Source organism: Carya illinoinensis, chromosome 3 (assembly GCF_018687715.1).
Source record: "Carya illinoinensis cultivar Pawnee chromosome 3, C.illinoinensisPawnee_v1, whole genome shotgun sequence".
NCBI lineage: Eukaryota > Viridiplantae > Streptophyta > Magnoliopsida > Fagales > Juglandaceae > Carya > Carya illinoinensis.
Window position 1 is genome coordinate 21,380,339 of NC_056754.1, and position 72,089 is coordinate 21,452,427.

Sequence of the window (72,089 nt, forward strand, 5' to 3'; positions counted from 1 at the left end):
ACATCATGTGACAATCCTCGATTTGTTTTCTAAGTGGAGATTGACAGTACATGTACTTAATTGCTAGTTTTTAAAGTTAATTTATTAATTTTGCAAAACTCAAAGGCCCAAATCTCAATTTGCAAAAACCTAAAACTCAATGTGTTAATTTAATAAGTAACCATAAATTCTTTGTAAAAACCAGGCTAATCCAAGAGGGGGGATGACCTCTTGATTCTTTTGCCCACATGATTTTCCTATTTGCCTTTCTAAAATAAATATTAATCTTTATTACCTAGCTAGTTGGATTCAACCATATATTCCTTCCATTTTTGACTTGAAAAGATCAAATAGGATTGTTGACTATCCCAAAACCTTTTGTTCATTTGCTATGTATTTTATGGTAAACTACTTTTTTTTTTTTTTTTATACTCCACATAGCACGGCAGGACGAGGTCTCCATTGTCAACTCAACGGGGTCGTGAGCTTTAAGCTTTTGCAAAGGGTATAACTTTAATTATTCAACTTTTGAGATGCATGAATTAATGATGTAGAACGACGTTCATTTTTCTACTCATGAAAATTCTTACTATATATATATATATATTTTATGTAAGAGGTGGGATGTCTACAACCTCCTCTCCTATGCTCAGCGAACAAGAAATACATGCATTAATATAGGAAGCATTATAATAAATAAATCCCGTTGTTGTTGCAATTTGTTGGATGTCATACAATTGATGTTTTATTTTTTTTCACATTAAATTTGGAACAAGTTTGATATTTGAATGATGAGTAGGTCAATTTAAGGTATTACATGAGTACTGTTTAAAAAAAAAAAGGTATTACATGAGTACTGGTTCAATACAAGTCAGCTTGACTCATGAATATAAAATAGACTACTAGGTACTAGGTACTAGGTCCTATATAAATTTTTATAAAGGGTGGCGGGTTTTGAAGTTAAATTTTTCATTTAAAGAATCAAATCATATATCATCAAATCATTAAACTCTTAATAAATCTTATAAATATGATTAGACATTAAATAGGATGACGAATTTTGACTAATAATCCCGTAGTAAGTGCTATATTTTTTCCCCAGTCGATCAACTAGCTTGGCTGCCATTTTGTGGTGCCATCAACGTACAGTTGCAACCACTTTACCTGTTGGTATCACAGTGAATTTACAAGCTGAATCAATTTAGGGTACTTTTGAGAATATTAATGTTGCTAGATATTTTAATATTATTTTATTAGTATTAACAGTAGTTTACTAATATTTATAAATTACTCATTATTATTTTACTATTATTTATAAATTATTTCACTCCTATTTATAGATAATTTAAGATATTTTTAATATTTAAACAGAATATTAACCGCAGGTTGTATGATTCCTTTGCAACACCAATATGGGCATGCATAACTTAGGCACCATGCTCTTTTTTCTAGGAGATGCTTAGATAGTGAGTTGAGATAAGATTAGATGAGATGAAAGTTTGATAAAATATTATTATAATATTATTTTTATTTTGAGATTGTAAAAAATTTTATTGTTTATTATATTTTATTTAAAATTTTTTTTAAAAATATAATAATTATATAAGATTAGATAAGTGAAAATACTTTTTGAATGCAAACAAGATGTCTCTTCCATATAATTATAAATGAATTGCAATCTATGGCTAAGCAAAATCTTTGTTGTGGCGTTGAGGCCCACCATATTTCTTAAGAAGGTTTAAAAAAAAAAAGGAGAAAACTAAAACAAAATTATCTCCTCAGAGTGATCAAAATATATCCTTGGCAATTATTAGATATTTTGGAAATATGAATGATGTCATACTTTTTAGTATCATATTAGAACATGTCATGTCATTAAAAAAAATTCTTATACATATAATTATCTGGTAATTATTCTGCTCATCATTTTTAAACTACGTACTTATTTTTATTTTTTATTTTATTTATTAACATATGTGTGATAGTGTAAGATAAGGATGATGAATATAAAAAATTATTTTGTTTTTAAGTTAATACGTAGTGTATATTATTTACATCATTTAAATAATAAAAATATAAAATAAAATTTTAATATTTATATTTTAAATCAAATTATAATAAGTAAAGAAGATGTTAATTACTCACCTCACACGGCCAAAGTTGCCATGCCAAAACAACCAAAGATGACCGAATCCACGTTCCCCGGGCCACGAGGCATTAGCGCGAGGGACCCACACCCACATCCAATGTTTTTTTATGGGTCCCATCCTAGTTGCCCCTCACGTCACATGTGAATATTTCAAAGCCGGAGGGATAGACGAGGTGTTTTAAAATCTCAGGGTTTGCCCCTTTCCGACAATTTCATTCAAACGTTTGAACCTCCATTTCCAAAATCTCCTCTGTTTCTATTTCCGCTTCCCTTTTCGTTTTCAACGTCACAGTGCGAAACAGGCCGAGCCAGAGGTGCGCGGAGCTTTTCGAGGTACAGAGAGAGAGTCTAGAGATAAGGGGGGAGAAGAGGGATTGGCTGTAATTGTAACAAGCATTTTCTATTTTTAGTTTTGATTTTTGTGTTGTGCTCTCTCTCAATCTTTCACTCCCTGTGAAATCAATTGGACCCCAAAGACCGAAAGATTTTCAATTAGGGTTTATGGGTTGGCAAAATATCACTTTTCTGCTTATATTGTCTTGAGTTGTCTCGCATTTTCTTTCTCTGTCTCGCGCTCTCTCGGATCTCTTCAGTTGTCTCATCAATGTGAGTGATTCCCTCTTCTCTATTCCTCAATACCTTTGCAGACCACTCTTTGTTCTTAAATCCTAAATGTTCTGGCTGTGAATCTGCTTTGTAAATTTGAACTCCGAAGTGCTCATTTAGATATTAGTTTTTTATTTTTTATTTTGGGAGGGGTTGTCATTTTTTCGTTGTCATATATTTTATATTCGAGAACTATCAGAATGCCTAATACTTTGAGCTAATTCAAGGTGGAACATTTGGTTATTTAAAAAGAAACTTGGGTTAGGATTAGCTTTTTAGTGTTTGTAGATATGATCAAACAAATACTGGGTAAACTACCTCGAAAACCCTCAAAATCATCCCATAATGATTCCAACAATGTCAACGATGGAGTGCTCAATACTCATTCGTCCTTGAACTTGTTCAGTGTACCGAATTCTGTTAACAGCTCGAAACCCACTTCAGGTTCTTCAAAACCTTCGAGTAATGGGACTCTTGCTCCTCACTCGTTGAGTATGAATAAATCGAATCAAGGGAAAAAATCAACTCCAGTTGAGGCTCAAGTAGGCCCCGTGCTTGCTTTGGGGGTGTATGAGGCTTTGCCAAGTTTTCGGGATGTTTCGGGTTCAGAAAAGCAGAGTCTCTTTATTAGGAAACTCAATATGTGTTGTGTTGTGTTCGATTTCATTGATGTAGCAAAAAATCTTAAAGAGAAGGACGTTAAGCGGCAAACTTTGCTTGAGCTTGTTGATTATGTGACATCAGTAACTTCGAAGTTCAATGAGGTGGCAATGCAGGCGATTACAAAGATGGTTACAGCCAATTTGTTTCGAACACTTCCATCTCCTAATCATGATAATAAGGCTTCAGAAATGTATGATGCAGAAGAGGAGGAACCGACCATGGAACCTGCTTGGCCTCATCTACAGATTGTATACGAATTTCTATTGAGATTTGTGGCTTCACCGGAGACAGATGCCAAGCTTGCTAAAAGATATATTGACCATTCATTTGTGTTGAGATTGCTTGAATTGTTTGATTCTGAGGATCAAAGAGAAAGGGATTACCTAAAAACAATTCTGCACCGCATTTATGGGAAGTTCATGGTGCATCGGCCATTCATTCGGAAAGCTATCAATTACATCTTCTATCGGTTCATCTTTGAGACAGAGAAGCACAATGGGATTGCAGAATTCCTTGAAATATTGGGCACTATAATTAATGGGTTTGCTTTGCCTTTGAAGGACGAGCACAAGCTGTTCCTCGTCCGAGCTTTGATTCCCCTTCATAAGCCAAAATGCGTATCTATGTACCATCAGCAACTTTCATATTGCATTACTCAGTTTGTGGAGAAGGATGCCAAGCTGGCTGACACTGTGATTCGAGGTCTATTAAAGTACTGGCCCATAACTAATAGTTCCAAAGAGGTTATGTTCCTTGGTGAATTGGAGGAAGTTCTTGAAGCCACACAGGGACCAGAGTTCCAGCGCTGCATGGTCCCTCTTTTTCGTCAAATTGGTCGCTGCCTCAACAGTTCACATTTTCAGGTACTGGTTTTAGACTGTTCTTTTATTTCCCTCCAAATAGTTGTTATCATCGTTTCTGTCCTTTATTATCATCCACAATCTACACAACTTTAGTTAAGCTTTATTCGTTCTTCATTGGAAATTTTATTGTTGTAAGAATATGATTGGGATTCTGAGTTGGGGTTTGCGTTAAAGCTAGAGGCTTTGATATTGATATATAATCTAAGCCATTAAGTTTGGAAGATGGATTGTGAAGAGAATTTTTTGGCATGGAATGTATGTTTCTAAATAGTTAATAAGTCTTCATATATTTACGTATGCAATAATTAAATGGGACTTTAATCATATACAGTAAGAATTAATGTTCTTTTAGTCTAGTATAACCTCATCTCTGTTAATGTCAGAATTCTGTCACGGATGCCCAGTACACAACCATGTCTGCATTGCTTTTGAGATTCAGTAATGGAGTCCACCTTTACCTCCAACCCTTCAATGTTGTGAGAATAATTGTTTTAAGACTCAGGTTGTTGATATGTTTAGCCACTTATTACCAAGGTTGGGTGTGCTTATTGAAATTTTGAAATACTAGGCTTGTCACCCTAGTTCTTGAAAATATCCTCTCTCCATAAACATTTTTTTGGGAAATAATTTAGTACTACATCTTATTTCCAATAGTGCGATAGTGATATTTTTACTTTTCAAAGCGTGGCAGTGGATTTGTTGGGGGAAATGACGTTGCTGCTATATCTTGAACAAAATTTTTTTTTTAGGTATCTCCCTCCAATATAGATCATACTTGATGCTTTGGTTGAACCATTCTCCCTGCCCCCAGGTGTTTCCTTACACTAGGATAGACCCTAAAATATTATACGATTGAAACTCTCGAGCCTAGACCATCTTCCACGCTGTCCCAAAAGTTGTTCAAAGCAATTATAGGCTTATAGCTGTCTTGGGTTTTGTTGATCTTTCAACATTGTGTGCTGTAGAACTGAGTAACTATCCCATCAGAATTTAGTCGAAGACATCAGTTTATCCAGCTATATTGGGAATTTTTCATGTTTAGAAGAGAATGGAAAGGTGGCCTTCATTAATCAGGACTTGTATGAATATAGAAGATGCAAATGATGCTTTTTACCACAAATGGTACTTTCCACCTAAACTCTTTCTTGTTGCTGCAATATTTTGTCTGCATCATGCCTGTGAGCTCTAGCTCAAATGATGCTTCTCCCTTAATAAAATGGGCAAGGTCATAAATTAAAGACCCATTGGGTGAAGTGTAACTTATCAACAAGAATATAATGTCTACACTTATTGAAAAAAAAGAATATAATGTCTATACTATGGTTTTTTTTAATAAATCATATCCTGTGTACTCTTTACTTATTAAAAAAAAAAAAAAACTATGGTTTTTTTATAAGTTAACTAATGTGACGTTATTTACAAGTCTTCATCTTTGACGCAAGCTATAGCCTATAAGTAATAATATTCAAGGAGTCATAGAATGAACATGTCTTGTTATCTTATACTAAAGCTGAGCAGAGCATTGTCTCATATATTGAAAGGAGTGGCTGAGATTGTCTATGCCAGAAATGTATTTCGTTCATTTTCTGCTGTGTGAATTTGCAGAACTTTAATAAGTAAATTTAGACTAAATATTTGTAGCAAGAAAAGCTGTATGATTTGCAGAAATAGCATGCAGCATACATGTTGGCTGCCTTCTGCCCAACGGAGATCAGTCACAAACAGAAAATTGTACTCTCCATTTTTAATTCTCTCATTACTTCTGGAGCTTCCCTGCGTAGTTTCCAATTACTAGGCTTGTGGCCATGCATTTGTTTGAGTGTGTGAAATTCAAACATTAATAAGAGATTACTGGATGGATGTTTAACTGGCAGGTAGCTGAACGTGCATTGTTTTTGTGGAACAATGATCACATAAGAAATTTAATCACACAGAACCGCAATGTGATTCTGCCTATAATTTACCCAGCTTTGGAGAGAAATACACGTGGTCACTGGAACCAAGCTGTTCAGAGTTTGACACTGAATGTGAGCAAAATATTTTCAGATGCAGATCCAACACTCTTCAATGAGTGCTCAGTGAAATATGAAGAAGATGAAGTCAAGGAGAGGGAGACACAGGAGAAGCGAGAATCAAACTGGAAGCGCTTGGAAGATGTGGCAGCCTCTAAGGCTGTAAGCAATGAGGCTGTCCTTGTCTCAAGATTTGTCTCTTCCATTGCCATTGCTACCGCCACAAAGCCTCGGGCTACTGCAGCTAATTGAGCCACCGGACATCATGTTGCAAGAGTTCGCCTTTCCTTTTGTTGGGTTTCTCCTAGTATATCTGCTGAAAAGGAAAAATGAAGTTGGGGTTTTGGGGATATTGCGGTTGGTCCTTGTTCTTGAGATCTTGGCTCATTCCTTTGTTCTTCAGCCATCGAGAGTCTGTATCATAAGGGTTTTAGTTAAAGAAGTTCGGATACCTGTCTGATTATTACTTTATTGTGTAATGATGTAAAGGATGTTTCCTTTTGTGCCATAGCCTTGTTTATTTCGTAGCCTGAGTTGTGTTTATGTCAGAGGCATATGCAATTTTTCTACCAAAAATTTTAATCTACCGTGTGTTATGGTTGGAGGAACAAATTGCTGGCTGAACAAGTTGCCATGACTTGTTGATTTTACTATTGAGGGCATGACCCAGTAATGTCTGCTTTTTTAGTTATCTCCGGGACTAAGGGTTTGTTTGGACAGTTGGTGTTGATGTATTTTTAAGGACAGACAGGAAAGGAAGAATGAGCCATCCTTGGCAATTGATTGGCCCACGACAGTAGCTTGATTGTCGGTGTGATGTCCTTGCATTCATCCCTCAGAGTACATGATAAATAAAATATAAATGATAGAGATACATATTTATGTAGTTCGGCTTAAAATTTATTTCCACTAGGTGTTTGAGGGCAAATCCATCATATTTGGTGATTTATACATTTCTCATAATCTCACATATCTCTTGATACAATAGGAATAACAAAATGGAGGTTGATGACCCTCTTGCCTAGAGAAGGAAAATTATGTCTCTTAAGCCCCTAAAATGAGGGTAGAAGAAGCTATCCTTTGTCTGGTAAGGAAAACTCCTTTCATCGAGACCTTTTGGGAGTGATTGGTCTCTTTGTCAGCTTTATATCTTTTCTACATTTCTCTTATAGAAAAATATAATTGCAAGCACAATTGTGTTTAATCTGTACACCAATTTGATATAATTGATCAAAAAATAAATTTTATTGAAAACAGTATTAATTTAAATTTTAAATATGAATGAATCAGTATTGATACGCAGATTAGTACACGATTTTACTTATATATAGCAAAACTATTATCTTATACGACTTTACTTACCTTCCTTTTCACTTTCTTCCACTTTTGTCTTTTCTTTTTATCCTTTTGCTTTTTTTAATTCTTTCCAAGCGGGTTGGGCCCGCTCAATTTTGTATCAACACTTAAAGTATTTTAGAATTCTATAAATAGTAGTAAAATAGTCTGTGGATAGAAGTTAAATAGTTTGAGTTAAGATGCTTTATTAAATTTTGAAAATGAAAAAAAAAATTGAGAAATGATTTAATATTTTCTTTTTTGGGAAATGAGAGAAATGGTTTAATATTATTTTTGTTTAGGAGTTGCTATTTTGCCCCTACTTTGCCCGAGTGTAAAAATGTTTTATATTTGAATGATATTTAAGAATGAAAGTGTAAAAATATTTTATATTTAAATGATGTTTAAGAAAAAAAATGTGAGAGATTTTGAAAATATCTTATCTCATCCAATTTATTAAATGTACCCTTGTGATATATCCTCGTGAACCAAAAGGTTTTATTAGCATCCAAGGGACTGAGATGTATACCTTATATTTTGAAAAGTAAAATGGTAGGTATACAATGAGATTTTAGAAAATGAAGTTTACAATCTAACGTGCTTTAATGTAATATGACATACGTACTTTATAATAAAAAGGAGAATTATAATCTAACGTGTTATGTTATATCATATGAGTTTGTAAATTTATTTGTGTGCTATTTCTTTGTAGATCAAATATTTTCTTTTTAAAAATCATGTTGTCTCCTTGAAATATTATTGGCATCAGCCACTATTTGGCAGCAGCCGAAGCACACGTTACGTGGCAAGAAATTTGTTTTCCCTCCTTGTCCCTATCGCCCGTTCCGCTCTCAATTTGAAATTATTCTTTTGAGTTTGAGCTTGAGCCCCGTATCATCTCTCCTACCCCCCGCGTCGCCCACCTCTCCCCCAACCCACCCCCACCCCCCACGTCGCCTATCCTCTCCCCCACCCCACGCATTTCCCTTACCCTCCCCCATGTGATGTGGATATCTAGTTCAGCGATCAACTTGAGTTCCTTATAGATCGACTTTCGACTGCCCCTTCCCATCTCTACTCCTATGAGAAACCCTCTGAGTCGCCCAAGTTCCTCTCAGCAACCCTCTCTAAGTCGCCAAAGCTCGATCTCTAAGATCCAGACTCCCTCGTGCCCGATCTCCCCGTGCCTTCATCTCATCGTCCTCCTCTCTTCTTCAATATTTTTCTTTGATTGTATAATATCTATGAACGCTATGTATTTGTTCTATTTGTGCTCAAGATAACTTTATAACACATGAAACTTTCTACTGAGAAAGAAAAGAAAATCTTAGGAACGTAACATGGGAAAAAAGCTGAACAATCGTAAGGTATGGTAGTCAAATTATGCTAGTCTTTTTATATTTACTTTGTGATGTTAAATCTCCATCATATTAAGACTGCAACCTTAAGTTATTTCCTCTTGGGATGTTTCAGAGAAAATCAAAATTAATTCTGAAGCTGAAAAATATGCCACTTCTGAGATTGATAATTTATTTACCCTAACACTAATCTTTATTCTCCCTGGTGTTTTTAACTTTGCCTGCTTTGCTATTCTGCATTGCCACTACTTGTGTCTTTATTAAATCAAGAGCTGCATATATTTTGGTACTAGTTAATATGCATGTATTTTTCTTACCCGCACAGTGCAATGTTCTTTCAATTCCATCTCATGAACTTTCAATATCAGTTTCCACATGAAGATATTGCTTACGGTCCCATGCAGTAAATACTTTTGCTAACTGATTGTGTGTGTGTGTGTGTGTTTTTTTTTTTTTAATCTTGGTTTTGTGTTAATTTCTGAGTGATTCTAGTGTTTATTTTTGTGCCCATATTGTGTTTGACGGAATGATTACTTCACCAAATGGACTTCCTTGGCCTTTTTTTTTTCATGAATAGCTTCCTAGGCATTCAATGAAACTAAATGACACAGTTTCTGGTTTGCATGTATGACAATTCATATTGTTTTAGAAATGGCTCAACGCATATCTTATTGGTCAATATCTCATTCTTAAATTATTAATCTTTTTCTTCCTTCTTGTTCAGTACTATGATGGGTGGCAAACTCAATTTTCAGCAAGTATCAGGGTATGCCTACTTTTATGTTTTAACTATATAAAAACTTATAAATGCTTGAGATGGTGAGATTTTTGCTAATACTCTGAAAATAATTCATTACTTTCCATTTTATTTATAACACTATTAAAATTTTAATTGACTAATGAGATCAATCATTTGAAGTGCTAGTTGATTTATTAAAATTGGTTGACTCAATTGTTGGTGGTATGTATAATTGGATATCAGAGCAAGCTATTTGGTTGCCCATAAGCTACACCAAAGTGTCCCACAATTAGACAAATAAGTCTAGTCATTTCTGAATGTGAGCTGACATTAGAGGCACATGCCACTCTGATGAGTCTACTTAGTTTTTGATAAAATTCAGTTTAAGAGTGAAGTATTCAAGTCCTTAATTGTTATGTGTCGTGGACCTGTTATGATCTGAATTGCAATTTATCAACTTATGGCCAAATAGAGAAAAAGGAATTAAGTAGTAACTTGCACTGATGTGTCATTCATGCTTAGTTGTCGCTCTTGTATATGTCCCGTGTACTTGGGCTATGCTTATTTATATCAATAAAATCATTATTTTGCTGATAAAAAAATTGGATTGATGAGTACATAGTGGGAGAACTCGATTTTAGATTGTCTGACACTTCCCTTTACTATCTCTTGTTTGTTTGTACTATTGCTTGTCCAACACTTCCGTAAGAATTGATACTGATTTTTTCATCCTTGTTGATTAATATGCCCCTGTTTGTCCCATTTGTTTGTATCTACCTGTTAATGATTCACATACTTTGATGCTTCACAGTATGCTTGTTATAATTCATCTGCAGTTTGGAAGAGGGAGGAGGACGTATTGCGAAGAAGGGAAGATAAACTAAGAGAGAGAGACAAATGCCCATAAGGTTGAGGTTGAACAAAATTTGTGGAGGGTCGAGAATAGAAATGCACGAATATTATTGTATTTATACTGGGTTGTATCAATTGTAATAGTTTCTGCTTGGTTTAGATAAACTATAGGGCACATGTAAATAGGTGGATATTTTCTTTATTTTTCTTGTATGGATCATATGTAATGGTAATCCCCCTTGAATTAGGTAAAGCTTGATTAAGCACTTGATCAGGCATTTTGTTGTATATGAGGAGAGGTACCGTGGAGGCTATGAAAAATCTAGTGTTTTTTGTCACTGTTCTGAATTTGCTGGGCTATATAGATTTTTTCCCAATCTATTTTGGTCACTTTTGAGCTTGATTGATTTCATATACAAGTTTTGTATGATAAGCTTAACAACATGTACTTCCAATTCCGAAGGAATCACAAGCTATACATCTCCACAACATTGATGTACCACAACCCGCCTATAACACTGCCATCAAATAATCAATCCTTGGATTAAGTCATCTAGTAAAATATTGAGTCATAATATTCATTCTAATTAGATACAACATTACAAAGTAGCTTATTACAATCTAAGTAGTCTCATAATATTCATTACAATCTCTTGTATACCTCCTTGTGTACTTGGGCTATGCCTATTCTTATTAATACTATCGTTTACTTATCAAAAAAAAAATATTCATTACAAAATCCAATATTCCAAAATCCAAGATTCTAATCTAAGTAGTCTCATTTTCTTGTTTCCTCCAGTGTGCATAGTTTTAGCACCAATCTGGCTTTTCCTTCTCTGTACAACACATCAAAACCACCTGAAAATATCACAAGACAATGTAAATAAACCTTAAAATTCAAGAAAATATTACATTTAGCGCAAGGATTATAAACCTAGCATAAAGCAAGAAATATTACAGAAACTTAAACACTCGAAAGGATTCAACTTGAAGGTTCTCAAGAGCTATTGTGCAACATTTCCCTTTTGAGGCATCTCCTGTTAAATTATTCACTAGACTTCAGTTTGACAGAAAAACTAGAATTCTCACTCTCCCATGATAAACTCCATGGGCATATCGAGCCTTCCCATTTTGATTATTCAAGTAAAGTTTATTGACTTGTTTTTTAGATTGGAGAGACATATCTGATAACCTAAAGCAAGTACTTTTACGAGTGCCTGGTGTTGTCACAAGTCACTCTTTAATTTAAAAGTCAGACCAAAATTTGATGGTGGAGTTGCCTTGACCTTTTCACTGATTTTTGCATATCTCCTAGGCATCTCACCAATACCCCAATCAAACTCTAATATTGCAGGATTACCAGTGTGTGATTTTAGGAACTGCTCCAGTTGTTTTTTGTTATTGATCTCCTCTCCAGTAGGAGCAATGAACACAATCTCATTCTTCCTTGATGTACCTCCTTTCTTGAGGCAGAACTGAAGGAAAAATGAAACAGGGGTGTAAGTCAAAGTGGCACACAATAAGAATTCTGAACTAAGCACCAAACCAACTGAAATCATGCCTCAATGCTCCCCATCATAAATACAGCACAGTATGATTAAATTCAAAAGCATCTTGAAAGAAAGCCCATCAGTACTAACTACTTAAATTGAACATCTTAATCAAATAAATTAGAATGGTTCAAACATACCAACCAGTTCCTTCATGAATTGGTTGGATCAGACAACAATACATATTGATAAAGACAAAGTTGTCGGTGATAGTGTACGAGAAATGGACAAGCTAATTCTTTTGAGTTTCCACTCAAATGAATTATGAACCAATTACTCATTTTGCCAAACCTCAACTAAATATTTCAACAAACATCCTAGAGATATCACATAAACTTTTTTTTTAAATAAGTAGAGACATCACATAAACTAATGAAGGGACACTGAAACTGAATACTAGGCGAAAAAATAATTGGAACAAGGAATTGAATATGTAATTCCGATAGTCAAATGACATAATTAGTAAGACTTATAACTATAATGCATGGCTAGATTGATTAAATCATTCACTGAAACAAAAAAAGGTAAAAAGTTAATGAAGCAAATACCAGAGCAATTATAAACCCCACCCCCCCCCCCCCCCCAAAAAAAAAAAAAGAAAGAAAGAAAGAAAAAGAAATCCAAACCTTCTAAAGGGAATGACTAATCAATGATAAATTAGCATATGTATCTCAATATGCATGTGGCACTCAATACAGTGAAATTGGTAGAGCGTCCATGAAACTCTCATTCTTCATATTTTAAGTTATTTAAAGAGAACAAATTTGATGTTTGTACACCAATAACTGCATTATAAGAAGTATACCACAGGCTCACAGCCAATCGTTCCAAACAACAACTACTAACCAAATTCAAGTTTTACTTTTCCTTCCAAAGGTGGTAAAAAAAATCTCCTCAAGGCTTAATTACTACATAGAAACACAAGTGTCATAAAAAACAAAAGCAGTAGAGTTCCCAAAGGCTTTAAGCAAAAATCATACAAGGATTAGGCAAACAAAAACATAGCTTGATCAAAAGGGTGCAACTCTCGGAAAACAAAGCCAGGCACATCATAGCTATTGCAATTTCTAGAGGACAGAGGTAGAAATTCTAAAAACCAAGAAACCTCTTTGTCAAGAGAACAAAACTTTCGCACGAATTTTCTACTATCTTCTTCTCATCTCAAACCAAATTTTTAGAGTGCAAAATAGTTTATTGTAAAATTAGTAACTGAATAAATTATTAGTAAGCTGGTGAAAGGAGCAAACATTTTTGCATTCTACGAAAAGAAAATGAGAAGAAAACCCTAAACACAAAATCACTCCCCCAAAACAAAATTCAAGCACAATCCCTAGCCGTAGGAGACAAAAAGAAAAGAAAACTATGTTATCAACCATAACCCACCACATATTACAGAACACTGACACAAATCAAGCAAAATCCAGGTACCAAATTTTACCTACGAGCATAATAGAACAAAAAATTCAAGAAAACTGAAATCTACGATAACAAAGTACAAGAATTTATTCTCGAGATAGAGAAACAAACTCATTTCATCCAATGAGGTGCTGGAAGAGAAAGCTTAAATACATCAGCAGATGTTCCATCTCCTGGCCGGATGAGTAGGATGGCGAAACCCATCAACATCAAACCCACATTTTGCTGCCTCTAATATTTGAAGATGATGCGAATGCAGAATCCAAGCCATCCAACCTGGGAAAAAAATCATCCTACACAAAATAAAATGCTTCTTATACCATAGCAGGAAAAAACCAACCTCAAACACAACTTTACAATCAAATTAAACTCCAGAGTACAACCTTGTGAGTTGTGACCCAGCTGGTGTGGGTGGGGGGCGACGCCGACGAAAAGACGGCATGTGTTGTGACCCAGCTCGTAGGGGTGGGGGAGAGGATGGGCGACGCAGCTGGTGGGGGTGGGGGGCGACGCAGGGGGTGGGGAGAGGAAGAAAAGGAGATGAGCTGGCGACTGGGAGGGAGTAGAGCTGGGCGACGAGTGGAGTGGTAGCGCTGTGCAGACCGCCTCGGTGTCGCTGGAAAGAGAGACGGCGTTGCCGGTGGCAGTGGGCAGAGCACAATCGATGCAGGCGACGTAGGAGTTTCAACGCGGGCAAAAATTCAGAGGTAAGAACGCGGGGGGCAAATTTGAATCGGTAAAGAAATACAAACCGACCAACAAAAAGCACGTTTTGGGTTTTAAAAATAAAAAATAGATGCCACATAAGGTGTGCAAAGAGTGCGCTGTACAGGGGCTGATGCATAGCAATCCTCTGTCTCCTTATTACACTTGTTAAAGTTTTCACTTTATCAGTGTTTGTGCCTGACTGAATGATAAGAAACTGTACAACATGGAAAGATAGAGTTTTTCATCTTGATGCTAAGATAAATCATTATTGATTTAATTCCTTACCATCACTTACAGCACCTCCTGCGTTGCCTTTATTCCTTGTAGAAATGTATGCTCTAAGCGCAAGTAACCTTTTTTTTTTTTTTTCTTTTGCATGGAAAACAAAAGGTATGTTCACAAATATAGTGTATAAGCTGGAATAAAAATTATACTCGTTTCACATTTTCTGTCGTTAGCATCTGAATGATTTCTATTCACGCGGGCAATTGGTCACCATAACTAGTTATTATTATTATTTTGAACTCGTATGGTAAATTGGTTTAAAACCAACGATCTGATTCTAATATAAATAAGTTCAAGCAAGTACTGGAAATAAACAACAACAAAACTACTAAAGAAAGGACTCTAATTACTACATGTATCTTAACATAACGGATTCTCAGTCATCACCATATGCTCTGAAACAGTAACGCTCTTGGTATGGAGCATTGAACCAGAGGTCAGCCTCAAACCACTTCGGGTAGCGAACAAGGTCTCCAGCAACAAATTGCATGAACTTCTTGCTGCCTTCAGGCACCACTCTCACTTCCCCTTCCTCAATGTAAACCAATTGGTCGACCTGCCAGTCCCAGGGCAACTTGCATTTGCCAGTCTTCCACACCGACCATCTCGAAACCCCAAGCTCTGCCAATCGCTCCGGTTTCACTTTCCGTTCCACCCTCACATTGTACAGTTCCTCAAGGGGTTTCTCTATGCGCATTGCCCTTATCCCATGACACCGCCCAATATCAGTGCTTAAATTTACACGATCTCTGCTGCTGCTGTTGACAGAGAAGGATCTGAAGGTTGAGGGCATGATCACACTTGCCATGCCTACATACATTTTGTATTGGTATATTGCTCAACCTGTTCATTATGTTGAATTCAAATATAAGAGGAATCTCAAAGTAGTTAATACCATTGTGCCTCATTAAACTTCCCAAAGACCAACATTGGTAGCATGTTTATTCCCTTAGGTGCCAACTGCCGAGACAGTAAGAATGGAGCATATGCGATCACTTGAACATGAAGGTGCAAGTGCAACATGGAATCATTTCAGGTTAGGACTAACTTCACCCTTTTCTATATGATATAACAAAAATTCTATTTGCAAGCGTACGTTTGAAACATCAAACACACCACCAATGTGTAAGCAATACATATCAACTAGCATAAAAAGTAATTGCGTTCTGAACTCTTTTATGACTGACGTGCGGTGTGTTTTTACACAGGCTTATAAGTAACAAGATTCTGTTGGTAATTCCATTGATAATTCACTTCTCGTTTCTAGTCCATCTGCATGTTTCCATATTTTGGTTTAATGTTTCTTTTTTTAAAACCCGTATTTTGGTTTAATATAGATGAAGATTGTCGTGTGGTCATATAAGAAAAAGATCTTTGAAATGAAGACTTGATCAAGGTATCACGATCACTTTCCTATGAGTTTGTACTCATCAAGAGGATTCGGATTTACACGGTATGTTAGTAGTAGAGGGAGCTCTTGCTAAATCCTCATGGACAAGAATTGGAAAAAAGTTATCCTTTACGATATTGTTTTGCTCTCCTGAACCTGAATCATGGGAACCAGTCGTGTTTAATTCAGGTCATTTGCCAGTACCATGCATTCCAACTACGGAATCTATGCTGTTCATTGTATCTTCTCAAATGTTACTGGTACCATTTCGGAATTGTCTATATAGATAAATAAATTATATATATATAAACTATATTCTAAAATAACAACAATATAAGGAGAAACTCATTAATACTTCTCAATACAAGTTACCAATAATTTTAATAGAATCAATTCAATCAACTACCAAGTTACAACTATCAATCCAGCGTGTTTTTAATGACCCATATAGATTCTGAAATGTGAATGTAATTTGAAATTAAGTAGGAGATTTTTTGCTTTAATAAAATGAGAATCATAAGCAAAATATATATGCACACAAACATACACGGGTGTTGTCTGCACAACAGCCTGGGGTTCTTATCTACCCAATTGAATGGCCAAAATCATCTTTCATTCTCCACCAAGATTCTGTGTGGAAAGTTTTGAGGCATTACCAGAGAAAAAAGGTCAATTTTCAGGGAATAAAGTCAGTTAGTGAGTGTGAGATGGCTTGTAAAAAAAAGGTAGGCGCTGTGTTGAACGAACCAGAGGGAGTGTCGATAAGAATGTGGTCATGTCTCTATCTTTAACACGAATTAACCAAAAGCTGTGGATTGAATTTTTAGAGGTTGCTACATCATTCAAAAAGTTTCTAAAATGAAAAGACGAAAAAGTATATCATCTCTTTCATGTGCCTAATGGAAATGGTAGAGAGAGAGAGAGAGAGATCACCGTTGTTCTGGAGTCCGGACCTTTGGGTTCACTGAAGACAGTCGGGTGCTGCCGCAGAAGGAGAAGCAAATTAAAATGAAGAAAGGAGTGGGGTGGCGGTGGCGCTAGGGTGAGGTCAATGAAAAAATGGAGACTTGAGGAAGAACGAAGAAGACGTCTGAGCGGCTGAGGTTATAAAAAATTAAAAATCCAAAAAGTCCCTAATTTTGAGTTCAACTTTATGGAAAAGCCATTGTCAGAAAGTTTATTTACAAATGGCCATGCCACTGGATTTTACATACCGGCCGAAATTCACGTACCGGGCTCGTGACCATTTGACTCCAAAAATTAGTATTGCCGTCTTAGGAAACTTCAGATGAAAAAACAGAATATCCAGGCACTGTTTGCCTCACAAGTATGCTCAAGCAGTGTTGATTTAAAATTAGCAAAGCATTCTAAATGGCCTACTAGACGGTTCGTGGTTGAAGAAGGCAACTTACAGTAAAATTACTATTTACTTCCAGTTTCAAATTCAAGAATTCCAACCCCATTTTCGTTGCTAAGAAAATGAAGGAAACTGGACTACCTTGAAACTATGATATCTAGGCTTCTCATCATGTGAGGCCCAAGAAAACAACTGCCATCCAGTCCAAGTGAGCCTAAAAGAAACCATTTGGCGGGTTCAGATTATTCAATTATTGAACCCAAATCAAAGTGTTATGAAAGATTGAATATTCAAATTTTGATTTCACGTCCTTTCGCCCCCCCGCGCCCCCCTCCCACCCCCTTTTCCCAGCAAACAACTAGAAAGTCAAAAGAGAACAGAAATAAAAAAAACTTAAGAAGGCACATCATTCGATTTGATTCTGGTAACCAAGATGACCATAAGAAAGAACAAAGAACAAGAAAATCGTGGGTATGTTTTACCTTGTTGAATATAGTCTGCAGGTCCCAAGACCAAAGGCGAGGCACCGAGTAACAGTGGCTTCTAAACCCCTGAATCCAAGGTTTATCCGAAAAAAAAAAAAAAAGGAGGGTGGGTTGTGTGTGGGTTTGTTTAAACTCACCTGCCAGTGATCTCCACGTTTTACGGGCTTATAACTTTCGACCGGGAACCGGTCCTCTCAGTGTTATTTCACCTTTTATGGAATTGGAATTATGGAAGACACGGATGGTTTTGATAAGTGACGGCCAGTAATTTACTTGAGCGTCAAATAAAACTATAACAATATATATAAAATAATTATTTTATTTTATTTTTATACAATTTTTTTATGATATATAATAATTTGATAGGAAGATTTATAATAAAAATAAAATACGTTTAATACAACTTATATATTAAAAAAGTATTTGATATGTCAATAATAATATAAAGACATTCATACAAATATATTAAACAAAAGAAATACAGAGTGTTTAAAATTATAACTTACATTCTTTTAAACAAACAAAATCACCAGGTATTGAATCTAAATCAAAATTCTTAACTATTTCTCTTTCAATATAGACAATTAAATTATTTGCTAAGAATTCATCTTCAAAATTCTTACCTTGTTGCTCCGGAGATTACGGAGACGGTTATTATTCTTCTTTCTCTCTTGTCTGAGACAAAAGGCTTGTCCTTCCTGTACCATGAAGGTTTGCATTTTTCTGTTTACGTTTGTTCCGTTTAGTTGGTTTGTTCCATTGTGATATCTTGGTTCTCACCTCTAACCATTGATGGCGGAGGACATTGCGGTTTTATGTGATCATTTGTCCTTAACTGAGGAGGAGGCTGCGGATGTTGTGGTAAGGACGGATGATATACATGCAACGTTGGAGAGGGGGCGATTCTGTCTTATTGGGAAAGTCCTCACCGATAGGAGAATTAATTGAGTAGCTTTCAAGACCACGATGCTGAAGCTTTGGAGGTTGGACACCACTGTTACTATCATCGAAGTAGGTTTTAATATGTTCTTGTTCGAATTTGCCACAGAGGGTGCCTTAGAGAAGGTCTGGGATGGGCAGCCATGGTCTTTTGATCAGAGTCTTCTTTGTTTCAAATACTTTGATGGTCTCACTCCACCGTCTATTATGGTGTTCACTCAGACGTATATATGGGTGCAAGTGCATAACTTGCCCTTTGGTTGCATGAATACTAACATTGGTGTGCAACTGGGCAGTGCCATTGGACCTATTTATCATGTTGAGGCTGATGATAGGGGTACCAGTTGGGGACGGTTTTTACGAGTGCTTGTTGCATTGAACCTTACCAAACCATTAATTCGTGGGAAGATGCTTAATGTCGATGGAAAGAGACTATTTATCCCATTCAAATATGAAAGGATCCCCCGGTTCTACTTTTATTGTGCTATGCTTTCACACAGTACAAATGGATGTTCTAGTAAGCCTGGTGTTGGTTCGGACATGGCTACCTCATAACTGCTGTATGGGAGTTCGCTCCGAGCCCCTCCTTCTGCTCCATTCATTGGCTTAAGCCACTTTGTCCCTGCCATTTCCAAGGGAACAAGTTCTTCTTCGCAGGTTGGAGGGACGACGGTTTCTAACAGTCCTTCGGATAAGGATACTGCTCTGGGCAGTTGCATGGGTCTTTTGAAGATGCTCTTGGGTTGGCTGAGCATCCCGTACCAACCACGTGTCCTAATTCCATAGGGCTGACATCCCCAACGGCTCTAACTGCCACTTCTACTGACAAAAGTTTCTCGACCCCTTTGATGGCAACCTCCAAGAATGTAGTTGCTGCTGCTATGACTGCAGACAGTGCAGTGCTGCAATTTTCTGCTGCCCCCCTCATTCCAAAGGATACTTGGAGGAGTGGCCCAACAGATTTGACTGCCATCTGTGGTACCTCCTTCCTGAAGTGGAAGAGGCAGATCAGGCAAGATGACATGTTGCATGCTCCTCATTCTTCACTTCTCAAAGATGGTCGTAAGAGGAAGTCCACTTCCAATGGTCCTGACTTGCCTCTACTTTTCCTCCCAAAACTATTAGGAATACTAGAGCACAAAGTTAGCGTGCCACTCTAGCGGCGGAGGCTGTGTTACAGTCCTGTCGAGAGAAATGAAACTCCTAAGTTGGAACTGTCGAGGGATTGGCAACCCTTGAACAGTTCGTGATCTTGATCATTTGATCAAGACTTATAAGCCTACAATTGTATTTCTTATAGAAACTAAGGTGCTGAAAGTTAAGTTGGATAGGTTGAAGTTTAAATTTGGTTTTCAAAACTTATTTACTGTGGATGGAATTGGGCAGAGTGGTGGCTTGGCACTTTATTGGAGGGAGGATTTGTCTCTTACTATTCAATCATTTTCTCATTGGCACATTAATGCTGGGGTTATGAGTGATATGCATACTCAATGGATGCTAACTTGTTTTTATGGCCACCTTGTGACTGAGTTGCGCGAGATTGGTTACAATCTGTTAGGATCTTTGAAAGAGTTGAATCCTGAGAAGTGGATTTGCATTGGGGATTTTAATGAACTTTTATACCCCACTGAGAAAAAGGGTGGTGCTGTGAGGCCATTGAACCAGATGCAATTATACCACAAAGTCTTGCAGGATTGTTATTTGTGTGATTTGGAGTTTCGGTCTGGGTTTTTCACTTGGTCCAACAACCGTGAGGACACTGGTTTACAACAGAAAAATTGGACAGGGCTGTGGTTTCAAAGAACTGGTGTGCTTATTTTGGCGATGGGAATATTCAAGTCTTACCAACAATTTCTTCAGACCACTGTCCCATTCTAATTACCATCCTGCCATGGCTGCAACAAAAAATGGCTCATACTCGACTTGCAAGGTATGAAGCAACATGGTCCTCTTATGAAGATTGTGGTGATGTGGTCCATAGGTTTTGGTACGGTTCCTCTGACTCTCAAGTATCCTTTTCTTCACTCATGCAAAAGTTAAAACGAGGCATGTCTACTTTGCAAAGGTGGAGTAAAGGCAAGGCACCTCTCTCGGATTCCTATTTACAAGCCAAGTTGCAATGGTTGTATTTTCTACAGCAGTCTATGCCTGCTGCTTCAATTGGGGAAATACACCAATTGCAGAGAGAGATCAATGGTTTATTAGAAAGTATTAATGTGAAATGGCAACAACGAGCCAAAGAACATTGGCTACAGAAGGGGGATAGGAATTCAAGATATTTTCACTCTTGTGCTACACAAAGGAAGAAGAGAAACTGTATTGTGAAGATTACTGATGAAAGGGGGATTGTGTACACCAAGTCAGAGGAGATTGGTCAAGCTTTCACTAGCTATTCTCAGACTCTTTTCACTTAATCTAACCCTTCTAACATTGCTCTTTGTTTGGCTCATTTAACAGCGAAGGTTTCTGAGGACATGAATGCTAAGTTAACTCAACAGTTTACTGCAGTAGAGGTTGAAAAAGCACTTTTTCAGATGGGCCCTTATAAGGCTCTGGGTCTCGATGGTTATGGAGCATGCTTTTTCCAACATCATTGGTCAACTATGAAGGGGGCTGTTTGTCAAGCTTTGTTATCATTTCTGAATGGTCAGCAAGACATTGCTGAGATTAACTTTACTTACCTTGTCATGATCCCTAAGAAGCACAATCCCTAGCATCTAACTGACTTTCGCTCTATTAGCCTCTGTAATGTACTTTATAAGTTGATTGCCAAGGTTTTAGCTAATCGATTGAAAGGTCTTTTACCAAACTTAATATCCCCCACTCAGTGTGCTTTTGTGTCTGGACGTCTAATTTCAGACAACACATTGGCAGCTTACGAAACACTCCACACCATGAATTTTAAGATGTATGGCAAGAAGGGTTACATGGCACTGAAACTTGACATGAGCAAGACTTATGATCATGTGGAATGGGGATTTTTACATGCTGTCATACAACAACTTGGCTTTGCTTCGAGGTGGACTCAATTGATCATGAATTGTGTTTCAACTTCCAGTTTTTCAATCTTAGTGAATGGCTCCCCTCAACAGCTTTTCAGTCCATCAAGGGGTTTGAGGCAAGGCTGCCCACTATCACCATACCTTTTTATTTTGTGTGCTGAGACTTTGAGTTCCCAACTCTTAGCTGTTGAAAGGCAGGGTTTAATTTCTGGTGTGCCTATTATAAGGGGTGAACTGACTATGAATCACCTGTTCTTCGCGGATGATAGTTTGATGTTTTTCCAAGCCAATATGGTGGAATGGGGTAGGCTAAATAACATCCTCAGCATCTATGAACAGGCCTCAGGACAACAGCTGAATAGGGAAAAGACCTCTCTTTTTTTAGTCGAAACACCAAACCTTCTACCAGGGCCTATATCAAAGAGATTGCTGGTTTACATGCCTCCTCAAACATGGAAAAATACTTAGGTCTTCCAAAGTTTGGTGGGTAAATCTCGTGTCCAAGCCTTTCAATCTATTGTCAGCAAAGTGCAAGGCAAGCTTGGCAACTGGAAAAATAGATTTCTTTCTCAAGCTGGTAGGAAAATCCTAATAAAGGCAGTGCTCCAATCTGTCCCAACATACTGTATGAGTGTGTTTCTATTGCCAAAAACACTCTGCCAAAAGCTTAACTCCTTGATCTCTGATTATTGGTGGAGTGGGATGGATGATAAGAAGAAAATGCATTGGAAGGCTTGGCATGTTCTGTGCACTAACAAGCAGCAAGGTAGGTCTGGTTTTCAGGATCTCACTGGTTTCAATATGGCTTTACTAGCAAAACAAGCATGGAGGTTATTGACAACCCTTACCTCCTTACTTGGAAAATTTTTTAAAGCCAAATATTTTCCTTCATCCAATGTGTTACAAGCCATTTTGGGGTCTAGACCATCCTATGTTTGGCGCAGCATGTGGCAGTCCATAAAACTTCTCAAAGATGGTCTTATTTGGCGTTTGGGTGATGGCAAGCAGATACATGTTTGGCATGACAGATGGCTACCAAGAGATGGGTCAGGTCAGATTCAATCTCCAATGCAGGTGTTGAGGCCTAATGCTTTGGTTGAGGAACTCATTGACACACACACGGCATGGTGGAATGTACAATTGGTTCGAACCATCTTTACTGAGGCTAATTCTGCTACAATTTTGCAGATCCCTATTAGCTTGCTGGGGAATCCTGAAAAATTAGTTTGGAAAGGCACTTCTACTGGTCACTTTTATGTTAAAAGTGCCTATCACATGTACATGGAGACAATGAGGAGCTGCACTGGCGAGACATCCACTGAAGCTTTGTATAGGCCATATTGGAAACATTTATGGGGACTATCAGTTGCTAACTCTGTGAAAACTTTCATATGGAGGGCTTGTTCTGATTCTCTCCCAACAAAACAAAATCTCTACAAGAGGAAGGTGATTGATGATGATTTATGTCCTATTTGTATGCTGGAACCCAAATCATCTGGGCACGTTTTGTGGTCATGCCCTGTTGCCACAGATGTTTGGATGCTGAGTGATAAGAAATTGCAAAAGATGGCTATTATTCATACTGACTTTGGTTAGATTTTTAAACAGATGGCTTCCAAATTAAATACCAAGGAATTGGCTTGTTTTGCTTATATTGCTCGATCTCTATGGCATAGAAGGAATGCCTTCCTATTTGAAAAGCACTTTGTACATCCTACCAAGCTATTTGAAAAGGTTGTCACTGACTGTCATTTATATCAGTAGGCTATATAGGCCTTGGTTCACAAACCGAGTCTAGTTGCCCCTCATGTAGTCCACTGGGAATTACCACCTGCTGGTTTCATTAAGTTCAATTGGGACATTGCAGTCCAGCAAACAACAAATAGGATTGCTATTGGCATTGTACTTAGGGATTGTGGAGGGGAGGTGTTGTTGAGTCTGATGAAGCCTCTGGCTTTCTGTTACAATGCTGCTTATGCTGAAGCTAGGGGCTTATTTGAAGCTGTGAAGTTATGTTCTGAGCTTGGCTTTACAAATTGCGTGTTTGAAGATGACTCTCTACATGTTGTGCAAGCTATTAACACTCAAGGATCCGAGGTGTATATCCCCAATCCTATTATTGCCGACATTAAATAGCTTATGCACAAAACCAATTGGAGTCCGCAACATGTCAAAAGGGCAGCCAACCAGGTGGCCCATAAGCTTGCTAAAGAAGCACTATTGTTAAATGAAGAAAGACTAGATGTTGATTGTGTTAATCATGTTATTTCAAACCTTGTAATGGCTGATTGCCACCATTATCATTAATAAAGTCATAGTCTTCCTATAAAAAAAAAAAAAAAAAAAAAGAAGAGTCAAAATTAGACAAATTACTCTATCAATAAGATAGTATGTATTTGATTTCTCTGTCTCTACCAATCTTCGACATAAATCTTCAATGGGTCTTAAATCTTGAAACATCGGATTGGTAAATACATCAACTTCAAAATACTTCAATTGAAACCTTAAATTAGTTTTCTCACTCCTAGAAAAATGAAGAGGATAATACTCTTCTACAATATAACATATATCATTAATATTAAGGATTTATACCCATCCTTTGGATCCCAAGCTGAGCTAAGGGTTAAAATCTTTGTCATTCTTTCACCAAACCAATTGTCAAACTCTTGCATTTAAAAATCTATAGTAACATTAAATATTTCAAAATGATAATGATGCTCTATCGTAATGTGATCTCATTGATGACGACTGAGACCTTTTACATAACGAGAGCTCAATTATGGAATGTCAATATCAATTTTTTTGGAAAAAGAAACAACATTCTCAAGCAAATTTTCTCAACCTTCATTTCTCAACTTTTGAATGAGTCCTTTTGTAGTATAAACCATATTCATGGCATTCAAAATATCTTAAGATTTTTGCTGCAAAACTTGACAAAGAACATTAGTAATACTCATGATTTCTTTCATTAAATGTAAAATCAATATGAATTGGAATGAGGTAATCATTTTATAAGCAGCATTCGCATCCTTGCCTTGAAAGTAAGTGGATCTTTCTTTTATTATGGTTTCAAGCACCGAGCAAGTGGCTTCAAACATTCACAGTAGACTGCAAATAGAATAAAAATGAGAACCCCAATGAGAATCATCGGCTTGTTTGATAGTGTCAATTTGGTTAGCTCATTTTCCACTTTCAGTTCATCAATGATTATTATATGTGCAATATGTGTTGCCTGAGTAGTTTGCAATTCAAAATGACGTTTACATAAAGCACTCACCACATTTATAATAAAGTTTAAATTTGAGAAAAACTCATGAACATAAATCACCTCTCTAGATGTAACAACTAATGCTAACTGTAATCAGTGAGCAAAACAATGAACATAGTATGCATATGGACAATCTTTAAGAAATAATGCTTACAATCCATTCCATTCACTACGCATATTACTAGAACCATCATATCATTGCCCACGAATATTTTGAATATTAAGACAATAATGATAAAGAATTGCAGATATTTCATTCTTTAGAGTCAATGCTGATGTATATTTAACATGTACAAGATCAAAAAATCGTTTTTGTATAAAACCATTAACATCAACAAATCTCAAGATTATAGCCATTTGCTCCCTCTTAGACTCATCTTGTGCCTCATCAACTATAATGCAAAATCGAGAATCTCCAACATCTTCACGAATTTTATTTCTTACTTTCTTTGCAAGAACTTCTAAAATTTCTTTTTGAATTTGGGGTGAAGTATACTTTGAGGATATAGAAGCATTTTTCAAAACAAGTTTTTCAACTTTGTCATTATACGAAGCCAAGAAATTAAGCATCTCCATAAAATTACCTCATTTTTTGAATCAAGGGTCTCATCATGACCTCTTTAGGCACATCCTTGAAATGCAAGCCATCGAACAACATCAGTAGATATTTTTACTCAGAGTCAATTATTGAGAATTTATTTAGAGCTTTGTGAATTCATTACTTTATCAATATGCTATGATTGTTTTAATAAATCATCACAAGATTTCACAGCATTATTATGATAAGAATATGGATCCTCCCCAAAATCTTTATATGTAAAAAGTGGCTATGTAACAGATTTTTATTGTTTTAATAGAAATTTGTTGTTTTACTGTTAATTTGACTGCTTCCGTTAAAAGTTAACTCCGTTTATTGAATTCATTTATTATCTTCTTATTAGCAACATGTCCATCGGTTGGTCGAAGAGCGAAAAAGGAGGATGTGTATATAAGCTTTTCAACGGTTTCGTCTCTCGCACTGCCTGTAAGACATTCTTCAATACCTGTGTGGATGGATGGCTTGGATGCAATACTTCAATACCTTTTCAGTAGAGTAATGATGCACGTGTATATTTTTAAGCAATATTTTTATGTTGAAGATATTTTTGTAAAATGATATTAATTTATAAATTATTTTATAAAAATAATTTTTATTTAAAGCAAGTTAAATTGTATACTATTATCCCATTTATCTGGTATAAGTTGATCAAATGTTTTTCATTAATTATCAGATTATTTTTTATTGTTTAAAACAATAAATTTATGAATAAAAAGTAGAATATAAAGAAACAAGTACCTTATGTTTCTTTATATTAAATGAATACTTGCTTAAAAAAATAAAAATAAAAAGAATACAATGTGAGCCATGTGGGCTAACGTCGTTTTACAAGAAAAAGAACCTATAAATATCCTTAAGCATCTTTAGGCTATAATAAAAATATTTTATCTCATAATTACAACTTTATCAAATTTTCACATAAAATATAATAAATAATTTAATTTTTTCAAATTCTAAAACAATAATAATATTAAAAAATAATATTTTAACAATATTTTATTTAACTTTTAATTTTCATTTCAACTCATTTAATCTTAACTCACTATTCGAATAGCACCTAAAGGATGTTTGGAAACATATCTTATCTAATCTCATTTTCTTTCCAGACATCATTCAAACACATACTTTCAAACTAATAATTAAAAATTTGGAAATGAATTTAGACAGATTTAGTAAACGGAGTTAACTTTAACGGGAACACTGAAACTAACGGTAAAACAACAAACTTCGGTTAAAACGACAAAAATCTATTTCATAGCCACTTTTTATATATAAACATTAGGGAAACAATTTTTTCTCATATGAGATAGGTTCAGTCTGTTTACAAATTACTTAGTTTATCTTGGATTACTATTTCAGAGGAAAATGTTTTCATTCAACGAAGAGTTTAGGATTGATTTCATAAATATTGGTTGGTTTCGTTGATGTATTATTATAGGTATGACAGAAAGAAAATCATAATGTCGCGTTTGGTTCTCTAGAAGCTAAACTTAAAAAATTTGAAATCCTCATGTTTATGATTTGTCGGGTTTTTCTTTTAATCAGTAGTTAAATTATAGTTTATTTATATTTTGTTATCTTCTTACTTTATACGTTAAATATATGAAAGATTAATCTGCTATTCAATATTTATTTTGTAGGAATATTGACCATATGTTAAAAGCATTGCGTTAAAATTATAAAAAAAAATTGAAAGATTCAAGTTTATGTAGATCTAGAGAAACTGAAAGAGAAAAAATATAGGTATTTTAATGTCCTCTCTATTGAAGCAGTGCAAGATGAGGAAAATGTTGGATTGTCATCTAAAATTAAAATTATCTCAAACAACTTTCATAAAACTATGGGCAATGTTTATTTATAGGACCATACTATAGATTCTATTAATGTTTTTCTTTTATAATATATCACAACGTGTAATTATTTATTAATTACATAAACATTATATCATTAGTTATTTAATTAACTAAAAATATTACATCTTTATTAATAAAAAATTAATTCTTAACAAAAAAATTAAATATAAATTAAGCAAACGTGCATTGCACGTTGTTTTTACCTAGTAATTAAAAAAGGCACAATGTTTTCCATCATTAATTTTCTTCCAATTTCTAAATCCCATGACAGTAAATACATCACATTCAGAACGTTGAGATGCTTTTATTGTAAAAAGATAACAAGGTAAATACTATGCAGCATCCTTTCATGTAGAATACTCTAACCAAGATCTAAATTGTATGAACCATGAAGTTTGAAATCGACGGGGATGCTTTATAGATCTTGGTTAGATTTTTATACTATTAATGAAGTTTGAAATCGACGGGGAATACTCTAACCAAGATCTAAATTGTATTTTATTTTATACAAGATGCGTTTTATTTATTTCCTTTTTATATCATATTAAATTTAATGGAAGAGTCGAAATAATTTTTAGAGGGGGGTCAATACATGATAAATTAATATTATTTTATTAAATTAAAAAAATTAACATGTATAATTTTCTGGAGGGCGCCCATGCCCCAATGTGACCCCGCCATTGGTTTTGACCATTATTGGTTCGAGTTGTGGTAGCACTATGCAAGCATGTTGTACTTAAAATGATCAACTATGAGAAAGCGAGGCAATGTAGAGGAAAAGTGAGGAATTTTATGTGTAAAATTCTTGGAACTCATGATTTTTTTTTTGAAAGATAACATTCATCTCATTAATCAAATAATCGAAACTGTTCTATCATGGACAACATATTGCAGAGTTTCAAATTGACCTTCTTCAATCCATACAATTTCCTCATCGCTTTGTAAGGCCAACTTGGCTAGATTATGAGCAACCTGGTTTCTCTGTCAATGAACAAACTGGATCTTCCTTCTTGTAGGTTGTCCAAAAAAATGCTTCAAGTGTTCCACAATTTGACCATACCATGAACAATATTCAGCTTTACATAGAATATCATTAACCAAAGTCAACGAATCACCTTTAAACACCATTGTTTGAAACCCCAGCTCAACACATAATTCGGTAGCCCTCTCAAAAGCAACTGCTTCAACCTGCAAAGGAGAACCAATAAAACATCAGGACCAAGCTGCTGCGGCTAGTAAATCCCCTTTATGATCTCTAAAGACACAACCTCCACCCATCCTCTTACTACTTTCAATAAAAGCTACATCCCAATTTGCTTTTATCCAATCCCCTTCTGGTCTGCACCACTTTGCCAATCTTCTACTTACATTCTGACCCTCACTAGGAATAAGAACCGAAACTTGAGCTACTTGAAATTTTTCCAGTTCTATGCGTGCTCCCTGCCACAATTTCTTTGGACTATCAAAGAGATCATCAAACACCCACCTATTTCTTTACAGCCACAACTTCCTAAAAACACAAGCTGAAAGTTCCAGTTTACAAACTTTTAGACATGCAGTAAGCTACTCCCAAGTGAATATAAAATCAGTCTCAAAAGTCTTAGCTTTCTAGAGAAAACTTTTTGAACCAGACCATACATCCTTAGTAGCCCCACATGACCACAAGACTTGGTTACTAGTCTCAGCTTGTTGTTTACAGATAGGACAAGCTTAATCTCAGTAAGCTTCCTTTTGTACAGGTTACTTCTAGTTGGGATAGCCTCACTTACAGCCCTTCACATAAAAACTTTAACAGCATTTGGTACCTTTAAAGTCCATATCTGTTTTCATAACTTAGTAAACTATTGCTGGTTGGAACACCCACTCATTGACTTTTGTTTTCGTTGGCACTGCAGGTGGTAAGCTGATTTTATAGAAAACAACCCATTGCTAGTAGGACCCCAATACAATTTATCCTCAGAACCTCTCCTACTCACAGTCAAGCTTTTAATCACAACTGCCTCCTCCATAGAAAAGACCTCATCAATGAGAGGTTCATTCCAAGAACCTCCAGGCTGAAGTAGTTTATCCACTGTATCCTCCCTCTGCAAACAATGAATGGGAGACTGCATCATATGAGTATTAGGGATTGGTAATCACTTGTCCGACCAAATCCTTATTTTTTGACCATTACCCACCCTCCATCACATGCCATCCTTCACTAACCTAGCAGCACCATTAATACTCCTCCAAATTAGAGAAGAAGCACCTCCAGTTTTTGCACTTAGAATATCCCAAGATTTATAATATTTATCTTTCATTATTCTAGCAATTAGAAAAGAAGGCTTGGTCAAAAGTCTCCAATATTATTTCACAAATAAGGCCTGGTTAAAGCTAACCATATCTTGAAACCCCATACCCCAATGATTCTTAGGTGAACTGACCTTGCTCCACTGTTTCCATTGAATTTTGTTCTAATTTGTCAAGTGACCCCTCCAAAATCTGCCAACAGTTGAGAAATCTCAGTACACAGCTTAAGAGGCAACTTAAAAACACTCATTGCATATGTAGTAGAGCTTGCAAAACAGATTTGATTAGGACTGCCTTACCTGTCTGAGAAAGAAAATTATTGTGCCAATTGCTGATTCATTTCTTCACTCTCTCTTTGATGCTACTAAAAGCTTGATATCTAGACCTACGCACCAACGAGGGTGACCCTAGATATTTTTCAGCATCACCACAAATTCGTGCCCCAATAAACAGAGCTAGTCCCTCCTTCACCTCCCTTTTTGTGTTTGAACTAAAGAATAAGGAAGTTTTTTTTTTTTCCAGATTCAACTTCTGAACAGAAGCCATTTCATAGCTATGCAAAAGACCTTCCAAAGCTCTCCATTGATCCATCTCAGCCTTACAAAAGTTCAAACAATCATCTGTAAAGAGCAGGTGATTTATACTAATACTCTCCTTGCTAACCTCCACCCCTTTTAGGACCCCTCTTGCCTTAGCTCTATCTAACAAGGAGGATAGACCTTCTGAACACAACAAGAAAAGGTAAGAGGAGAGTGGATCCCTTTGCCTCAAACCTCTAGAGAGGTATATCAAGTTACTGCTTTGACCATTCACTAAAATTGAATACTAAACAGTAGAGACACAAGCCACAATTCTGTCAAACCATATATTGCTGAAACCCAATCTCAACATAACAGCTTTTAAATAAGGCCATTCCACCCTATCATATACCTTTGACCTATCCAGTTTTATAGCACCACTCCCCCTTTTCCCCTTTAATTTGGTTTTCATTGTATGAATTGCCTCATAAGCAATCATAATGTTATATGAAATTAAACAACCCAGAATGATGGAAATTTGATTGTAAGAAATAATCTTAGGTAAAATCTTTTTCAACCTGTTAGCTAGTGTCTTAACCATTAGTTTATAAATCACATTATATTAACTAATTGGTCTAAAACACTAAGTTTTAGGCCTGTCCAACTTAAGAATCAAAACCAAGTTGGTTTTCTTCATCTCCTTATAAAAAATATCTGAGTTCAAGAAATCTAGAATAGCTTCCACCACTTTATCTCCCATAATACTCCAATAACCTTAGTGAAAACAAGGGGCATAACCATCAGGGCCTGGGGACTTAAAGGGAGCCATATGAGCATTTCACTAGTTATTTTACAACTTAGATCAGCCAATCCTTCCTCTACTATCTCAGCGGACTAGTAGAATAGAAAACACTAGAAAAATGATTATCAAAGGCTTTTGAAATACTAACCTGGCCAGTTTACTTTAGTCCTTTGGTTCCATCTCAAGTCTTCCTTCTCTAATAACAAATCCACTTCTTTTTGTAAAGATATGATATTATCCACATTTCCTACCCCTCCCTTGTCTTGCAATCTCTTCAGAGACTCTTCTCAGCTATCAATTTTTCAACATTTGAACTTTTGGTTATGTTTCAGTTACTCAACTCTACACTGCACTGCTTGAAAGAAACTTGTAATCTATCCAAATTGGAACCTCTCTCACTACACCCCCTCCAAGCTTCTACTAGAACTTGACCACATTCCTCCTCTTTTGACCAATAGGCCTCATACATAAAAGACTTGTTTTTCCTATCCACACCCACCTCTTGATAGCAAAGAAACTAATAGGGGAGTATGATCATAGCATCTAGCCACCTTTGTGTCTACCACTATTCTAATACATTGAGCTTGCCACATTTTGTTTATACACACCCTATCGAACCTTTCATAGTAAATGACCAATCTAGATGCCTATTACTCCATGTAAAGGGATTGCCTCGACACCCCACATCTATCAGATTATTTTGATCCACTGCCTCTGAAAACCTTCTCATGAATTTCAGGTCTATCTCTACACCCCACTTTCTCAGATGGTAAAAAAATCTCATTGAAATCCCTAAATAAGCACTATGGATAAGGACCTGGATTCAATCTGTTAAACAAATCCCAAGATTGAATCCTTTTACTAGTCTTAGGATCCCCATAAAACCTAGTGAGCATAACCTTCTCCATTTGACCCAAACCAGTAACCCATCCACTGATATGTCTTAATGAGAAATTATCAATTGCAGACCTAGAACTCATGATGTTGATTCAGCTTCTTTCTCAAAATTGTCAGATATGAATTTTTACCCCTCTCTCCAATCTCTCTACGAAAAAACAAGAAAACACTCGTCGGAGTCTTCTGTCTCCTCTAGTCTGTCCTTTCTTATGCTATTGTATCAAAAATCTAGTTTCTTATTTATATCATTTCTCCCTTTTTCCTTGTCAAGTCTAATGCTCTCCGGCTATCAAAGTGATGTACCTACCTGACTGGTAGAGTTAAAGGCCGTTGAGCGCGATCTACAACCTTTGGAGTTCAAGATGAAGCAACGAGTGAGTCACATTCGTTGGCCAAAGCAGTGTGTGCACACCACCACTGCACATTTGCGCATGTAAACTACGCACACGTCATACTACTTGACTCCCTGATTTCCAATCTTCCAGAAATAGCCTTCACCATCCCTCCACGCCCCACACGCCAGTCGAGTGCCATGCAACATGGTGAATTGCCAACAACCGTGTCGTTTCAACTATAAACATCTGACCATGTTCATACTTTTTTGATCGAGAATATAGAAGTAGTGGATATTGGAATCTCCAACAAACAAGTCAAAATGGTTGCTTGCAGCACCTTGGTCTTAGCTTTTGACAACAACCTTTCAATTCACTTATTGAATGACATCAAACAACTTAACGCGGTTCTCTCGAACAATGCATGAACCATTAGTCCATTACCTTTTTTTTCTTTTTTATTTTTCTTTTTCTTTTAACTATTGCAAGCAAGCTAATAGGACATTTGTTTGGGGCACCCCACCCTTTACTCTTGTACCTCTCAACTTTTAATTCAATGCAATTTGCTTATTAAAAATAAAAAAAAATCAAATATCCTTGTTGCCACATAAACTTTTTGTTTTGTTTGTTTTTTTACCCCTATTTTTGCCGTTGGTATAGTCCAAAGTAATTGTGTTCCGATATAACGTGCGATTTTTTTGTTTTAGTTTTTGTAAAGAAAATTGGAGAGCATTTCAGTGAGGGGGGAAAGTTACAAAAGTGTGGTATTATCTATTAACTGAAATCTGGATATTGAGTAACCAAAAGTGTTAGCAGACTAGTCTTCTGTCGCTTAAGTGCGGTATTGCCATTTTACTTATATACAGTGTAAAACAACATGCCCCCAGGCGGCTAATCCATTCGCACAACATAGAAGTATCTGCATTATTTTCCCCTTTGCTCGCCTCTACAAGCCTTGCAACCAGAGCAAAGAGTACAACCACTTGCACCAAAACAAAGAAAAAATCAATTCGATGTCTTTGCACCTAAAATCTTGGAAAGCTCTTTTATGATAGGCTTTTCTTTAATATTTTTATCCCTTTCCAAATGCCATTTCTTTGACATATCATCAGCCTGAAATCAAAAGCTATTGACTTAGTTTGCTGGTAAGTTAGACTGAAAAAAGTCAAAAAGAAAAATAAAAAAGAGACCATTCACAGAGCTTTTGTAAGTTTGTTTGACATACCCAGGCTTTTATGGGAACCAGTTTCTCCTTAATCATCTCAGATTTCGGCTCCACTAGGTCTCTTCCTCTATTTCGAATGTCATCACTCTGTTAAATTAAACAATAATTTCATGTTAATTTGCAACGTAGTTTTAAAGAAAAATAATAATTTAATGCAAGATCATGGCCTGCGAGTGGAAGGTAACATCACTTGGAAGGAATGGAACAACGCCATTAATGAATACAAACAAAATACCACAAGATATAGCCAACAATCAAATACCGGATCTGATCGCTAAAGTAGGACTATTGATAAACTTAGCATGTGAACCAAAAATAAAAACATATGTGAAAATTATCTAAATAGAACTTGGAGAATACTAGTAGCATACATCATTGTCTTTGCCTATGGAACTATCTAAACATGTAAAAAACAATCACAAACAATGGGGATATTCATTTCAGCATCATGTAATGTTAAAAGCTTAATTCAGATCTATGTTAGCAGATTTATGAGTATCTGTAATGAAAGCTAAAGCTGCCACTCATCGATACATCTGAAAGACTAAAACTTCTAACTTTACTTCTTGCTAACCAAATAAAAATATGGCATTTCAAACAAAACAAATTCACAGGTAATGAACACACTGGAACTAACACTTGTCAAATGCAGATATACACGTAATGTACTGAGGTAAAGGCTACACAGGTGACAGGAGTAAGTAATTCATGATCAGGTTATCGGCAAAGTGAATAGAGGGTTTAGGAGTTGAGGCATGGAAAATATATACTTACATTGTGCAGCTCTAGCCTCGAGACTGCCAGTCCAAATATCAAGGTAGCACCTCCAAATACAATAGCCGTACCAACAGCAAATGCCTTACCAACTGTAAAGAAACAAAAACCAGGCACATCGATGGTAAGTAAGACATTCACTTAATACAGGGAAAAAAAAAAAAAACCAAAAGCTTGTAAGCATGACTCAGTGCGTTACATTCAGGATATGAATAGTAAATTCTGGAGAATTGCAAAAGTTTTTTGAGTATTCATTTGATAAAATTCTCAAGAATTACAATTCCCATGAACAACACAATCTATAACAATATATGATTTGGGAAGTAGGGAGCTTTGTTCCTATTTGACCATATCATCCACCCCACCATAAGGAATGAAACGAAAAACAAATAATATATGCAATCAAGCTGAAATTACTAAATGTATCTAATCAAAATAGTAGTTTTTCATTTAAAGTTGGTGGTTGTTTTGTTTCCTCAACTCGTGCTTATTTAGTTTTGCAACCAATATATGCATAAAGGTAATTGAATTTTAGAGAAACTTAAAAAAGCTTGAAAGTACGACTCTTAATGGCCAAAGTTAATTTGACGCAATATATAAAGAGCTCTTGGTTATCTTTCCAGGTAAGTAAAATTTGTGAGGTTTCTCATCGCTTCCATTGAAACAAACAAGGGTAAAGGAAGATAAGATCAAGGTACTCAACCAAATGGGTGCCCTGACACTGTTTTTTACTGACCAAAAAAATCATTGATACTGTTCTAAAGGTCCTATTGTCCTATATTGACTCCAGACATATATCGCACAAGTCTGCGACTAGTTTCCATAAAACTTGAGCATTTTAACCCACAATTTTTGAGCAAGAAATGAAAATCCTCACATATCTCGTTTCTATTAAAATGAGTACGTAACACTTAAATTCAATATTTTACTGAAAAGTAACTCCTTCAATTAGTTTTAGGGACAAAAATTCATAACTCACCCAAAAAAATGTTCATCAATGCTCAAAGGGGCATTTTTGTCATTTAAAAAGTAATCCATAGTTGCCAACTTATGATTTTTGCAGTAAAAGGAGTATGTACAAGATTATTTCAATGATAAAAGTTCATATCTTTTTTTAAAAAGTGTTGCCTAAAATAAAGTATAAATGAAAGTATTCTGTCTATCCAAACAAAACTAACTGAAAGTCGTGAGAATTCTAGTTCCTAAATTTCCAAGAATCAATTACTCTTGAGATTTGAGCTAATCAACCATCAAAGCAACATAAGAGTTTTAAGCATAAAAGAATATGGCAAGGGCATACAAACCCAAGATCAGAACCACCTTCGCCCATAGGGTTCTGGGCAATAATTGATCCAAAAAGAAAGTGGCTGCTAAGTTTCAGGACAGTTTTTCCCAACACATATCACTGAAATGAAACTTTTTTTCTACCTCCATTGTTATTTGTGATTAGCTTTCATTCTTTATGTTGTGATTCAAAAATGCCAGACAAACCCAATCTGTTAATGGCTGGGTGCAATGGATCTCTAGTACAAACTCACAAACTAGAATGGGATTAACACTGCTTGAAACTAATTAGAGCTGTTTTGCACACAGTTTTTGAATTGTAGACACATCTGACAGATTGATTTGTAAATATGTCAAGTGCAGACCTTACATATCTGAGTTGTCATTGGCAAGCTGTATTCTGCTTAGTTGTATTAAGATATCAATGATCAAAAGCTTTATCTGCCAGCACGATAGACTTCTTTTATTTTCTAATTTGTTTTCTGCAGAAAAGACAGAAGTTTTCCCAACTCTTTTTATGTGTTGTGTCAAAAAAAGGGCTAACAGCAGATGTATGTACTTATTTAAGGGCTAATATATATATATATATGTAGATATATAGACACAGAGAGAGAGACCTTGTTTAAGACCCTCAGCTGCAGCCTTCAACTTCTCAGGATTAATGGGGGCATGTCTGTCTTGACGCAACTCATTTGCTGTTGAGGCTGAAACGGAGTGTTCAACCTGGGGCAATTCCCACCTGCTTCACGCACATTGCTTGCTCAGAATCTCTCTATTTATGATTTGAAAACTGAACTTGGAAAATCTCTGAGCATTTTGATATCACACTTTCCGAACTACAACAACATTTCACAGCAATTCTGGTACATACCAAAGCACTTGGAACCCAGAAGGAGGGTTTGTGCCTTCTACCCAAAAGAAAAAAAGGTCTTAAGATTCAAAATCCATTCTACCATTTATATCTCCAACTTTTCTAGACTCGATTGTTTATTTATTATCCGTCTCACATCAATGAAAAGCAAAAGGTCTGCCTTGTGAGGTACCAGCATAAAAAAGATTCAATTGAACAACCTAACATTTATAACCCAGTTATAGGGACCCGCTACATGTTTCCAGTGAAGCCTCAAAATTCAATTTCTCTTTGTTCCCTACAATTTCAGCAACCAAAAAACCAAAAGAGAAATAGAATAGTTAAGAAAACAAGACTTTGGGCGCCAAAGGTGACATCCGTGCAGGATTTTACTTTCTGGGTACCAGAAGTTCGTAAGCCTCAAATATTCAATTTCTTCCTCTGTCCCACATTTCTCAGCTACCAAACAAAACCCTAAAGGGAAAACATATAATTAAGAAAAAAGACAGACCTTTTAGGGCCAAAGGTGACCTGGGGCAGAGACAGATAAGCCCTGAGAGGGTTGAGAGCCTCGGCAGACAAAGAGGGCCTTTTGTTGGGATCCGAATGAAGAACCCACTTAGAGGTGGATAGAGACGAAGAATCCGAGGACTGGTAATAAATCTTGGAGGGCAGAGAATGCATCAGCACCTCAGGAAGAACGTCCGCATAGGCTTCTTGGTGAGTTGCACTGGAAGAAGAAGGACCAGGTAGAGGAGAAGGATTATTTTGGGTTGTGTTTTTCTGAGCAAGCCGGCTTACAGCGTGTTTGGATTCCTGGAAAAAATACGCACCCTCTTTTCCTGCTAATCTTCCCGCAAGAAAACTCATCTCTCACTCTCTATGCTTAACTTAGCTCTGATTGAATGAATGGGGAACACGATTGGGAAATTTGAAATGAGCCATATATATAGAGTTTCAGGCTGCTGCTTTCTGTCTTCTTTTCTATCCTTCTTTTTGTACTGTTTGAGAAAGATTTCTGAACACGAAATTTGTCAAACTGACCAAAACATAAAATAAAAAATCAGGTTTGAAATTTCTGAAACAAAATTTTATAAGAAAATAAATTAATAAAATTGCATGAAGAGGTAGATAGATGTTGTAGTCAAAGGTATTATAATTTATTACTACCAATAATTCTGCCGCTAATTGTGAATCCGAAACCAATCGTGTACAAAAATAAGGAGTTCAATAATCTACTCAAATAAATGGTTATTGATCCGAACTCAATACATGACTCACGAATCTGATATGAACCCCATACAAAATAAATGAGTTATGACCAAAGAATCTAACTTGTTTAATCTATTATAATTAATTCATATACGATTGATTAAGGTTGTATTAGAATAGTAAAGTGATATCAGATATTAAGTAATAAAAAAATATTAAATAATAATATAAAATAATCAACTTCATCACCCAAACCAACCTGATGTCAACCACAATGTAACAAAGATTTGAACCCGAAATAGCGAGAACACAAATTACCAACCCTAATTAAATAGAAGCTTATTTGTCACTAGAGTTGGTAGCAAAAAGTTAATTTAAAGGCCAATAATGTTTGAAAAAAGGGTTATGAAATTAATTGATTATATATAATCAAGAGAAAAGGGCTGAAAATTTATGAAGAGAATTTGGGACTTTGAAAACTGAAAACTTGTTCCTAGCTACTGATCATCTTTAATTAGGCCAGTCGAACAACTCAGACTTACGTGTATCTGGGATATTGGGGACATATATGGATTAACTATTAATACGAGTCAAGCATCACGGCTATTATTAATTAAAAAGTCTTTAACAATCTGCAGACCATATTAGAGCAGTCATATATGATATCTATTTTCTTGGGGAGCAAGCAGTAAGCTAGCCAAGGCATGCATGCACATTGTCTATTTTGCTTGGGAGAAAAGATACCCATTTATCCGGACCCCCCCCCTCCCCCCCCCCCCCCCCCCCCCCCCCCCCCCCCCCTCTCTCCCCAAAAATTTCTTTGGGCACATCATTGTTGCAACTTTCCGCATCATGACTTGTCCCTCATGTTAAGTCTTCATTCTTAACAAGATTGAACATGATATATATACATAATCCCTTTATAGATCCTTTCAAGTTGCAAAAGATCACCTAATATTTCAGACTTCATGATCGGTTACCTCATGGCCGAAATCCTAATATCAGAATTATTTTGTACTTGCTGTAATTCTGAACATTCTATCTATCCAGCTACCTAGCTAGCGTTGTCACCCTTGTACCATGCATCATGATAAAATTGGTTGATGCATGTCTCCTACCTAAACTGCAAGTGAGTAACTAGCATTAGAGCTTTTAAACTTCTCATGTTCTTGCTGTTGATAAGCATCAAGCTGGTCCTCGATCACTTTGAAACATCGTGATATTATCAGCTGAAATTGTCCTCACCGAGAAGCACCAGTACCAGATCAGCCAGAAATATTTTCCTAGACAATACGTCCTGATGATCCTGGCTAGCTAGAGTACTTTTTCAATATAATTTATATAATTCTCTCTTCGGCAAAAAATCATAACCCAAAATTTGGAATTGATCGCAACTTATATGGTGAGCGCGCGGCCACAAATGGATCGGAGCCGCTTATATATAAATATATATATGCCTGTGGCAACATACCGATCGAATTTTCCCACGTTCATTTACGAATTTTCTTCTGGGGCTTTTAAGTGCTGGCCATTAGCATATTACCATGATTTTCTTTTTTATTTTTTCCGACTTCGCAATGATTTGTTCAACTAGCTTTTTACTGCTCAAATATACGAAGACACGCGCAAACATAAAGGCAGGTGGGGTATGGTACTGTAACCAGTATGCGCACTAATTCACAATGGACCACCCTCGCCCTCACCCCTCACCCTTCTCAACCAATTACAGCTGCCTTCCCTCACAATTCAATGCAGAATTATATGCAGGGAGTCTCCCATAATCTCTCTGCTATATCTGAGAAAATTTATGGGTTTCTGATACCTTCAAAAGTACATTTCTGGGATTCATCTGATCTGGGAGTAGTACCACAGTGGATGATGGTAATTACGGCTTACTGCATTTTCTGATGCTGCGCGCTGATGCACCTTAAATTGTATTGGAGACTATATACTAGTACTGCGCGTGCGCGCGCTCACACACACATATATGTTGAACCCTTGCTAGCTAGGAATAACACATATTCTTTTCTGTGCAGAAGGGTTTAATTCCCTTAATTGCATGGTGGTTGTATGAAATAATGGGCATTTACACTGTATGCATTCAAACTGAGGGCCCTATCATCCTAGTTGTGCGTGAACTGGGAAACTGGGTGTAAGTAATAATTCAGCATCAGAGACACTCAATTGGGTCATCTTAAATTATGAAGTCATAAACCTATTAAAGTCTGTAACTTTGATATTAGTGTAGCTGATGATCGCTTCCCTGCTGCGAATATAGAAATGATATTGGATCAATACCCAGCATGAATTCATAGAGAAAATTTTTCTTTGCATGGGTGTAGTTATAAATCAAGAAAACATAGAGAAACACATTGGATTCATAAAACTACAGCAATCATATTGTTGGTTTTGCGCATTCTTGGCATCTAAACCGATCGATCAGGCAAATAAAGCCACTTCTCGGCCTCGATCAGAGGATGCTCATGCAGAAGCAATTAACGCATCCTATCTAATTCCTATATCGAGCTATAGCTTACTGAACAACGCTCAACAATTCCTATGAATAGCTTTATTAAGTTTTGCATATACATGAAACATCTCATGCCAAAGATAAAAAGCCTGGCTACTGGGTAGCAAAGCAATTAAATATGACTATATGACTATATATATGATTCTAAAACTTAGATATGAAATCTACAAATTAATAAACATTCTTCTTTACCTTCTGTACAACATCTCCAACGACCAAACTAGGTAATCCTAGACGCACAAATCAAAGGTAACACTCGATCCAAATCCGCTAGCAGAACCAACCTATGTAACAGAAGTAAATTGAAAGGAAGATATAAATATTATCTGAACATGGGTTTTCTTCGCCACCCAGAAACTCCACAACTATCGCTTGTTGTGTAAGGGGTTGGAACCTGTAGGCACCCTTCGCTTCTCTGATTCGAAGGCTCTGGCTCGGTCGGCGACGGGAGCGTTATACTTGGGACGAAACGGTTGTTGGCCGGTGGCAGTACTGGAAGGGCCGGAAACGCTCACCCTAATGGCGTAAAACCTTGGAGTAGACAGAAGGATGAGAAAAGCAACAAGGAGGGTGCAGAGGTGAAAGCGGTTCTTCATCTTTTGAAGAATATCTGAGAGAGACATGGAAAGGCAAGGCAGTGTTTTCTAGCTTATATATATATATATATATATATGGACATCTAAACAGTACCCTAATTTTAGTCTTCCCTTTGAATGTTCGTAATGGGCCATAGCTTCGGCTTCGACGACTGAACATGATCAAACGGTACTGATGGTTCGGTTGATATGAGTTTTGAGTGGGTGCATGGGGTCAAATTACATGGAGGATCATGATTAGCATAGAATATGAGGGTGTTTGGAGGAGGACGTAGTGGTGGGGTTCACAATTCAATGGGGACAGTGACATAATTAATAAGAACTGGACACTAACTCGTATGGTATTGTATGTGAACTTGGAGGGGATCGTGGAAGGCCGGAAAGGTTTGGAAGCAATTAATTTGCAGCGACTTTTAATTTGGATTTCCGGGAAGGACTAAAACGCCCACATTACTTTCATCTTGAAAGCAACGAAATGGAATGGGAATTATAAACAACATAGATCGCTGCCTGACAAGACAAGGGGTATATAGTATTTTGGTATAAAAAGAAAAGTCAAATTAAGGTTCCATGCCGACGCACATAAATAGGTTACCTGAAGAAATTGTAACAATTAGTAAAGATCATGATGAGTATATACCATTTAGTTTACACTGAAATATGTGTGTGTGAAGTATGAAGATCATGGAGATTTTTTGCCGTCCTTGGGCAGAGATGACAACACGTGGAGAGGGAACAGTGGGCGATTTCTTACAACAATCACAATGTTCGTGGAAGAAAAGTATAATTAATGGATCAGCCTTTTCTCTTCTCTTCTCGAAAAGCCAAATACACTTTGAGAATGAATTCGTGTGCTAAATGATTGTGTCGTATACAATACAAAAACATTAATATAATATATATTCACTATAAAAAAATAGAATTTTACGATCAATTTATATCAACGAAAAGACTATTAACAATCAAATTAGATTGTTAATAATTTTTTCGTTATTATAAATTAATCGTAAAAGATCATTTTTCTTATAGTGAATATTAATTAATTAGCTTTGTACAAAGTAGTAAAAACGTATGATGTTTTCATTAACCTTTTTGTGTTAGAAGAAATCATGGTCTACCTAACTCTCAGATATATATTTCTCGATCGGCCTTCATGATCATGATCTACTTGCAGCCTATCTTCAAAACATGAATTTTGCTTACGATCGATTAGTTTGGCTGAATTTTGACGGAAATTTGTAATTATTTGACCAATAAATTTGCAATATTTCTTTAAAGTCGTGAGCATGAATGATGGTGGTAACTTTAACATAAGATATTGAATGCAGAAGTGGAGAAAATTTGTACCAAAATACTCATAATAAAATGGTCGGGCGGGGGAAGGTCAATGGGTGACTTTCTAGTCTGTACGAAACATTTGCATGGTTTGAAGGCAATTAATTATTCTCTCACCCAACTAATAGGAATTATTGGAAGTTAATGGCACAGATTTTCCACGGTCCGCCCACAAGTACTACTAACTTTCAAATCCCTGCAGCTTTTGTGCAGATCAAGCTAGCGTTATTAATATATAATTTTACCAACACGTATATATATACCGATTCTTGGCAAAAGAGATCAGATAGAGCCTTTATACTTGATCTTGACTGTTCAAATTTGCTTGGAACGTATGTTTCTTATCTAGTACCATATTTCTCTCTCTCTCTCTCTCTCATTAATGGTCGTTGAAAGTTTAATCACGATTATTAGAATCTTAATTACCATCAAATGGATGGTTGACTAAAAGTGTACGTGCTCATATTCATGTCACCTCATGGCTTTGCCGTCACCAAAATTCTTTTATTTCTAATTAGCTCTCTTTATCTCATGTAGTATTCAGCAGAATGATGATATGTATAATCAATTCATTATTAATTGTTGGAATCTATGAATCTTTATAAAAATGGTACTGGTGTATATATATATATATATATAAAAGGCGATCCATGCATAAATATCAATTCAAGAGAATTCGATCTGCCCAATGTTAATGATTATGATTTGTATTTATGCAACAGCTAGATATTATATAGACGATCATAATTAAAGCCATAAATTAATGGACTTAATTAAATATCATGCCAGCCATGCATGCACCAGATCAATACTCTGTCATGTCTCATGTATTCATAACCCTTCAATCATTTCAACCAAATTCAACATACTAATTACAATCCCTAAAGAAATAAATGTCTCCAATGGCATGTAGACATGATGTCTGAAATTTGCTAGCTGTTGTAATATTACATGGCAATACGGCGGCAAGGACATGAGTGATCACGAACACCACTACTACTTTCTTGGCCCCCAACTCCGCGGATCATCGATATTTACCTATTTTCCATTAGCTTTGATCGTGATCATTAATTAATCTCGACCATTCTCTTCTTAATGTGTCAAATATTTCTATAAAAAGGAAGTCATGGTTAAGCTAGCTACGTACGTACGTACTACACTTTGAAGCCTCGATGATCTGCATGTATATCATGGTGTGAGCAATATTTTAAGTACTCTTGATCATGATATAAATTTATATATACATGTATATATATACACATATACATATATACATATATATATATATATATATATATATAAAATTAGTGATCGATTGTAAATTTGTAAGTAGTAGTGGTGGTGGAAACTGCTGCCTTGTAAGTAAGAGGCCAGCGGTCAGCCGTGATGATCATGTAAGTGGTAGTGGGGGCGGGGGAGTGAAAAGGAATGGCCACCGGCCAGAAATATAAATATTATTGTAATGCGCTGTCTAATCTTAATCCCAAGACTCGGATCCTCTAATATTTCCTAATGTGACATCAAACTTTGACGTTTTTTTCATTTTTGTTTCCCACCGTACTAACACTACTTATTATTCTTGCGCATTTATTCTTAAGTACCAAGAATTGATCATCTTTTTCTTTAGAGCAATGTTACATATAGTTGTAGAATTGCAAACGCCACGCAATCACTTTGAAAAAGAACAGGATCCACGATTAAAAAGTTAATTTTTTTTTTCATGTGGGTCCCATATTAATTCATTTTTTTCAAAACGACTGATGCCGCTTGCACAATCACGACTGTAAATATCATTTCTCTTTTCTTTAATTCACTAGAACAACATATGGTACGCACCTATATATAATATATATATATATATGTTAGCTTCCATATCAGTACGTACCTTATATTATGTTTGAAATGGTGGCAGCTGTTAAGAATATCTCAGATTATTTGAGTTTATATGTAAATAATAGTGAATTAAAATATTTGAGTGTGTTTTATAAGTTTCATTGAGATTTGTTTGTATGTATGAAATAGGTTGAGATATATCTAACTTTTTTTTATGAAGAGTTAAAAAAGTAGTGAGTTTCATATAAATGATTGGTTTATTTTTTGTAGTGATGGAATAATAATAAAAGTGGCATCAATAAACAATGTTGAGTACTTAATATGAAAAAAGTGAGGTTATTTTAAAAGAAATAAGTTGTGTGTATTTGAATGTAGAGTATATCCATCCGAAAGAAACTATTTTTAGATAATAATCTGATATCACCTTAATGCCTAAATGGGTCCTAAAAATCCCTTTATATATATATATATATATATATATATATATTTATATTAAATATATATATTATTTATTGATGCATCAACTTTAATTTTTGGTGGGTTAAATGTTGGGCGGCGTACATGGCCACGGCTAGCTAGACCATATACTTTTTTACGTATTTCCAAACATTATGTTTATTGGATACGTACGTAAGAGCTATATATATATAGAGTATATATATTTATCATATAGTATATATTAGTAAAGATTTTATGTGCAAGATGGCGTAACCGAGCAGTATGTCAGTCGGACTGTGTGATACCTTATATGATAAAAATATGTGGTGTATGAGATTTCCACATTGGTTAAGAATGAGAAATTCTTATTCTTTACAAGGTTCCAGTAGGATTTTAACTATATCATTGACTACTCATTTTAGAATATAGATTATGGTTTGAGCCTTCTATTAGGATGTTACAAATAGTATTAAGCATATCCTAATCAGAAATGTGGGATTTGAGTCTGCCACCTATGATGGACTAGCCCGATGAGAACCTTAAAAACATAAGGGGTGAGATTACGATACCCCATATGATAATGATAGTTAGTATATGGGATTTCATATTACTTGAGAATGAGAAGTTATTACTTTTTATAAGGTTTTAGTGGGGTTTCAAATATTATATTATTTACTAATTATTTTGAAGTATAGGTTCTATAGTTTGGGTATTCCATTGGAGCGTTATAAACTGATCTTACTCGGTGATCACGATCAAGAGTTATTTTCTTGTGATACTCAAAATTTATTAGTATGTCAATTGGATTGGATTTGCTTGGTGATTCTAAGCAAAGGTTATTTATTTTATGATGCTCGAAAGTTTTGAGCAATATGTCAGTCGAACTGGCCTTGCTCAGTGATATTGAATAATGATTAAATTCTTACATTGCTTAGTATTACCTACCAGTGTGTCCGTCAGACTAGATTTGCTCGGTGTTTCTAAACAATGGTTATTTTCTTCTGATGCTCAGAATTATCGAGCAATGTGTTAGTCAGAATAACCAGGTATTATGTTGGTTGGATTGGACTTGCTTGGTGATCCCAAGCAAGATTTATTTTTTTGCAATGCTCAAAATTTTCAAACAATGGGTCAATTAGATTGGCCTTGCTCTGTGATCCTGAGCAAGTGCTAAATTCTTGTGCAACATGTCAGTCAAATTGTGCAAGTCCACATATGTCCAAGTGAAAATGTTGCTGCATTTTTTATATGAAGAAAATATAATTTTTAAAATGCATATAAATTAGAACTAATCATTAAGAATGAAAATCATTGGAGAAAATTAATAACTGCTAATATGATAATGAACTAAATAATGTGAAAGTATATTAGAGTTTTGTCAATTATAGAAAATAATTGTTAAATTGGTAGTAACAAAGGTAACAAACCACAGATAGATATGTGAGTCGAAACATAGTTTTTGAACTTGTTAAGTCAAGAGGTATACATGCAACTATTGTAAAGTTTAGTGTTTGTTAGTTGCAGGCAAGTATTTGTTGTGCACATGATCAAGCCATTAAGAAGATAGTTAATTTGTTGTACGAAAATGGAAGTTGTTTTGTTCATAAAATTGATCTTTTCAACTCATGTATAGTTTTATTTTGCTACAAGGCTCATGCCTAGGTCTACAATATTTGTATATATAAAGATCATCTTGAAAGTTGAATGTTTTGAACTAAACTAATGAAAATGTAAAATAGAAATAAATAATAATAGAATGCTAGTTTGACTCTTTAATACTCTTATAACCTTTAGTATTGAACCACGTTTTTAATACACTTTTTAACTCATGATATGAATTATTCATATCATGTGGTGTTATTTCTGAAAATAATCGCACATGAACTTAATCCTTAGTGTGTCATAGTATAAGGATATGACTAAATTTACCTAAAATTTGCCCAAAAGAAACCTCAGGAGTAAAAATATAATTTTATTTACGAGATAATATAATTTCATTAAGGCAAAATAAACATTAAGAAAAAATGAAAAAAAAAAAAAAAAGAGGCACTAATCATCTAAATGAAGATCTTCGTAGTTTTTCCTGTTAAACAAAAAAAATTTTAGAACCTGTAAGACGAAAAGGTAGCCCATCAAAGTTTCAACGCAAACCTCAAGTACAGACAGGTAGTTTTACATGTCTCCAACGATCAAGAGACAATATTGCCCACCAAATACAAATCTCAAGGACAAAATGGTATTTTTATTTTTGTTCAACAAACACAAACTTAGAATAAAATCTAATAAAATATTTTAACTTAAATTATTTTATTATTATTCATACAGATATGTAATTTTAAATATCCAAACGGTCCTAAAAGTCATTTTTACACCACATCTTACTAAAGAAGATGCACCCATTCAAAGATCCCAAGACACAGGAAAGAAAATATTTTCAAATTTCAATTAATATATATGGTACTTTTAGGAACAATTATTAAAAAAAATGAATATTTATGATAAATTATATACGATGAAAATAATTATTTACAAATTAGACTCATTATGACAGAAAATAATTATTTTCATAAAAATTAACTGGCCACAATTAAAAAATTTTCTTCTAACGAACCTTTAAACAATTTCCCCATCTGAAGTTGAGATCAGCAAAATCTACACGGTACTTTCTTTTAAGTTCTGAAAAATCTACCGCTAGCTGTTAATGTCAAAAATGCATTTCCAACCACCAAATGTTGTCCATAAATTGAACCATCAAATACTTTTCATTTCAAAATCAATTAGCCCACAGTACCGAATTAAGCAAAACATCTTCAACTTTGATATCACTTGTCGATTCCTAAAAAATATATTTCAGTAGGGTCATGAAGAAGCATAAAACGAAATTGTAGTACTCCGATCTCCTTTTTTTTTTTTTTTGTGAGCCACAATGATAAGAAAAAAAGAGCATATATAAATCTTTATTTTGTGAGCAGTAGACAGTAGTAGTACCGTAGAACTAGACCTAAAAAAAAAAAACTGCTATTTTTGGGTATTGATATATATATATACATAGAAAATATTTTAGCGACAAAAAGATTACATAAAAGTAAACTCACAAATTGATGTGACTTAATATAGTAAGTTAGATTGTAGAGTTATTTTTATTATAAAGTAGATTTAACAGAATTTATGAAACCACGTTAATTTATTGATTTAGTTTATATAATTTCTTTGTGTCTGTAGCAATTCTATATATATATATATATATATATAAGATTGTTTAAGCTGAAACCATGCTAGCTAATTACATCATGATGATCATGTCTTGTATAATTTCTGAAGTTTAAGCTTAATTTTGTGTTGTATTTCTTGACCATCATGGAACATTTATAAACGTGGGAGGTAAAAACTACTCGATTATCCAAATAAATGAAGATCATGAGGCAGGTAAAAAGCAGTCAATTTTTCCTTGTTAGTAATTAATGTTAGGTGTGGCATCAGTCTTCAGCTATATATTATATATAGGTTCGGACACCTTCAAAAGATATGCGGGAAAAGAAAGCACTGAATTCTCGACTATTAATATTCCCACGTTTATTTATGTTCCAGAATCCAGGATGGGTGTGGCATCGAGTCCATAAGATCTGAAAGGCATCTTTTACTTTTTGTGGTTCTTGTCTAAAAGCACACTTGATGAGATTTTGAACAAATCTAATTACTGTCGTCCGAGCTACTCAAACATTACAAAATGGCCCCGGCACAATTTTTACTTTTTTTTTTTTTTTTTTTTTTAAATAAACTTATAAATTGATATAATTTTATATTTTATATTCTCTCATATCATATCAAATTATATCTATTTATAAATTTATTTTTATAAAATTTTGTTGTGACAATTTTTAAGTTCCTTTTAGATGTTGAATTCAATTAAGATAAATTGAGTTCTTTATGAATAATATAAATTTAGATGATGAAGTGAGTTTTATAATATCCATTTAAAATGAATTTAAATGTATTTGGATGCTAAGATGAATTTATATGTATTTATATGAATTTGAAAAAAAAAAATTATGGATCCTGTATGTTAAGAGGTATTGAGTTAAAAAATATTGTGGATCTCACGTGTAAAAATGTTTTAATTTGAAATGAGTTTAATGATTTAAAAGTTAAATTTTTAGATGTTAAACTCAACTTAAAATTAGATTGAACTAATTAATCTAAATTTAATCTAAATTCCAAACAGAGCCTTAATATTCTTTTTTTTCCTCCTGGACAAAGCCAGCCACTTTTAAGTTATAACAACATTTGCTAAATCGGAAGTAAGTAAAAAAAAAAAAACCTTCATATTCACCAAGCTGTGTAAGCTTAAAATTAAAATTGAGTTCGGCTCTGGTTTAACCATTAGTTCAATAATTGAGTTTTGCAACATATATTTGACTACTAGCTAGGTAGACTCCATGTGCAAGACACGTGTGCTCTGTTGAAAGTGTTGTATTTTTTTTTATCGAACAATATGAAATTCTAGATGCATATCATATATGAACGCTAGTGGACTTCAAACATCCAAGTTCATAATCTTGACTATGAATTTTCTACTTATATACATCAAAACTATTGAAAGGCGAGATTAAAATAAATACTATTGTTCAAATGAGGCTTTTCTAAGTCATCTCATTCTTGAAGGGTGGAGTTTGACGCTCTAACAAAGATTTTGTCTCTTAGACATTAGCCTTAAGAGTTTCATATAATGGCAGGGAAACTTACAAGAATGTGGGAATGATTGAAACTGATAGAAGAAGAAAAACAAGAGATCATACTATCAGAAGAGGCTATCAATATCTTAAAAATCGGAAGAAAACACTGTCTACTTTCTTTGATCATCAATGATAAATTAAGTGAATAAAGAGACTTTCAGATCAACTCTAACCAAGATCTGGAACTTAGATGATTGGTTTATTTTTAAAGAAGTGGGCGAGAATACATTCTTGTTGGAGTTCTAAAAATTTTCAAATAAGGAGAAAGTCTTGCATGGTAGATCGTGGTCTTTTGATAGACACTTGGTGCTTTAGGAATTTGAAGTGAGCTTAATGCCTAATGAGATTCAATTCACATATGAACCATTTTGGGTTCAGTTACACAACCTCCAATTTGCTGGAATGACAAGGGAAGTAGGTGAACTCATTGGATTAGCCATTTGTAATGTACTTAAAGTGGATCTAGATCATGAAGTCATTGGGTGGGGAAAGTTCTTGAGAATTAGAGTGGGAATTGACTTCTCAAAACGTTTGGCTCTTGGTCGTTTACTAAACATTGGTGGTAAGCAGGTGTGGGTTAATTTTAAGCGTGAAATATTACCAAAGTTATGCTTCAAATGTGGTATTTTGAAACACAAGGATAGGAAATGTCCAGAACATAACTCCGATCCCCAAGCTCTAGAACAATATGGCCAATGGATGCATGCTGCCCTAATCCTTTATTCTAGAATGGTGGCCAAAAAATATGATGACACATCGAAATCAACTAGTCAAGCCTCTCACTAGCACTAGAGATCTAATGAGGAGGATAGCAGAAGTGATGGAAAAGGAAAGACCAATCAAATTGAGGGGGATGTGAAGCAATCATAGGAAAATAGATGAGAGGATCTAGTGATCTCCACAACTGTATCCCAGGATGTTAGCAACCTTGACAAAGAAAGGGAAGAATTTTCATCCAAAATTGGCAATGATCAAAATTTCCCCTATGATAATACACACGATATAGTTGATAATGGGGCTAGGGAGATTATCCCATTTTTAATGGACCTAGAATTGAGAGATTCTTATCCATATCCCATCTCTAACAAACCTTCCTTAAACACCATCCCTAATGGCCCCAAATACCTGTCCCCACCAAAGTTTAATACTTCTCTTGATCAACATACTAGGTATCCACATGGGAAATAAAAGCTAGAGGCCTATCTATTAAACATGTCGATAAGTTTAAACTATCTCAAGAACCCTCACCAGAGAAGTTAAAGAATGAGGACATTGGCTTCTGATTCTAAGAAGCTGATTAACAGTCCTATCTCCAAGAAACAAATGCCCAGGCTCCCCCCTAAAAGAAGCATAACTCAGGTTGGATTGGTGGAGGTTGCTATGCAGCCCTACCACCAACAATGAATTGTTTAAGTTGGAACTATTGAGGGCTTATGAACCTTTGGATAGTTCAAGAGCTTCACCTTCTGATGAAAACTAAGAGCCCACAGTTAGTTTTCCTTATAGAGACTGAATGCTGTAGGGAAAAAGTGGAACTGACAAAAAATAAAATTGGCTTTCATAGAAGTTTTGTTGTTAATAGTAGAGGATGGAGTGGGGGTTTAGCCTTAATATGGAACTCCCATTTGGAAGTGGAACTAGAATAATTTACCAAATGACACATATCTACAATGATCACTTTGTCAGCAGAGGGATGAAATGACTTTTCACAGGATTTTATGGAATTCTAGCTGCAATAAAAAGGAAGGAGAGCTGGAATTTGCTTCAAGCACTAAAACCTCAAGAGATTATAAATCCCCAAACAAAGTGAGAAATTTGGTGCTGACAGTAGGCCTTATAATCAGATAGAAAGTTTCGAAGTAACATTAGAGACTTGTGAGCTAAGTGATCTAGGCTACCTAGGGGACAAATTCACCTGGAAAAACAACAGAGATGATGATGACTTTACAAAGGAGAGTCTTGATCATGCTCTAGGAAATTCAGCATGGCTTAATATGTATGAAAATCACATTGTGAACAATCTTGTTGCCAACTGCTTAGACCATAATCCTATACGTATCTCTTTGTAGCCACAATTTTTAATAAGAATAAAGAGAGAATTTCCAGATATGAAGCTAGCTAGTTTAAAAAGGCAGATTGCAACATCGTGGTAAAGGAAGCCTGGCATGCTACTACGATTCTAGTAAACTACAAGAAACTAATGCTGGATTAAAAATATGCCATTTGAGGCTAAGGCAGTGGAGTAAGGATAAACACATAGGTCAGGGCAAACTCATTAGCTCAAAACTGGAATTGCTTAATCATTTACAAGGGGCCAATAGGGGCCATTTAAATACTGATATCAAATGTTTGTAGAAAGAGGTGGATCTATTACTTGAAGAGGAAAACACTAATTGGAAGCATAGGGCCAAACAAGCATTGTTAAGGATGGTGATAGAAATACTAAATTTTTCCACAAGTATGCCAGTTAGGGGAAAAAAAAAAAGAAGACCAACATTATCCACAAGATCATAAATAGAGAAGGGCAGTCAACCAAAGAGCCTTTGGAGATTAGTAACACTTCCCAGATATATTTCTAGGAGGTTTTCTCAATATCTAGGCCAGTAGGAATAGAAACATGTCTACAGTTCTTGGAACCCTCAGTGACAGAATACATGATTGCTATCCTTACCCAAAAGTTCTCTACAACAGAAGTTAAAGAAGCTATGTTTAACATAAATCCTTTAGGATTCCTTGTACCTGATGGTTTTCCTGTTACCTTCTACTAAAACCATTGGGAAACAATGGGCCCAAAGAGTGTGTTGTTGTTTTCAGAGGCTCTAAATGATGGGAAATGGCTAGACAGTTTAAATTAAACTCATATGCCCTCATTCCAAAGATTAAATCTCCCTCAAAGGTAACTGAAGTCAGGCCTATTAGTCTTTGCAATGTATTTTACAAAATCATTGCCATAGTGTTGGCCAATAGATTAAAGGTTGTTCTTCTAGATATAATCTCCCCTTCCTAGAGTGCTTTTTTGCTTGAAAATCTTATTACGGATAACGTGATAATAGCTTTGAATCCATGCATACCAAGAGCAAAGCATGGAGGAGATGTGTGTTTCTAAAATTTTGACATGAGCAAAGCATATAACATGATTGAATGAGTGTTTCTAAAATCTGTAATGGAGAAGATGGGTTTTGTTCAAAGTTGGATTGATCTCATCATGCAGTGGGTATCCACAGTTTCCTATTCACTTCTCATCAATGGAATCCCACAAGAAAAACTCACTCCAACTAGGGGGATTAGGCAGGGTGATCTCCTTTTACCCTACCTCTTCATCTCATGCATTGAAGCACTTAGCAATCTTCTTAAAACAATCTGAAGATTTTGGTTTGATCATTAGCCTCCCTTTAGCTAGAGGCCAAATCCGTATTAACCACTTGTTTTTTCCATATGATAGCTTACTTTTTTGCAAGGCAAATTCATTGGAGTGGAGTAAACTATTCAACCCTTTGGATTCTCATGAGAAAGCTTTAGGTCAAAGACTTAATAAAGAAAATACTTCCATTTTCGGCAGTAAGAGCACTAGAGAAAATATCAAGAATATCATCACTACCTAACAGGTAGTAGAGCTACAACTTCTTATGGAAAATACTTGGGCTTGCCATCACTAGCGGTGAGATTTGGAGCCAACACTTTTAGAGGGCTACTTGATAAAGTGAAAGATAGATTAAGGAACTAGAAAATGAAATTCCTCTCACAAGCAAGCAATAAAATACAGCTCAAATAAGTTGTCCAAGCCATTCCCATATACTGCATGGGAATTTTCAATCTTCCCAAGCACCTGCCATAAGAGCTTAACAAGGTAATACTGGTGGGGTTAGCAAGCACAGGAGAATAAAATTCGTTTAGGATCAAATGAGGAAGTCTAACATTATAGGGGCTCTGGGATTTAGGGATTTTAAGAACTTTAATATTGTCATGCTAGCAAAGTAATGCTGGAGATTAGTTAAAAACCCCTATTCCCTTACTGCATAGGCTCTCAGGGCTAAGTATTTTCAAGCAACTACATTCTGATGCAGGGGGATCCGAGACAGATGATGCTGAGCTGTCAGATTGCACCTTGATGGCATTGATATACCATGAGTTGGCAGATCAGCGCAAAGGCGGGAATTGATTGTGATGTGTTCCTCATTGGGGCCGTTTTGAGTGCATTTCAGTCTTTTGGCCATAACTTTGGCTACGGGTGTCAGAAACACACATAAGACCCCAATTCGGAAAGCTCTTTTCGGCGCGTACGCTGTCCACATTGAGCATGGCTCCATATGCCTTTCTTTCAACCTCAAATTCTACTGTTTTCCCCTCCGAATCACTAGTTTTAGTTATTTTTTACTATTTATGGTAATATTTCGCTTGTCAGTTAGGAAGTCATTTTAAACCCGATTTGGGCCTAATTTTTTGCAGATTGCTTATTTTATTTCGAATTTCAATTTAGAGTGATTTCTGAGATTTTGCTATTTTTGGCAAAATTCGGATAAACACAATTTTTGGCTATAACAGTTTGGCTTGTAGACTGATTTTGATTATTGCTTGATTTTATAATATTCCGTTAAACCCTAGAGACTTTTCTCTCTGGTTTTGGGCGATTTTTCTCCTGTGAATCATCTGTTGGAACTAGCCTACAGGATAATCGCTATTATGTCCGGCGTCACTTTCTCAAAAGAAAAACTAGGAAGGAACCCTTCCTACATAAGGCAAAGCTTTTGAGTTGCAAGGCCTCTCCTTGAAGAACGACTTTATTGGAGGATAGGAAATGGAAAATCTATAAGCATCTAGACTGACAAGTGGCTCCCTCAGTAATGTACTTTCAAATTCCATAGCTCTATTAGATTCCTACATGCTAATACTCGGGTTTCTATTTTGATTGAAAAAGACACTAATTAGTGTCACAAGGCTTTAGTGGATGATATTTTCTCAAACCCTTAAGCTGACCTTATCAAAACTATCCTTGTTGGTCCCTGTAGTAGACCTGACAAACTGATTTGGAGGTGTACAAAGGAGTTCCTATCCTGGTTTATTCACTATTAGGAGTACCTATCACCTCAGATGAGAGTTATGGGCTCGAGCAAAGGGCCAATCCTCAACTTTGCAGACAACAAAGGAAAAATGGACAAAGATATGGCACCTAGTCATTCCCAATGCAAACAAAACATTCTTATGGAGAGCTTATTTAAATACCCTCCTTACTAGATCAAACCTCCTTAGAACAAGAGCTATTGACAACTCGATGTGCCATATATGCAAGCAAGTTTCTGAAATAGTGGTGCATGCACTTTGGGAGTGCACTTAAGCCCGAAATGTGTTGGGGGTAATGTGCTATCAGAATTAAAAAATGTGGAACCTAGAGGCAGGTTTATAAAGACATAGTGGAGACAATGCTTGGTATTTCAGACAAAGAAGAATGGAAGAGTATGCTGTGATATCATGGAATGCATGGAAAAGAGTCAATGAGTTTATCTTCAAGGATGTTTACACACACCCAAAAAATTTAGTGTAACAATCAAAACTCTTGCCAAAAAACCTCACACAGCTTCAAAAGCCCACTAGCAGTTCTGGAGTAGAACATGATCTGAATGAAAGATGGGAGGTTCCCCCATAGGGAGTCTTCAAACTCAATTGGGATGGTGCTTTGGGTAAGATTCACTATAAGGTGGGTATTGGTGCTATTATTCATGAGTGGGAGGGCACAATCACGACAACTTTGAGAATGAAGAGGGATTTATTTCCTGACCCTTCACTAGCAAAGGCCTTAGCAGCTCTACAGGCTACCTTGTTTTGCAAAGAATTGGGCTTCAAGAACCTAATATTAGACGGTGATGCATTACAAGTGATCCAAGGTATCCAAAGATCAAATGAACTTGGTACTTGCACATGTATGCTTATGGCAGGCACATCTATACTGGCTACCTTTGATACATGGTCAGTGCAGCACATAGGGAGAAATAAGACTAAAGCTGCACTAGAGTATGTGTGATACAAAGTGCTACAAGGAGAAATCTAGTTACAACAAATTTTTGTTGACATTGTTAATTCTATATCTCAATATTAAATATTTGGAAAAGTCCATCATAACCATATGGAGTATTTAAGATGTTAATATTTACAATAGAAACCCAACTAATAGAAAATCGTATTTAAAAGATAGTAAACAATACAAACAAAAGGTAATAACATATTAATATATGATGCATGTTAGAGCACTTTAAGGCAAATCATTATCAAGCAATCTAACAAAGAAAAATGGGACAAATATGAGACATGGCATCAAGCAACACACAACTCCCAAAGTATGTAAAGAGTTCAGAAAGAGTTTATAGTACCTGGGGATTGCGTTTTATATCCGACCTCTAGGGTCTGATATCCGTACCCTGTGTTAGGGGGATGTGTCCCCTCAATAGTTCATTCAGTTTGGCTCCTTTAATATGGCGTGGCTCTTTGGGATGATGCATTTAATGTGGCATGGCTCTCTAGGGTGGTGCATTTCATGCGGAATGACTCTCTACCCCATTTAGCCAAGAGATGTACGCCGTCAGGGTCTTCCTTCCCCATCTATCAGAGGATCAAGGGCTCCCCACAATCTGGGCCCACCTGTCTGCTCATGGCTACATGGGGTCAAGCTCCGTCGAGGTGATGTGTTCCTCCCTCCCTTGCATCATGGTGGGTTTCCCGCGCCCATGTTCACAGACTGATTTCTATTCTGGGAATTGGGATTTTTTGATTGGGCCAATAGGGCATTCAGCTGGCCTGAGCCTCTCTTGGTATTGGGCTCACATTGCCCGAGGGAAAAACCCCCTTACAGTTACCCTGCCAATTCCCATTAGGTTGGTTCGATGAGAATTTCTTCTTTCCTCTCCTTTCAAGTCTCTATGCGACCACTGTCGATTGGTATCCCTCCCTCCCAAGCAGGATAGCCTTTTTACCTTCTGGTTCCTTTGCGTGTTAGGCCCTTGGGTTTCCTCTCATCATTTGATGCGACATGCGATGCTTTGCCTCCTGACTTTACTGGCACGTTCTTCAATAGTTGGGTTTTGGTACTTGATGGCGGCTGTTTTGTTCCCTCGGCATTAATGAATTTGAGGCAATTTCTCCAACTTCGTGTCGTGTCGCGAGTCTAGCAGGATTCAAACCGCTCTACTTCCCATGTTTAACTCATGAAAGTTGGAAAACCAAACACTATTTTTCGTATATAAGCTTCGCCTTATCCATACCGTTATCTTACTACTTCATTTGCGTCCTACTTGTATCCATGTTTCCTTTGCTTAACCTGTCCCTTTCTTCGTCCCCTTCCTCATCCTTACTTCCAATGGCTGCCAAGAAGTTCAATGAACCCACGATCTTTGGTGAGCAGGACCTACCTGAGGCCATGCCTCGGAGCTGAGCTACGCCAGCCATCACTAGCACTTGGAGGCTTCTCACAAATTTTTGCTGTCGCTAATATCTACCTACCATATCCCAGACAAGATGGTTTTTGAGATTCCTTGGCCACAAGAAGAGGCTGTCAATGCTAACTATTCTGCCTCGTGCTTTGCCCTTTTCCCCAACATGTTCTCCTGGAGGCTGAGGTGGCCTTTCCCTCATCCTGTTTACGAAGTCTTGAATTGTCTCGGGCTAGCTCCCTCCTAACTGTAGCTGAATGCCTGGTGGATCCTACTATGCTACTACATTCTGTGGCAACACACGCTATTGAAGTCTAACTCAGAGCATGCTGACTTGACGTGCTTCGAGTTCCTCTTGACCCCCAATGTTATAAGGCGCGCAAGGAATATTTATAGTTTCAGGATGGTGAATGCCCTATATCGTATTAGATCAATGATATCGCAAAACCAAGGATTGGACCAGCAAGTTCTTCAATGTGTTTGGCCGGGGATTGGAATTTCTGAATGGGCAAATTAAAAATGGTGATTTCCCCATCAAGGCCAGGTGGGGTTTCATTCCTAGTGACAAGAGAGTGCGACCGACTCCCACTCCTGACGAGCTGCACTGTATTGCCATTGTCGAGAAGTGGGTGGAAAAGCATCCACTCGCTGCTCACTCGAAGGCTCTCTTCGGGGAGGAGAACATTGCAATGCATCTTCCTCCTGTTAATCACACCATTCATGCCAACCGCGGCAAATCCAGGCGCCAGTTGCCTTGTCAAGAAGTGTTCCTACAATTCTCCTGCCAAACACGTGCGCGGGAGGCACCTTTGGATTGTCAACTAACACATGCTTCAGGGCTAAAGCTGCAGCTAGAGAGGGAGCTGATGACTTGCAAAATTTTGGATTGCAGATTTTACAAGATCACTCGAGCGGAAGCTTTTGGCCGCTCGAGCGAATTCAGGCAGATTCAAACGCTCGACTGCCGCTCGACAGTGAGCTCGAGTGGGTTGCGGGAAAACAAAGATTGCTCGAGTGGAGACATTGGCCGCTCGAGCGAAATCAGGTAGAGTCGAACGCTCGACGTGCGCTCGATAGGATGCTCGAGCGAAATCAAGCAGAGTCGAACGCTCGATGTGCGCTCGACACCCGCTCGAGCGAACATCGTATTTTGACAGATTTAAAGTTTTCACTCAATGGCCGTGGTGGTTGACTGAAGAACACTTTTTGGGATAGAAAAACACAGTTAAAAAGATTCAATTCATCTGTTTTGGAGAGGGAATTCCATATATTGCACGTACGTTGGAATCATACACGAGCACAGACGGGAGAAAATCATTGAATCATTTTCTTGAATTTTTGAAGACGAGTTGCGGCTGCGATGAGTATTTTTCAGCGTTTATTTTCTTCCAATATTCTCATAACAATTATGGTGAATTCGTTTATGTTAAATTTCATTTCTAGTATGAGCTAAATTTTATTTATTCTAGGAAAACAATGTAACCTATTTCTAAACTATGCTTGATTGTCTATGCTAATTTAAGGCAATTCTCTCTTTGTTTATCTGATTTATTCTGAGTTTATTGCTTCTAATTAACTGGCCATTGATTAGATGATATTTAATCTTGTGATTTGCTATCGAAAGAGGGAATCATAGGGTAGATCTTGAATATTTCAGCATAGGTAAATATAGAGATCGAAAGACTTGTATGAACCTATGTAGTAATTAAATCATTGATCTTATTGCTTTCTTGATTATTTAATTTGCATATTTTTGTGTGAATTGATAAACAAGAGTCATTTCCAATTGACTATCGAAAGAGACTTTTGGATGAATTAGAGATTTGCTAATAGACGAAAAGAATTAAATTAAATTAGCTAGATGAGAAAAGCATAGTGAAGAATTAGGTGAAGTCGATTTCCTAGAAGTTTTCTTTCCCATAAATTTGATCTTTGAACGTCAGTTTTATTTCCTTTGCGTATTTCTCTTTGAGTTGATCTTAGTTTGATTTGCAACTACAAAAATCTTAGTGATTCCTCTAGATAAAATCGAGATTAGTATAATTTTGGTATTTGGTAAAAGTAAGGGACCATTCCCTGAGGACGATCTTTTCTTATCACTTTATTATAAAACTACGATACTGTGCACTTGCAGTTTTATACCGATCAGGAGCAGTGGACACGTCAAGGCCAGCGGGGTTCCCTCTCACCGACTTATGCCCAAGGCTCGCGGGAGACACTCAAGAGGCTGGACGTTGGGCAGGGGCTCGAATTTCGACTGCTAGACATCGACTGCCTTCAACGATTGACCTAGAGAGGGTTGAGAATGGGGCTTAGGGAGGCTTCGGGGGTGCTTTTGGGGACTTTGTAGAAGGGTCCAGCTCTTCTGAAGTGGGTACGCTGTCACCCAAGCCTCCCTGTAGCAAAGCTCTCATAGATGGTGCCATGCCCATTATTGCCGCTATTGATCTTATGGTGGCATCTGCCAAGGAGTCAGTTGAGAAGGCTCCAAAAAGGGGCGCCGAGGCAGTTGCGATCATTTTGCCAACTGTTAAGGAGGTAGCATCCATTGTGTAGGAGTTGGTTTTTGAGTTTTTACTTGGCCAAACGGTTTGATATTTTCCCTTTTTGGAGAGGGTGATTATTTCACTTCCTGCCTAATTCACATGTCAGGTCCTAGGGCATCCCTTTTGGGCCTGTTCGCAAGCTAATGTGATGTGTGTTGATTCCCTCCTTGACTTTAGTGGCTTGCTTTAGGTAGTTAAATGTTGGTACTTGTTCGCGCCCATTACATGCTTCCTACATTAATGGTGCTAGGTGGCCTCTGCCATGTCACTTCGCACAATGCGTGCCCCGAATTCGCATTGTGCAAGATATGAGATTCGTGCAGTGCGTGCTATGAGATTCGCACAGTGTGCAATGCTAGATTAGCATCGGACCCATTGGTGCCTTGGGATACCCACGCTCCCAAGACTTAGGGATATGAACCATCGCCCATGCCGATATAAACCTTTCCTTCACAGTTGGTGGTCTTCGTATTTCTTTTCCTACCCTTCAAGTGCTAAGGGCCCTTCTGATTTTCTTGTGTGGGTTCTGTCCTAGAGAACCCTAAGCCTGATGAGCCTTTTGGTTCTCTTCGAGGCCCTTTGGAAGAAGCTTTACCATAGCTTCATACTGAAGCAAAATTTGGGCGACCTCTCATGGCATTCGATTATGGCCCCTAGCGAGTTGGAAATGCTGAAGACAGAATAAAAAGTGTCAAGCATTGTCAATTTAGGAGTACTTTCTCTAGATGAGGATGTTGGAGACCCTGAGGGGCTCTTGTCAAAGGTTGTGTTGTACCTCGTCATGCCCCTTAGTTGCCTCTGGGTGGCCTTCTACTATCCAATCAGTGATGCACCAGACCCCTCTGGGTCATGCTTTTGTTGGACCCCATCCAAAAGCATGGGGCGTCGAGGAGTGTTACCATGTCATTTGGTGGTGTGTTCCGGAGGTGGTAAGGCTCGGGGGCCCTGAGCATACCGTTCACTAGTCTATCCTTTCTCATGACCTGTCGTGCAATTCATGCTTTATCTAGACGTCCCGTCTCATTAGGCCGAAGGGGTCAGGCCGGGGTTCCACAATTGACGGGAGCACCCACCATGGTGGAACAGTTTGGGCTTCGGTGAATGCTCTCCAACGAAGGGCTTTTGTCAAGACTAGCTCGGTTCTCACACCCCATAGCCACTCCCACGAGTGATGATGATCACTCTCCAGAGGCTCCCATCTACCACTTCTACTAGAAAATGATTTGCGGCCTCCCTAACGATTGTCCTATGAATTGTTGGAGGAGGTGCAAGGGGGTAATCAACTGATTTTGGAGGTGGACTTGCCGGTACCAACGAGCTGGGCTTACGGTGGTTAACAGGATACCCTCCCTTGTTAGTTTACTTCGTGACAATGCTTGGGTTAGATGAGGGGTCGTGCACTCTTGGACAACCCCGCAGATTCCAAGCCCATCGGCTAAATGTTTCCCCTTTTGAGATGTATACGTTTGCCCTTTTTTGTTTGTAAGGCCCCTTATAAAGACATAGCAATCTTCCTGTCACATATTTTACCTTATTTTTTCCCTTTATTTCTTCACTGGTTGACCCAATAACCTGGGAGGGGGCCTTGGATCTCCTTGTTGGCACTGCGAGGAGAAGGGTTGCTAAGTCCGTGGAGACACAACACTTGCCTCTCCTTACTGGCCCTCTTTCAAGCTAGTTCCCTTTGCTTTTCTTCTACTTGCACTTCGTACATATAGTTTACATGCTCAGGTGGGAAGCGTTGGGTGAGAGACGCCGCTACCGACATCATGGGCTTGACCCACTTTTTCTTTTTGTAGGGAAATAACTCCAACCTCAGCAGAATAACTAGCGCCAAGGGCAGATTAGGCTTCCACCCTGGGGAGAGAGGCTGGGATACTTTGAGCCATCCCTCTCCTCTTTTGTCTGCTCGGCAGGCAAGTTGTCCTGTAGCCTGTGTGAATGCAATCGAGCTAGCAAATGACTTGTTGGCCATCTTGGGTGTGCTGGAGGTCAGGCAATCCCTGACATTTCCTACTTGTTACCCCGCTACGGGGCCGATGGCAAGACATTAGCTCTAGGGCAAGCTACTTGCTTTAGGCCCTCACTGAGGGTCGAGTAGCATGTGGAGGCCAGCCTCACCTTGCGTCTCTGGAGGAAGTTCAGCAATACGCTTAGATTGGACTCGTCCTACCGTCCTCCATAGGCACAAGGACTGGAGGTTGAACCCAATCGGGCTATTTCGGTAAGGAGTCCACAAGCACACTTTGCTTCGAGGTGGGTCTAGCCACCTTGAGGTCAGGCTGGCCTATTGGTCCTTGTCCTAAAGGCATGTAGGAGTTGCTCACTGGAGCTGTGAGAGGCAGGTCAATCAGTGTAAACAATCTTTGTCACCTGCTAACCTCATCAGTCCGAGAAGCATAGTGCATATTCGAGGTGTTATGTTGTTGGAGATGATGCTCTCCAGTCTGCTGGTAGTTCAAAGGCTAAACCTACACTTTGTTGAGGGAGGGGCAAGGATGCTTCTATCTATTCCTTCCCCTTCTGTCCCCCCGAGAAGGTAGTCTGTTGGACAGTTGAGAAGTCTATCAATATTTTGTCGAGATTGGAGGCCGAGTGGCTCGTTAAGGCCACACTCTACTTGGGTTATGTTGCACTGTCGGGAGGCTGAGCCAGCGCTTCGTCCTGGGTAGGCCAGGCCATCTTGAGGCCAGACTGGCATGTGGGTCCTCAACAAAAAGGTAGGCAGGAGTTGTGTGCTCTACTTGCAAGAGTCAACTCAATTAGTTTAAATAACCTCTAGAACCTTGCAAACCTGAGTTTTTTAGCTGAAGAACAATGAAGACCGTGGGTGTTCCATTGAAGGAGATAGTCTTTCAAGAGTCATGTCGGGTAGTCAGAGGACTAACCCGTACTCCGCCGAGGAAGGGGTAGGGATGCCTCTGGCCATGCCCTATCCTTTTACCCCCAAGGGAGGTAATTTGTCAGACGGCTAAGGATTTGGTCCACACTCCATCGCAATGGGGACAGGGTAAGTTGTTCAGGTAGTAAAGAGATTGGACCTACTCTCCTTCGTGGGGAGGTTGGACCGAGCTGGGGGCTAGTTTGCCTATCGACCCTTACTGGGAGGTAGGTTGGTCGGGCAGTTTGTGATTGGAATAGCTCCCATCCGTTGGCACCGCTAAGAAGGTAGGTGAGGGTCAAGTTGGAGTTGATCTCGTTCCTACCTTTTGACACTCACAAGGAAGGTAAGTTGTCGGGTAGTCGAAGGCTGGCTCACACTCCTCCACGGGGAGGATAAAGCAGCACTTAGGTATGATCTATCCCTTTGATACCCCATGAGGAGGTAGGTTGTCTTTGGAGATTCTGTCAATGGAGATTTATGTTGATGTTGATATACATTGGTGGAGATAAACATTGATGGAGATGTCGATTTTACACATTCAATTCCTAAAAAATTCGTGTTTCGCATTAGTAAAGCTTATACAACAAACAAGAATGTAAATTACAAATTGACAAAGCTTTCGGGGGAGGGGGAGCATAGTCTACTCCTCTTGCTCCCCATTATATGGAGGAGGAGGCCAGCGATGAAGGTTCTATATGTGCCTCACATGAAGCCACAACTAGTCTTTGTCGGGGATTTCCCCGACCAGCCCTTGGCTTCAGCTCCTCACATACCATTCCAGTGCCAAGACCTATTCTCTCCGGATCTCTCCTACTCTCTAAGAGGTTGGAAACTTCATCTTTAGATGGTAGGTATAGGTGATTGCCTTCAGGCTGTTAAAGGTTGGTCGACCGATTATGGCGTTGTAAGATGACAGAACCTCACCACTAGGAAGTCAACCATGACAAAGCCAACCAGCTGAACTATCTCCCCAAAGAAGCCCTTGAGTGGTGTTGGGGCTAGTTGAGGTTAGGTGGCATCTATTCCCATCCGAGCAAATGCTACCCAAAAGAGGATGTCTATCAAACTGCTGTTGTCGATGAGGATCCTTCTCGTAGTGAAGTTAGCAACTAGCATGGTCACTACTAAGGCATCGTGATGCAGGTACAAAACCCCTTCCTCGTCGCTTTCCCTAAAGGAGATTATAGGGCCTAGCTTGCTCCTCATATACTTGGTTGGGTAGTAATCGACCGAGTATACCTCTAGGTACTAAGCCTCCCTAGCATGTGCCTTTCTCCCAGATGAAGTTACTCTTTCACTGGAAACCCACCAATGATGGTCCTGATATCCCCAAGCGAAGGTCTTTCCTAGCGTGAAAACTAGGGGCAACTATGCGGGAGCATTTGCTGGGCTTCCCTTTGCCGCGAGCTTTCTACCCTCCTCAGTTTACCGCCTCTCTTGGTGCTTTTCCCCCAGGGACACCGCCTTCAGACTTGCTCTGGACGGTGAGTAGGAGGATACCTCAGGGCTAGCCAATTTGCCTGGTCCCTACCCCTCTCAAGGAGTGGCAGTCTTTTGTATTGTGGGTGGAGGACTGGTAGTAAGTGTAGTAGTGGTGAGTTGGCCGATCGCATTCTTAGGCTAGCTAGCATTCATCCTTTTGGATGGCAAGCGCATATCAGTCTAACTGAAACCACAAGCCCTTTAAGGGGGCTTCCTCTCTCCTTTTGTTAGGCGGTCTCCTTTCTACCTTTTTGTGAGCTTGGCTTTCAGTTAAGGCCTTCCCCCTTTTTGTCCTCCCATTCTGGTTCTTTCTTCATCAACTCGATCAGAGTGTGCAACATGTCCTCAACATTGATGAAGTCGTCGGCCTGATCCATGAACTCCCTCAGTGTGGCAAAGGTTCTCCTGGCCAACTCTGCCATGAACTAAGATCGGTAGGGGTGCTACCCCCACCATACGGTGCGGGGTAGCCCCTCCCTACACCTAGCCCAGCATGGTGCAGGGGTGGGGTTTTCCTCCCCGCCACCCGCCCCTGCATCCCAGGTGCGGGGCGGATACCCAATCTGCCCTGCCTCATTTCCACTTCAAATATTGACTATATTTTATTATGTTAAAAAATTATTTCTAGATCTAAAACTGATAAAAAAATATATTTTTAGATCTAAATTGTAAATTTAAATTTTGTAAATATAACTATAATTTAAAATTTATGTAGTTTTTAAATTTGCTAGTGCATATTTTGTGTAAGTTGTAGTGTAGTAGTTTTTAAATTATATAGTTTTTAAATTTGCTAATGTATACTTTGTGAACAAGTCTAACAAATTATAATATATATATTTATATATACACAATTTGTAAAATATAAATATATATAAACATATATTTATGTTTATGTATATATAAATATTTATGTTTATATATATAATGTATATAGGTGAGGGCGGGTGGGGTTGGGCCCTCCCCGCCCCCCGCCCCCGCTAAGGGGACTAGATGCGGGGCAGAGTAGCGTTGTGCAGGGCCCCGCTGCCCACCCCTAGGGATCAGTGCCATACTTTTCCTAGAACTGCTGCCAAGGTGATCTTGTCGTCATTGTCGTTCATTGTCATGCACTCCTTGTTGAACCTAGACATGTATGCCTTTAAACTCTTGTCCTACCCCTAGTTGATGGTGAGGAGGTACGCTGCGAGGTGTCTCCTTATCCTGCTCGCCATAAACTGCATAAAGAACAGCTAAGCTAGCTCCCTGAAGCTGTCTATGAAACGGGGCACCAGGGACCTGAATCACACTCTCGCCGGTCCCTTCAAAGTCAACAGGACTGCTTTGCAGCCCACCTCCCTTGGGAAACATTACAGAGTCATGTGTGCCCTAAAGCTTTCCAAGTGCTCGAACGAGTCCCAAGTTCTGTCATACATTTCCATTAGGGGGACCTAAAACTTTTGTGGTAAGGGAACCACCACCACTTCTTCGTTGTACGGTTGGCCTATGCTGGTAAGTAACTAGTCCACCGATGACAAGGTGCCCATCTTTCTCTTCATCTCCTCATATTTCTCCTTGAGGTTATGCAGCTCGTTTTGTATGTTCCTCCTCTCCTCCTCTGTGTCGCCTTCTCCTCCAGTATTTTTGAACCAACATGCTCGTCATACCCTAACTCATTGGCAGTTTCCTTGAGTGACTCGTTCTACTTTCAAAGGACACCCATCTCAATGGTCAGTTTTTTGACCAGCTGTTCCATCGCTACTAATCTAGCTTCCACGTTCATTGATGTTGTTTCTTCCTACTCCTGAGCTATCTGAGAATGGGTTCTCATAGGCATGCAACAGATACATGAAGCCTATAGTTATCCCACAGACATTGTCACTGTTAACATCTTATTTCGCACGCGTTTGGACTGGGCTCTCCGCAACTTGGGTCTTCGATCTTGGGCCTACGGACACAAAGAAAATACAATAAGACGAGGGCCGTGGTGGTAGCTGGAGAGTCTCTGATGCCAAAGTCAGTACCGTTTTAGAGTTTAGTGCAAGTATGTAGAGAGTTCATAGTACCTGAGGATTGCCTTTTATACTTGATCTCTAGAGTCTAATGTCCATGCCTTGTGTCAGGGGGATGTGTCCCCTCTGCAGTTCATTCAGTGTGGCTCCTTTAATGAGGCATGACTCTCTGAGGTGATGCCTTTAATGCGGTGTGACTCTCTAGGGTGGTACATTTAATGCAGCGTGGCTCTCTGGCCCATTTAGCCAAAGGATATATGTCGTTAGGTTCTTCTTTCCCTATCTGTTAGAGAATCAAGGGCACTTGCGATTTGGACCTACCTGTCTACTCAAGGTTACATGGGGTCAAGCTCTATCGAGGTGGCGTGTTCCCTCCTCCCTTGCATCATGGTGGCTTTCCTGCGAGTCCATTGTCAGACCAATTTCTGTTCCAGGACCTGGGACCTTTTGATTGGGTTGATGGGGAGTTTAGTTGGCTTGGGCCTCTCACTCTGGGCCTTCAGCCTGGAGGAAAAATCCCCTTACACTAGCAATATTTTAACTTTATAGCATTTTTATTCAACCTTTTCTTTTTCCTTTCCCAAAACGCCATAAAGCATTTTAACTCAAATCATTTCTAACTCATCTCATCTCAACTCAAATATCTTACTACTATTCACAACTCACCTCAACTTATCTCATCTCAACTCATTATTCAGACTAGGCCTAAGAGATCATGATGACTCTAGCCAATATGTGAAAGTACCACTGAGACATGTCAAAGTATCCTCCTCTCTCTATCTCTCTCCCTATTCTCTCTCTCTAGATGGATGTCCTCCTCGTAGTAGCTTTTCCCTAGACCTCTTCCATCCTTAATCCAACCCCATTCCACATCCTCGTCACTTTTTGCCCAACCTTCATGCAAATTACATTGTCAAGCCTTTTACTTGTCTTCAATATCCAACGATGAAATAAACACCAAAGTTTTTAATACCGTTTCGGTAGCCGTTTAGGTCAAGGAACTGGAACGAAATATTTCGGTACTGGTATCGTTTTGATTCTGGTACCATTTTGTGTACCGTTTCAAAATAGTCTATACATGGATAGACTATATATATATATACACACACATAAACTATATTCTGAAATGGCAATAAAGTAAGTCATAAACTCAGTAATACTTCTCAATACATGTCTTAAGTTTTAACAACACAATACTTGTAAAACTATATAAATTCTCAATCCAGCTATTAAAATAAAATCACTCATATTCATAAAAAAAATATAATAAGGATCAACATTCGAAATATTAATCAAAATATTTTCATCAACGTCGCCGTCACCATCACCATCATCATCATCATCACGGTCTTCCAAATTTAGTGAGTTTAAGGGCTCCTCAATACTTGCCCAATCTAAGTCTTTTCCATCAATAAGCTCAAATTCTTCACCCACCTAGTCTTCTATCAAGTTAATATTTTCAATATTGATTGGATCTAAAACATCTATTCATTTTTTAATGTTCCTGTCAAAATAAAAGCTAAACATAAGTGAAAATGTTACATATTTTTCAATGAAAAACATTAGTAATGAAAAAGTTTACCTCTCTCGCAGCTTCAAGTTATAACAAACAAATACTAAGTCATTCAAACGTTTATGATCTAATCTATTTCTCTTCTTCGAATGAATAAACTCAAATGTGCTCCAATTTCTTTCACATCCAGTTGCAATACAACATTGACTTAGTACTCGAACTGCAAACTTTTGAAGCGAAGGAACCTCGTGACCAAAATTAGTCTACTATGCAACTATAGCAATAATGTAATTATAAATTATTAATTAAATGAAAATAATGCAATTATTAATTATTAATTAAATGCAAATAAAAATGAAATAATGCAAAAATTAAAGTACAAATTCACTCTATTTAACAAATGATATTGATAAATGATAATACCTGAATTAATTTTTTCACGCTTTCGGATTGCTAAAGAATATCCAAAATCACATTCTGCATTCTTATATAATTCAAGTTCTTCAATGATTTTGTCTTGATTATTGGGATTAAGTTCCATCCTCATAACATAAGTCATAAACCATCTTGAAACATCATTCTTATTTTTAAAGCAAGGGTTAAAGTAAATTTCATGGTTAAGAAAACAACCATCTGCATGTAATAGACTATGAAGCTGCTTATCCCATCTAGCATCAAAAATCTTGATGAATGGATTGAATACAATAAATTAGTTATTGCATCTTGCTTTTATGTTCTCTTTGCTTCTTTCCATTGCATCATACAAGTATCACATTGCAGGCTTCTCTTCCCCGTTGACAAGTCGTAGAACTCGAACCAAAGGCTCACTCACAATAAATTGACATTGGCTCAAAACTCTCTAACTTCTAAAACAATCTCGGCTATCTCATTCCCTACATTGCTTTTAGAATGACTTGATGCAATTCATTTGTGAACATTTGCCTAAGCTGTTTCTTAAACAAAAGTGAGCATTGGATACTTAGAAAATTTGTTGCAAACCTTGTGACTACAAATCGACATAAATCATAACCTTTGGTGAAGTCTTTTCTCATCAAAGCCAAAACCCAAGCATGGTTATAGATGAACTTCGATATCTTTCTTGCCTTTTTTTTATAGTTTCATCAATAATAGGAAAATGCCTAGGATCACAAAAATTCTCCAATATCAAATCTATACAATGAGCTGCTCAAAGGGACCAGTAGAAAGAGTCACATTTCTACTGTAACTTTTTTCTTGTAGCTTTATAACTTGCATCATTGTCTGTTATGAACTACATAAGATTCTCAACTCCAACTCCTTGAACAACTTCATCAAAAATGTTAAATAATGTTTCATAATCTTTTCTAAGGCTTGACTTTTTATATTATTTCCGGCGAGTTGTATCGCCGGAAATGATCTTATTTCTTGTAGTGGATATATCAATAAACTTCAAGAACATTTTACCTTTTGGGCAATAGACTAGAAAGTTGATTATTAGTTGTTGCCTTTGGTTTGTCCAACTATCTGCCATTAGTGAACAACCAGTGTCATTCCAAATCTTTTTAATTTTTTGCAGATAATTTTGAACCCTATTCACATAATTCTTTAACAGATTTCCTCTCAACTCATATAAAGAAGGATCCTTGAACCCTTGCCTGATGGTAGCAATGGCATTTATAGTTGGTGATAAAACTTGGATTGAGCTGCATTGAAAGGTAAATTAGCATTATACCACCAGTGTGCTACAACCATCTTTACTTTGTCAATCATCTCCTTTGAACACATAGCACTCTTAAAGGAAGGTTGAGATCCAGGAGTTGTTCTTGGGGTAAAAAATCTACTCAATCCCCCTACTAACTTTCCAGTTTCATATTCTTTTTCCTTCTCCTTAACTTTCTGATAGTGTTCCTCAATATTATTATCAATATCATCAAATGTTAAATCTACATGACCTCCAATCTCTAAGTTTATTTTTCTTTTCTTCTCTTTACTTTTTTTTCACTTCACTAAGCAACTCCTTCATTTGCCATTTTGCATTATTAGAGACTTTTTTACATGCTTCTACATTCCCTGGAATTCCAGATAGATGATACTTCAACAAAGTGATATTGCAACCTCTAATTATTTTATTATAGTAGACACATTCAGTATTATTTCTTGCCCCTGGCACTGCATGTGCATGGGCCCATGCTAAATCTTCTAATCTCGCAGGAGTAAGTGTTGTAGATATAGTACCGGTTGATTGAAAATTAGACATTTTTATACTCCTATATAATAATTCATAATTCAGCACTTATTCTGATGAATAGCTAGCTAGCAAATAATGGTTATTAATCAAACTCATTTGATTACTATAAAGATTAGAAAAGAAAATAATTAGTCTTAATCATCAAAAATGAGAGAGACTGATGAATAATATAAATTGTTCATAAAAATATCTTGTGGGTTGAATTAGAACAAAATATCTATAGATGGCTTGAAAAGCCTTGAATTATAAGTTTATTCAAGTTCAAGTGTTCAATAGAATCAATCAATCAAAACTTAACAGATGCACCCCTTTCTAACATTAAGAAAAGTGTTGGAATTAACAATATTAAGTTATTAACTATTTAAGTATCAAAAATTAACATTGTGCAAATTAACCCTATTCAGTTGATTTCTCCCGTTTTGCTTTGGCTATTTTTCAAAAATTAGACATAGGAATACCGATATAATCAACAAAGGAAGGGAACAGAAATTAGAGGAAAATGCATACCTTCATGAGCCTGACGAGAGTCTTTGGTGGAGGGAGAGGTCTCGAACTTGGATCCACATTCCTTAAGCTAATGCTGAAGTTACCGAGGATGAGGCCAAAAATCAAAGAACAAAAGTGAGAAGTGTGACGAAGACAAAAGAACTAAGAAGTCTAGAAGAAACGACAAAAAGTGAAAAAGTAAAAAAGTAAAAACCCTATAGACCAACTCTAATGCACTTCTCAAAAATGCCCCTGCACTTTAACTTAAATTACAAAAATACCATAAATAAATCAGCAACTGCATTTCACTTTTTCTAATGTACTGGGTGAAATGGCCATTTTGGCCAAAATCTAGAATATCAATCGAAACACCAGGTACAGCTGGTATTCAAACTAGTAAGAAACACAAACTTCCCTGTACCAGTTACTGCTTCAGTACAAATATTTTGATTGTACCGGTCATTACGGTACAAAATTTAAAACTTTGACAAACACCCCTTGATATTGACCTACTCATCTCCTAAATACATGCTTAAGAAAAATAAAGTGCTAAAAAACTTTTAATGAAGATGAAAGATTGATTAAACCTACTTACCTTGATACATCAATTACCACTTGAAAGATATAATAGTATCACTCAAAACCGTGAGGAAGGAAAGAACGTGTGACAGATATAAGAGTTGAGGTGAGAATGCCGATGAATAGGTGATTTCCTACTATTTATAAAATGAAGGATGAAAGATCAATCTACCAAGAACACAAAATGAGAAGAGAGAAGTTTATGTGAGTGACGTGCTTCATTGCATTCCTAAGTATAGGGGAAAACAACATAATTTGGGTGGAGAAAACTAGGGCTGGAATTTATTACAAGGACACATTACAAAACGACAGTAATATACAAAATCTAAAAGGTTGGCAACACTCGAACATTCTAAAATTATTTAGCATCGTGTGACATATCAATTTAATGGAGATTTTGTGTGTGTGTGTGTGTGTGTGTGAGAGAGAGAGAGAGAGAGAGAGACAGAGAGAGAGACAGAGAGAGAGACAGAGAGAGAGATGGATGAAAGTGCAACTTGCAGCAAAGAGATTAGAGGAAGAAAAAGAGGCATGGCTGCTACGTTTCACTTAGGGCTTATTTGGATGCTAAACTCAGCACTCAGCTTAGTGCACATCACTTTTAAGTTGTTTGGGACATCCAAACACACAAATGAGTGCAGTTCAACTTGAACTCATTGACTGGGCCTCATATAAATAGCGTCAGCAACTATCGAAAGGGACTTTATGGTTCCCCAGACATGAGCTGACAATTGACATCAGCTGGAAAATGCATTTCAAGTGCATTACTCATTAACATGTGTTGTTGGGCCCCACAACTCAAACCCACAGTATGACATTTGTTCCTTAATCTTTTTTTTTTTTTTCAAGTTTGGCGCATTGTGGGGAGACAATAATGTTAGTAAAGAGTAGATATTTATGGTGCGTCCCAATAATTTTACAACTTCTCATAAATATATATAAACTCATTCTAACATTCAAATACATTTTAAACTCATCTTCAGTGGGTCCTACAAAACTCACTCAATTATTTCAACTCACTATTATTCATAAATAACTCAGTTTAACTCAATATTCAAAACTCAACCTTAGGTGCACAATTCATCTTTATATATATATATATATAGTTATATGTTTGTATGTATAATTTAGGCTTAAATCAATGTTGGGCTTAGGGTTTGAGGCTTGGGTATTATAAACACACTCAGGACAGGTTTGGCAAGTGGGATGAGATACAAAATTTTCATCTCATCTTTATAACTTTTTAAAATTCTAATTTAACTTTTTTTAAATTCTGAAACAATAATATTATTAAAAAAATAATCTATTAAATTTTCATATAAAACAAAAAATTTACATCTCACCATTCAAATTGTTGAACCCAAGATTTCAAGTTTCGTATAATTATATATTTACACATGAATTTTGATGATAACAAATGAACTCAAAAAATAAAGGAGTCTCAAGGTCAAGTTGTCTACACAATGGAGTCAAGCACATCAAGGAACCAAGCATAAGTAAGAAGGGAACAAATTCACATTAAAGTTATAGAGTAATGTTGTAAATCTCTTAAAAATTCAAAATTAAGATTAAGGTTCAAAATTAATATTTTATCACAAAACATTAAAATACATTTTCAACATAAGCATGAATATTTTGAAAATTAAATTTGAAATTGTTGAAAGATGATTGATTGTCATCTTCATATGTGCATGACATGATTAAAGATTTGAATTTTGAAAATATTAAAGATGATTGATTGTCATCTTTTACATGTGTATACTTTATTTGAATATTTTCAAAAGCGATTGATGTTTTTTTTTTTACTTATGCAAAAGGTAGATGATTTGTTTGAAAAATTTGAAAAGTAAAGTGTGCTTCTTTTGTCATATGCAAAAAGTAAAAATATTATATTTAAAATTTTTGAAAAGT

General features: G+C 36.9%; 4 protein-coding genes and 2 long non-coding RNA genes across 13 annotated transcripts; 3 read left to right on the plus strand and 3 right to left on the minus strand.

Moving 5' to 3' along the window:
* Positions 1-2,285: 2,285 nt before the first annotated feature.
* On the plus strand, positions 2,286-6,884 carry LOC122303776 (serine/threonine protein phosphatase 2A 59 kDa regulatory subunit B' gamma isoform-like). Of its 3 annotated transcripts, XM_043115725.1 has the most exons (3): positions 2,291-2,734; positions 3,179-4,260; positions 6,135-6,884. In XM_043115725.1, the coding sequence occupies exons 2-3, from the start codon at positions 3,229-3,231 to the stop codon at positions 6,522-6,524; spliced, it is 1,422 nt and encodes a 473-aa protein (XP_042971659.1). In that variant the 5' UTR covers positions 2,291-2,734; positions 3,179-3,228; the 3' UTR covers positions 6,525-6,884. The 3 variants fall into 3 exon arrangements, with proteins under 3 accessions (XP_042971660.1, XP_042971659.1, XP_042971658.1); XM_043115726.1 differs by lacking the exon at positions 6,135-6,884 and adding an exon at positions 5,926-6,127 and having other exon boundaries at positions 2,286-4,260; XM_043115724.1 differs by having other exon boundaries at positions 2,291-4,260.
* Positions 6,885-8,535: 1,651 nt separating this feature from the next.
* On the plus strand, positions 8,536-10,946 carry LOC122303779. Its single transcript, XR_006240818.1, has 3 exons — positions 8,536-8,974; positions 9,690-9,731; positions 10,541-10,946. It is a non-coding gene; the product is annotated as an uncharacterized LOC122303779 (long non-coding RNA).
* Positions 10,947-11,075: 129 nt separating this feature from the next.
* On the minus strand, positions 11,076-14,574 carry LOC122303780. 4 transcript variants are annotated; one of them, XR_006240822.1, is made up of 4 exons: positions 13,906-14,528; positions 13,676-13,815; positions 11,917-12,031; positions 11,106-11,414 (listed from the first exon to the last, which is right to left on the minus strand). It is a non-coding gene; the product is annotated as an uncharacterized LOC122303780 (long non-coding RNA). The 4 variants fall into 4 exon arrangements; XR_006240821.1 differs by having other exon boundaries at positions 11,076-11,414; positions 13,634-14,505; XR_006240819.1 differs by having other exon boundaries at positions 11,917-13,815; positions 13,906-14,574.
* A 186-nt stretch (positions 14,575-14,760) lies between these two features.
* On the minus strand, positions 14,761-17,898 carry LOC122303778. Of its 3 annotated transcripts, XM_043115729.1 has the most exons (3): positions 17,745-17,763; positions 16,839-16,886; positions 14,761-15,358 (listed from the first exon to the last, which is right to left on the minus strand). In XM_043115729.1, the coding sequence occupies exon 3, from the start codon at positions 15,333-15,335 to the stop codon at positions 14,892-14,894; it is 444 nt and encodes a 147-aa protein (XP_042971663.1). In that variant the 5' UTR covers positions 15,336-15,358; positions 16,839-16,886; positions 17,745-17,763; the 3' UTR covers positions 14,761-14,891. The 3 variants fall into 3 exon arrangements, with proteins under 3 accessions (XP_042971663.1, XP_042971661.1, XP_042971662.1); XM_043115727.1 differs by lacking the exon at positions 16,839-16,886 and having other exon boundaries at positions 17,745-17,898; XM_043115728.1 differs by lacking the exon at positions 17,745-17,763 and having other exon boundaries at positions 16,839-17,310.
* A 2,695-nt stretch (positions 17,899-20,593) lies between these two features.
* On the plus strand, positions 20,594-22,156 carry LOC122304606. Its single transcript, XM_043116865.1, has 3 exons — positions 20,594-21,059; positions 21,144-21,332; positions 21,546-22,156. The coding sequence occupies exons 1-3, from the start codon at positions 20,594-20,596 to the stop codon at positions 22,154-22,156; spliced, it is 1,266 nt and encodes a 421-aa protein (XP_042972799.1).
* A 10,840-nt stretch (positions 22,157-32,996) lies between these two features.
* Positions 32,997-37,417, minus strand: LOC122303781. Its single transcript, XM_043115731.1, has 5 exons — positions 36,890-37,417; positions 36,146-36,267; positions 34,245-34,336; positions 33,471-33,557; positions 32,997-33,358 (listed from the first exon to the last, which is right to left on the minus strand). The coding sequence occupies exons 1-5, from the start codon at positions 37,246-37,248 to the stop codon at positions 33,251-33,253; spliced, it is 768 nt and encodes a 255-aa protein (XP_042971665.1). The 5' UTR covers positions 37,249-37,417; the 3' UTR covers positions 32,997-33,250.
* Between the last annotated feature and the right edge of the window lie 34,672 nt (positions 37,418-72,089).

What these genes read in the sequence shown, in the direction of transcription:
- LOC122303781 (XM_043115731.1), bottom strand. Translation starts at nt 37,248, where the DNA reads ATGAGTTTTCTTGCGGGAAGATTAGCAGGAAAAGAGGGTGCGTATTTT. An exon ending in GTCACCTTTGGCCCTAAAAG is followed by an intron (nt 36,268 to 36,889) that starts GTCTGTCTTTTT and finishes TGCGTGAAGCAG; the next exon opens with GTGGGAATTGCCCCAGGTTG. An exon ending in CGAGGCTAGAGCTGCACAAT is followed by an intron (nt 33,558 to 34,244) that starts GTAAGTATATAT and finishes TTAATTTAACAG; the next exon opens with AGTGATGACATTCGAAATAG.
- LOC122303776 (XM_043115724.1), top strand. Translation starts at nt 3,025, where the DNA reads ATGATCAAACAAATACTGGGTAAACTACCTCGAAAACCCTCAAAATCA. An exon ending in TCAACAGTTCACATTTTCAG is followed by an intron (nt 4,261 to 6,134) that starts GTACTGGTTTTA and finishes TTTAACTGGCAG; the next exon opens with GTAGCTGAACGTGCATTGTT.
- LOC122303778 (XM_043115727.1), bottom strand. Translation starts at nt 15,335, where the DNA reads ATGTATGTAGGCATGGCAAGTGTGATCATGCCCTCAACCTTCAGATCC.
- LOC122304606 (XM_043116865.1), top strand. Translation starts at nt 20,594, where the DNA reads ATGGCTCATACTCGACTTGCAAGGTATGAAGCAACATGGTCCTCTTAT. An exon ending in CACCAAGTCAGAGGAGATTG is followed by an intron (nt 21,060 to 21,143) that starts GTCAAGCTTTCA and finishes CTCATTTAACAG; the next exon opens with CGAAGGTTTCTGAGGACATG. An exon ending in TTTGTTATCATTTCTGAATG is followed by an intron (nt 21,333 to 21,545) that starts GTCAGCAAGACA and finishes GTCTAATTTCAG; the next exon opens with ACAACACATTGGCAGCTTAC.